Raw genomic sequence first — 72,089 nt, forward strand, 5'->3', positions numbered from 1 at the left:
AAATGTATAAATTAATGTTGAGTTGGGATTGCACAACTCGAGTGAGGTTTGGCTCGAGTTTCCCTAAATCACATACTTTACCTTATTGTGTTGATTTGATTGATGTACTTGTTCTCTTGATTTATAGACAGCAGGTATTAGACGAGTAATCTTGTGACAGAAGTGCCTGATAGTGGTGGGATCGCCACGGGCACATTGCACGATGTCACAAGATCGTGTAATGGCGATAGTGCCAAAGTCTGTCACCGGATGTTTGGCTATCGATGTGGATAGAATTGTAGCTTCTTCTATTACTGGTGATCGGTACTGTATCGATGTGGATAGAATCGTAACTCTTCTATTACTGACGATCGATATCATATCGATGTGGATAGAATCGGAGTTTCTTCTATTATTGGTGATCGATACTATATCGATGTGGATAGAATCAGAGCTTCTTCTATTACTGGTGATCGATACCCTATCGACGTGGATTGAACTGGAGTCTTTTCTATTACTGTTGGTCGATATGGGAATGCCAACTTCTGGAAATCGGGATCCCTAGACTAGGATTGAGTCTAGTCTTAAATGTGGAGTCATGAGTCAAATTGACAGTTTATATTGAGTTACGTTGATTATGTTCCTGAATATGGTACACGATGAATTATGTTCCTGATGATGGTACATGTTTAGAATAGGATTTATTCTTGATATAGATTTATATTCTGATTTGAATACATGTTAGACATATCTGTTATATGCTTTTATATTGTTTTATGATTGCATGTATACATGATTTATACTGAGAATGTAATTCTCACCGGAGTTATCCGGCTGTTGTCTTGTTTGTATGTGTGCATGGCAACAGGTGGGATAGGATCAAGGTCAAGGAAAGAACGAGGCTGTACTAGATAGCGTGTAGATCCGGGCTTCAAAGCAACTTAGGATTCAGCACCGATTTATAGTTGAACCTAATTGAATTCTAGTAGATAATACAAGATTTGTATGTTTATGTTTAATATGTAATTTGAATTGAATTACATTACGTTTCCGCTTTGTATAAAAAAAAAGAAAAAATTTTATGACCCTAATTACTTGATTAGTAAATTTATCCTGATGACGATTAAGAACTGATTAGCGTCCGGGTGCCCCACAACAGGTAGCGACGGAATTCATGTATAAACCGTCGCTAAGTAGCGAAGGTTTTGCACATGAATATCGTCGCTAATATTTTAGGTAAAATAAAAAAAAATTTAATAATTTAATAAATGTGTGTTGTGAATTGGTACAATCGTGTAAGAGATAAAAAAATTTAAGTGTCGTGAAGTGATAAAATCGTGTAAGAGATAAAAATTTTAATTGTTTTGAAGTGGTAAAATCGTGTAAGAGATAAAAATTTTAAGTGTTGTGAAGTGGTAAAATCGTGTAAGATATAAAAATTGTAAGTGTTGTGAAGTTATAAAATCGTGTAAGTGAGAAAAATTTTAAGTGTTGTGAAGTGAAGTGGAAGAAAATGGAGCGAATTTGCAGGTATTTATAGAGAGTAGTGGAAGAAAATGGAGAGAATTTTAGGCGGTATCGAATTTTTTAAATTAGCGACGGTTTTCCTACAACCGTCGTTAATGTTAGCGACGGTTATATCTAAATCGTCGCTAATTTCAAATTAGCGACGATTTTACTTGATTCTGTTGCTAACGTTAGCGACTGTTAAAATTAAACCGTCGTTAATTTGAAATTAGCGACGATTTAGCTATAACTATCGCTAACATTAGCGACGGTTGTAGGAAAACCGTCGCTAAATACCGTTGTGTTTTATTCTAAATTCACGCTAATCGACAACGATTTTCTAAAACAGTTGTCGATTGTCCAAAAAAACACGCTAATAGACAACGGTTCATGAAACCGTTGTCATAAACGTTCAAAGACAACAGTTTTACAAAACCGTTGTCATTGGCCCTAAAAACCGTTGTCTTTGACCCCCCAAAAGACAACGGTTTTATAAAAACCGTTGTCTTTTGCTTAAAAAATGATCAGTTAAAACCGTTGTTAAAAGTTTTTTAACAAGGGTTTTAGTTAAAACCGTTGTCGTATGTGTGTTGTTGATTCTGAAATTTCTTGTAGCGACTCTAGAAGATCTTATCAGTTCACTTCGTACCTTCGAAATGAACATGGACACGCAGAAGAAGGATAAGGGGAAGACGATTGCATTCCAAGTCTCAAATGACTCTTATAATAATCTGCTTCAAATATTCCAAGAGGTTAATGAATAAGACCTTTGTGAGGATTCCATTGCTTATATCACAAAGAAATTTGGAGATTATTTGAAAAGAATCAGGGACAAAAAGAAGTCTGAGCAACTTGTCAAGATTTCCAAGTCTTCCAGCACCTGAAAGGCCACAAAAGTTTCCTACCAAGCAACGATTTCAACCAAGGAATGAAGGCAAAAGACAATCTGATTCAAAGAAGTATGACTCGGTGCAGTGTAGAGAATGCAATGACTTTGGTCATTATGCCAAGGAATGTGCTAACAGACTAAGAAAGAATAAAGGCTACAACGTTTCTCTAAGTGATGAAGAATCTGATGTTGAGGAGAAGTCTACTGATGAAGATAATCATACCTCCTTGACTGCATTATTGACAGAAAATCGCTGGCTACAGGTGAATCCATTAGGTGTTGTCCTAGGTGTTGCCACTTTTGGCCGCAACACATGTGAAAAATTAGTTTGTTTAAAATCTACTGCTTCTGGAAATTCGAGTGTAGATGATGAATTGGAAGTGGATGATGAAGAGATCACGAAAGCATGCAGAAACTTTACGAAGAGCTGTTTGAGGATTGGATCAAAAGAAACAAGCTCAACTCAACTCTCATAAAGGAGAACACCGATCTAAAATCTGTGGTTGCAAAACTTGAAGTAATCCTAAGCAAAAAAGACCTGGAACTAGGCAAGACCAATGATGAGCTTCAAAAGGCAACTGAGACTTTATCCAAGTTCAATTCGAGCACATCCAAGCTTGATTCCATACTTTTGATGGGAAGAGATTATAAGAAAGGCTTAGGTTCCAAAGACAGTGTGTTTGAAATTGGTGAATGTTTCAAATCAACAGTCTTTGTGAAAGGAAAAACTGATACATTCACACAGTCACAACCCAATCCATCAATCAAAAGTTCTCCACCAAGAAAACAACCAGCTGTACCCATTCTTAAGAAAAGAAAATGCATGTATGTATGTCATTACTGTTTTAAGCCTTGTCATATCAGGCCCTACTGTTATAAACTCAAGGATGACCGCATGAATCAAAAGCAGAGACGGATGTTGCCCCGAATGTTGCACAACACTTCCCGCAACATCTCCAACAATCGACCTACAGTAAGACAGGTTTTGGTACCAAAGGTAACAACTAACTGTATGTTGTCTATACTTTATTAAAAACTAACACTGCAGGTCATTGGTCCTTTGATAGTGAAAACTCTCGCCATATGACAGGATCACGAGAATATCTCACTGATTATGTTGATCAAAAAGGTGGGAGAGTAACCTATGGAGGGGGAGCTAAAGGAAAAATTGTGGGAAAGGGAACATTGAATGTTGAAGGACTACCAAAGCTCCACAATGTGCTCCATGTTGAAGGATTAAATTCGAATTTGATTAGCATAAGCCAATTGTGTGATGATAATTTGCATGTCAAGTTTAATAAACATACCTGTGAAATTTTCGATGAAACTAATTTGTGCATTATGACAGGTACAAGGTCCTCATACAATTGTTATCAAATAGGAGAGGAACTTTCATGCAATCATGCTAAAATCAGTGAACTCGACCTTTGGCATCAAAAACTTGGTCATATAAACTTCAAAACCTTGAAGAATCTATGTAAGTACGGTGCAGTACGAGGTATGCCTAATCTTTCATCTGGTATACCATATGTGTGCGGAGATTGTCAAAAAGGGAAACAACACGCTGTCTGGAGTTACTACACATGGATCTTATGGGTCCTATGGAAGTGGAAAGCTATGGAGGTAAGAAGTATTCTTTTGTGTGTGTTGATGATTTCTCACGGTTCTCATGGGTAAGTTTCATTAGAGAGAAATCAGACACTTTCAATGTGTTTAAACAATTGGTCACAAGGATCACCAACTTCCATAATTTGAAGGTGAAAAGGATCAGGACTGATCATGGTAAGGAATTTGAAAACTCTTCATTCTCGTCATTTTGTGACAGGAAAGGAATTCCACATGAGTTTTCAGCAACAAAAACCCCACAGCAAAATGGCATTGCCGAACACAAGAACAGAACACTACAAGCGTTTTTGGGCAGAGACCATAAATACTGCTTGTCATATTTCAAATAGGGTGTATTTGAGAAGTGGCTCAACCATGACTTCTTATGAAATAATCAAGGGAAAGAAGCCTAATCTTAAATATTTTGATATTTTTGGTTGTGTTTGTTACACCTTGAATGATAGGGATCAACTTGCAAAATTTGATTCAAAAAGTGATAAGTGTGTGTTCTTGGGAGATGCCACTAATAGTCGAACTTACCGCATGTTTAATTTACGAACTAGAACTATTATGGAATCCATTAATGTTGTTTTTGATGACTGTGCAGACATAAAAAAGAAAACAGCTGAAGATGAAGTGGAAGTCCTACTGGAAATTCCAATCGGACTGGCAAAATGCAGGTGTTGCCCCAGATGTTGCAACACCTAGCACAACACGTGACACTGAAGTCACTGAATCTGAGGACGAAACGAACAGCGATGATGACGCAGTAGATGATGGACAGAATATTCCAAGTAAAATTCAAAAATACCATACATCATCTCAAATAATTGGAAATATGCGCGAAGATGTCCAAACTTGAAAGAAAAAAAAAGTGGATTATCGCAAGATGGCTGGACTTTTATGCATGAGCTCTACATACTCATAGGTTAGATTTTCATGTTTTCTATCCAATTTTGAACCCAAGAATGTTGATGAGGCGTTAAAAGATGAATTTTGGGTTAATGCAATGCATGAGGAGCTTGAAAAATTTGTTCGAAATGATGTGTGGTACTTGGTTCCACCTCCTGACCATAGTAATGTTATTGGCACGAAATGGATTTTCTAAAATAAGACTGATGAGTCAGGAAACATCATTCGAAACAAAGTTAGATTGGTTGCTCAAGGGTACACACAGGTTGAGGGGGTTGATTTTGATGAGACCTTTGCTCCTGTTGCCCATATTGAGTCAGTCAGACTACTACTTGCCATTGCTTGCTACATGAAAATCAATTTTTTTCAAATGGATGTTAAAAACGCATTTTTAAATGGAATTTAGTATAAACAAGTGTATGTTAAACAACCTAAGGGTTTTGAGGATCCACACCATTTGGGTCATGTCTACAAATTGAAGAAGGCACTTTACGGTTTGAAGCAAGCACCACGTGCGTGGTATGACAGACTAACAGTATCTTCTTGAAATTGGCTTCAAACGAGGTGAGGTAGACAAAACCCTTCTTATTCAAAAATCCAAAGGTGAGATCCTTATCTGTCAAATCTATGTTGATGATATAATCTTTGGTTCCTCATCTCAAAAGCATGCTGATAATTTTATTGAGCGCATGTCATCTACATTTGAAATGAGCATGGTTGGTGAGCTAAGTTTTTTTCTTGGCCTGCAAATCAAACAAATGCATGATGTCATCTTTTTGTGTCAAAGTAAGTATGCTAAAAATTTGGTAAAGAAATTTTATAATGAAAACACCAAGCACATAAAGACACCTATGTGATCGAGTGAAAAATTATCCAAAGACGATGCTGTCGAAAATGTTTACAACACCATATATCGCAGCATCATATGAAGCCTTTTGTACTTCACTGCTAGCCGCCCTGACATAATGTTTAGTGTATGCATGTGTGCTAGATATCAAGCCAATCCTAAGATTACTCATTTAAAAGCAGTAAAACGCATCCTATGATACGTTTCCGGAACCATTGACTTAGGATTATGGTACACACATGAAACCAATTCTAATTTGGTAGGATTCTCTGACGCTGATTGGGCTGGTGACTTAAATGATAGAAAAAGTACATCTGGAGGTTGTTTTTATCTTAGAAATAATTTGATCTCGTGGCATAGTAGGAAACAAAATTGTGTTTCACTTTCAACTGCTGAATCTGAATATGTGGCAGCTGGAAGTTGTTGTTCTCAACTCTTATGGATGAACCAAATGATAGAAGATTATGGGCTTAAGAGTGAAGCTTTAGTTGTATAATGTGATAATTCTAGTGCAATCAACATTTCAAAAAATCCAGTACAACACTCTCGAACTAAACACATTGATATTAGACATCACTTTATTAAAGATCTAGTAGAAAAAGGATTGGTTCGAATTGAATTTGTTGGTACAAATAACCAACTAGCTGATATATTCACAAAAGCATTAGATTTTGAGAGATTCTCAAACCTTAGGAGATCTCTCAGCATGTGTTCTGTCTAAACATTCATAGATGTTGTCTCAGATGTTACAACATCTCGGACAACACCTAACATGCATGTGCATTTCTAGGACTTAGACATACTGCGTTTGCATACATACTGTTATATGATGTGTTGGAATAATGTTGCACAATCTTCTGGTGCTCTTATAATTTCTTGTTCTATCTAAACCTAACACACTTGGATATGCTTAACAATCTGATTAAATCACAAATTAGTTGAAAGATGATCATGTACTCTATGTCATTGTCCCATACGAAGAGTGATATGACAAGATAGAGTAAAAAGACAAACCAATTTTGTAATATGCTCTATATCAGAAGACAAGATGGGAAAAAGCTACCTAAAAGAGTTCAATGAAGACTGTGCTTTTAGTGTGGGAGTTACCTCTTCTGAGTTTAATATAGAAAGGAAAACATACGAAGATGGAAAAAGCTACCTAGAGGAGTCCTAAAGAAGACCGTTCTTCTAGTGTGGGAGCTACCACTTCTATGATCAAAAAATTGATAAGTCTCTAAATGTGCAGTAAAATCGAAATAAATTTTGAAATTGGACGTGTTGTCAGAAGATGTTGCCAACATTTGCGAAAACACTTCATTTGTGAACATATCTCATATTTGCTTTCATGTTTCTATTTCTGTTACATTCTGTTATTAGACATAAATAGGTCATGCATAAATATAACATTGTGAATATTGTTGTGTCACGAGGACATGAGTATTTCGACAAAGAAAATTCGATAAAAATCCAGAGTTTACGAAGAATTGAATATGGGTGATTTTTGATTTTTTAGTGGAGTTAAATTCGATGAGGGTTTCTTTCTGGAATTTACCTTGAACAATCATGGCATGAAATTATCTCAGTATGTGCTTCGATGTGGGTTTCTTTCTTGAATTTATGTTGAACAATCATGGCATGAAATTATCTCAGTATGTGCAGAAAAGGTGTTAATGGCTATCTTTTTACGGTTTCATTCTTTTTACCGTTAGACTAAGTCAGTTACTAATTTTTTTGTTACTGTTGCACTGTGCCTTCATTTTTATCTCCATGATTTACAACACATAATTCATCATTATCTACAAAATAGTCTCTCGAATCTTCATATCTTCCTCACGCAATCTCTCTCTGTTTTGTTTATGCGTTTCTCATTTTTCTCACTAACTTTCTTCAGACGATATACAATTCAATGGCAGGAAAGGGCTTCGATCCTCATGACATTCGAAGCGAGATGGGACACAAAGATGATGTTTCCCCTGGCTCAACAACATCCTCAACAACATCTCCTGAAGCACTGTAAAGGGCCTAAAACTCCTTTCTTGAAAATTTGCGGAAAATTAAAAATTTTTCTTTTTAAAAGAACTTAAATGGCCTCATTCATAAAATCACTGGTGAATCAAGTTCAATATTTCAAAATATTGCAGCGGAAGAAAATTAAAGTTTTGCCAACAACAACGATTTAAAAATATCCAACGACTGATAAAATTGTTTGCGGAAAAAATAACAACTGCTGCTCTGAGGTCCTCGGGTGCCACTACTGCCGACCTAAGCTGGTTCACTGGTCCCCGCCCTCGGCCCTGGCCTCATCAGTACCTACAACAATCAAGTCTAGTGAGCCTAAAGACTCAGCATGCATATATCACAGGTAACGAGTAAAAATCTGAATTAAAAATATGCATGAGTTAACATATCCTGTCCTGAGGCATACTGAAAATAATCTGTACTGAGCAATTATAATACGTGCATAATTGAACTGGAAATCACTGTAAAAATATTTGCTCCTTGGAGCCTGTACTGAAATATCTGGTAAAATTTTCTGTTGAGATTATGTTTTACGCCTGTGGCCACTGCACTAAGCTGAACTGATCGGTAACTGGCTACCGGGGAAGCTGAAACTGAACTGAGCTGGCCGGTCACTGGCAACCGGGTGGTACCATACTGAACTGATCGGTCACTGGCGACCGTATAAAATAACACTCCCACATAGTGAACGAACCACAAGCCATATCGCATAAATCTCAAAAATAATCATTTTCTATTTAATGCACGTAAAATAATTAACTGACATAATGAAAATGTCCCGTAATTTTTCCAACTGGATTGGATTGGATCGTTCCCAGGCTCGCTGCAACCTAACTGTGCCATGAAAATTATGCAATAGCTTAAACTTGACCAACTATGCAATTTACGTTCAAAAGATGCGACTATGACGCCTAATGACTTCGCATTTAATCATGACTCCGAGCCAACCTGAACCGACACTGAACCGACGTATAGTCATGATTAAAATACGCTGAAAAATCATAAAATAATGTTCCTAAAATGATAGGGTCGAAATCTAGGTGGAATGGAGGCCAAAACACGAAACGCTCTTTCGAGAGTCAATTTGGCACATTGCACCGTAAATTCTCGTACGACCTCAAAAATGATCCAAATGACGAACGGTCAAAAACATGACCTTCCTAACTCAATGAGGCACTGTCCAGTCCAAGCCCATGGGCTAAAAGCCAACCAAGAACTCGAACGAGCCTTCTAAACGACACAAAAACTTGCTGTAATTTCCAGCAGCTGCGCAACTACAAGACTTGCGTTGGTTTCGAGACTATAGGCCATTAGGGGTGTGAACCACCGACCAGAGACTCTTACCAACATCCCAAGGAATGATTTGAACCATGGCTAAGGGCCCTAGGCCAGCCACAATCCGCATCACACCATAACTCAACCGAAGGGTCCAACCGAGAGCATCTTGAATGCGTGTGTAGTGTTTTGCTTAGATCGATGTCTTGCGTCGTTCCAGTGGCCATTTGATTGACTATGGCACGATCTAGACATCTAGGAGCATGATATGAACCGTGGCTAAGGGCCATAGGCCAACCAAGATCCATACCAAGCAACAAAAGAACGAACCAAAAGCTGAACAAATGAAGAAGCCGAAGGGGTATAGGGGCTGTTTTGACGTTTTTATTAAAAACCGATGAACCATGGACCAAGCCACCAAAAGGGCAACTTAGTCACGTCTTAGACATGCTAGGGAAGTGATCCAACCATGGCTATAGGCCCTTGGGGCAGCCAAGATCAGATCCTTCCTCCATGACAAGAAACTGAATTTTTCGAACAACATTCTGCACTAATGGGGAGGTTGCTGTCATGTGCTCGTTCCAGCATGTATGGAACTGAATCTCACGATCTATCATGGCCCTAACATTTCCTAGTACATGTCTATATGAAGCCTCGAGCCCCTGGAACGATCCATCCCTGAAATCGAAACAAAACATACCAATCGTGAAGCATGGAAGTCGATAAAAATCTGTGCAGAATTTTCTTTCTTGTTTTGCTGAAAATTTCGGTTTTTGAAATGATAAAATCTGATCACGTACTGAAAAATAATTAATAATATGACTTGATTGAGGTTTGAAAGAGATCTAGACATGCCTGGTTTCGTTTCGAAAGAAAACGAACGAAACGACGACGACGCGGCACGGAGGAGGTGGAGCGCTTCTTGTCTACCTTTCTTGCTCTCGATTTTTCTTGCCTTCCCTCTAGCTAAGACTCACGATTTTTCTACTGAAAATGAGTGTGAATTCACTCTGAATTTTCGAAAAGGAGAGGGGGGGAAAAATGGTTAGGAGGGTGAGGGAAGTGGGTGCAAGATATAAGGAAGATCCAAGACCAAGTCTTCCCATTTTTGAATTTTGAATTATGGTTTGATATCAAATGAGTTGGTGGATGCTTCTAGGAGGTAGTGGCCGATTTTTGCTTATTTTATAGTCTAGGATATGTCCATTTATTTAATTAAATTGTGCTCCCAAAAATCCTAGAATTATCCTACTAATTACATGCAAAGAATTGGTCAAAGTTGATGAGTTGAAATGAATTGCTTAATAAATCCAAGGGGCCGAAATCATGCTAATAAAATGAGTGGGAAGTGTTGGTTATCTAGTCAACTAACCTTGAAAGCCTTACTAATCCTTTAAATAATTTAGTGAGCTAACCCCTTAATTTAATAACTTAAATGAGTTCATTTCTTAATCACCTCAAATAATTAAATTAAATCCTCAAACCTCCCTTTCTAACTTAAATGAACTTGGTTGCTAGCTAAATTAACTTCTGGAAATATTTCTCGAATCTTAAATTCTACCTCAAAACTCCGACTCCGGTCCGGCCTCACTGAAATAACTGAAATGCTAAAAATCAAACTACTGAACTGAAATAATGAATAATTAACTTCAAATAAATGCATTTAAAATAATTATGCAATGAAGTCAATTAAATTTAAAAATCTAGAATTATGCATGGCTTATACGTCTACTGATTTACGGGTTCTACAAGCAATCTCTATGGAACTAGTTCCTGTTGCTGATCAGCCCATACCACTGGAGGTAATTGCACCGGGGGGGGGAGGAAATGCATTCGATGTTGAAAATCAACCCATCATACGGGTTTCCAATCCACCACGGAAACCTATTCGCCGATCAAAAAAACAAGCAGGGTACAATCCTGATTTAACTCCCTCTAAATGATTTCGTCATAAGGGAGAAGGGCCGAGTAGACCATCCCTTGCTGACCCAGATAACACTTCTGGAGACGACTCGGCTGATGGTGACTATGAGTTTGTGGCCCGCAAGAAGACTACCTCTCCGCCTAAGGACATTAGTGTTTCCTCCAGCGAAGCCACTGAATTTGATAAGGACGGATCTCATGTTCCTTCGCCAAAGCCCTCACCATCCAGAGATGAGGAAATCACGTTGGCCCAGTTTATGGAAAATTTGAAGAATCAAAAGGCTAAAACTCCGCCTGTCTCTGATGCTTCTCAAGATTCGAGCAGTTCTACGAACGAGCATGCGGAAGAAGATAACATTTCTGAAGAACGTGAGTCTGTTGAACAGGATGTTGCTGAAGATGTTGCCCACACGGAGGACAACACGGACCTCAGTGACTACGATTTGGACACTGCCTTCTCTACCAAATTCTACACTGAACACTCAGTTGCTCAGTGGCACCTTTATGTGCATCGAGATTTCATTGAAGAAAGAAACGTCGATGTTGATGCCTTTGGCAGACACAATCTGATCGCATTTCTCACGAACTGCTGTCTCTACTCCACAGTCTCTGTTGTAACACCCTACTGTTGGAAACCAATTCTGGAATTTTACGCCAATCTATCACTAAGAGTCGGTGATGAAAGGGCAGACAAATATGGGCAGGTATTTGTTCGTAACGAATTTTTTATTTTAACCCTGCTATGATCAATCTGCATTACAATACACCAACTGATGCGGAAGATGGACTCCCTCGTGATCTCCATGAGGTCACCTCTACCCTCATTGGGGGTAGTATTACGCATTTCCCAGCACATCCACAGCGATTGTTGGCTGCAAATCTGACCTCCTTTTACTCAGTGCTTCATAAGCTGGCTATCCACAACTATACACCATCTACCAACACCACTGTTTTCACTCGCCACCAAGCCTTAGAGCTATACTCCATTGGAACAAATGGGGTCTTTAACTTTGGGAAGCTTGTGTTCAACACAGTGCTGCAGTATGCTGATGGTGGACTCAAAGCGTCGAAGCTCCCGTTCCCAAGTCTGATATATGGACTGCTGATCTCACAAAGTTTTATTAGGGATATCGATGAGCAATTGCCTGACATTGGTGAACTGTTCAAGATTGCTCCTGCTTTCTTTAAAGGCAATCGAAAGATTGACCTTCCCTGGACTGAGTCTCCCATAGCAACACCTGTTTCTGGACTTCCTAAAAGCTCCACCTTTACTCCATCGGCTGATGGATTTGTGAAGTTCACTGTCTCTGAAATTCAAGCTCAAATTGATCATGCCCTTACCAAGATCTTCCCGACTAAGGCAGACATTGCATACTATGAGGCTCTTATGGCCAACTACATGCTACTTTTGGAGGTAGGTGTCTTTCCAGGACAAAAATGGCGAGATGGTACAACTGATCAAACCGAAGCTGGTCCATCTGGGACCAAAACCAAGGTCACTGAAGAGGATGATGAGAATTAAGTGTTTTTGGTTGAGGTTTGATGTTTCTTTTTATGTTTATTGTTTTACTCTATCAGTCATTAGTTTGATTAGGATTTATGTTTTTTCTACGCCTGATGTATTTGCTTAATGAACTGTTAATGCAATGGTGCAGGTGTTGTCTCAAGTGTTGCCAACAAAACTAACAAAACCCGTGCTAACTCTGTTTTATTCAGGGGGAGAAAAATTCTCTAACTCAGGGGGAGATGACCAGACCTAACACAAGGATAAATGGGTTTGATCTCATTTTGTCCAGAAAGGCAAAAATGGGGAGTTTGAAGTGAAATATTATTTACTATATTTAAGTGATATAATTTCTTATCTTAAAAATTTTCCTATTATTATATTTCCTTGTTGAGTTGATTGTGTAAAATATTTATTGAGATTTTGCCTTTCTAGATAATGAGATAAGTATGATAAATTTTATCATGATATGGTATGATGTTTAAAAGAGGAGTTTATTTACTAATCAAATTTTAAACCTTCTTATCTTATAGATTTGAGAGTGAGGAATTTGATAAATAAGAGAAGAGGAGGATAGTCACAACACCGACGGATCAATTATATACTCTCCTCTCATATACATACACGCACTTGTGCATGCTGTGGAATTTCAGAGAAATATTTCTTCAAGGGACGTGCTGTTGTGAAGAGTGTAGATACCGTGTGTTGCCTTGAATGTTAAGACATCTGCACACAACATTCATGACGAAGTTGGCTGAAAATCGTTTTTGTTGCTCCATGTTTTGGCATCACATTTTTTGTTTTCTTGAATAAGTTTTATTCTGGTTATCTGTTTTAGAAAGCGTTTATTTTCTCAACGTGTTGAGGAAATTGATTTTTTGTGAAAATCTCTAGTGATTGATTTTTGTGTAAATGTTTTGCTTTTCTAGTGATTAATTTTTGCCCTGAGGCACCGCACAAGTATTTATATTTGTGCAAATTAAATCTTGTCCATCTATTTATTTAAAGTGAATTTGTGTTGCAAATTTTAATATTCCGCTGCATGTTGTCTCAAACGTTGTAACATTTGGCACAACACTTAAGCCTGATAAAACACAAATTCATAAATTTACACTACTGTTCGTATATTTACTCACATCTGTCGAAAAACGTTTCTTACACAAAGGTTTAATCTACTAATATAATAAGGAAAATTGAAGTAGTGGAAGATCCTGGTTTAGGAGGTAGATTAGATTTTTGTTTCTTTATATGTATGTATAATATGTTGTAATTGATTTCTATTCTTTGTAATAATGAAATTCATTTTTTTCTTATTGGATATTATCTCAGGTGATGAGGTGTTGTCATCATAAAAAAAAGGATATTGTTAAATACTTTAGTTTTAATGATAACAAACAATAACTTATTATATTAGATCTAGCTGTCGTTTGTTCTGTATTACATGTACTCGATCGCTTCACAAGAACCGATTAAACCGTTCATGTAATGCTAAGCTATTCAACTACTTCATCATCAGTGACTTAATTTATATACTCGATCGCTCCTGCACACCAGTCTGTGGCACATGAACTACTCAACCTTTTTGCAAAAAAAAAAAAAATATTGTACCGACTAGACAATTGTTCTATCACGTTTGATATGTTTTTACTTCATTATAATAAAATGTCAAGTATTATTCCCCCTGAACATATGTATTAAGATAGGTCTACCAAATTAAAAATAATTCTAAAGTAAGAAAATTTAGTGTCTGGTAATGGTTTGTTGAGATGTCTGCAACCTGTTGATCGGTTGAGATGTATTCTATTCAAATCTCTTTCTTTATGACATGATCTCTTATGAAGTGTTGTCTAACGTCAATATATTTTGTACTGGAATGCATCACGAGATTGTATGTTATGCCAATAGAATTTGTGTTGTTATAAAATATAAGAGCTTCATTTTGTCGGATCCCATAATTTCTGGTTGTTGTTGGATTCATAGGATTTGTGCACAACAACTTGCGGATACAAGATATTATACTTCTGTGATTGAGGTGGCAATGAATTTTAGATTTGCTGAACTAGGAGATTAATCTATCACCAAGGAATTGACCTGATTCACTGGTTCTCTTCCTGTCAATTTTGCAACCTGCGTATTCTGCATCATAATATCTAATAAGAATAAAACTTGAGTCTTTGGGATATTGATAGTTTCTTTTAAGTTATTTAAAAATACACTTAGCTGCGGTATAACGAGATTGTTTGGGAGCTTCTTGGAATCTAACACACAGACAGACTGCAAACATAATATCTGGTCGACAAGTAGTTAGATATAACAGTGATTCTATTAAACTACAATATATTATTACCTCGACCAGAATTCCCCTTTCGTCTTTATCTAACTTGATGCGCTCATAAGGGTGCATGAAACAGAGCAGTTGTCAATTCATAATTTTTTTGATGAGTTCTTTATTATAATTGGATTGATTAATGAATATGCCTTTGTCAAGCTGTTTGACTTGAGATCCCAAAAAAAATGTTGGTTCGCTCATCATGCTCATTGACCGATGATTTCGGTTAGAAATAAATCTAGCAAGAGGACTAGGCCTAGTTATAGTAAAGGGATGATGATTCCAAGTATCAGTCACACAGAGAATAATATTTAATTACTAGAATTTTTATCACTTAATTTAAGCTAGACAAAATAAATAAAAGGATGATATATAAATTATTAATTTAACTATTAAATAAAACAATTGCAATAAAAACGATGAATTCAAATATCAAAGAGAGATTCAACTTCAAATAAAGAACTAAGACACACAACGGTACAAAATTTTATTATGTTGACACGTGTTAAAATTCAATTAATTATTTAATTATTGACAATCACAGTAAAATCCTCAATTTATTTATTAAACAATTTCTAGAGTTAACAAACCTATTTAAATCTAACATTTCAATTATTTTTAATTGAATTTAATTAGATCTAAATTCATTAAATTTTTGTGGAATTTCAATTTTCACCTAAAACCGCACACTTAAACGAATACTATTTCTAGTCAGTTTAACCATGTTTTAATTACGTTTTTGTTGTTATGTTTAACAATCATCTTTCGATTCATGATTAATCAGAAAACATGTAATTAGTTGATCAGACTATTAACAAAAAATATTAAATTAACATCAACCAAGAATTAAAATCGAGAAAAACAATATATTAAAAATAAACCAAGCATCAAACAAAGTATTGTTTGGCTATATCATGGTATTATTCTGAATAAATTTATTCCATAAAATTAAACAAAAACAAAGACACAATGTTTTAATTCATAAGAATAAAATATAGCAAAGAATAAGAAAATCTCAGCGTGGTTGGCGTGATTCCCTCTTTTGAAGTTGTTTTCCTCCTCTTTCAAACCTTAGCAACTTCCTCTTCCGCCAAGTCCCAAGAAAAAGTTGTTATCTTCCTCCAAAATCTTCTTCAGCCCTCTACTACTGTATGTGATGTGTTCTCTTTCCTTCTCTTCGTTCTCATTTTTCCACTTCTATTCACGTATGTTTTCTTTTCTTCACCTCTATGTTGTTCTCTCCTTTTATCTCAATTTAATGGAGCTAATCCTCTATCTTTGAAGCCCTTGTCAAGTTCAAGTTGTAGATAAGATTGTAGAGGTTTTATTTTTAAAAGTGAGACTTCATATTTACCAAGATTTGCCCAAATTTTGTTACAAAACTCCATATGTTAATAAAATATAAGAATATTTTATTTTTTTTCTTTTGATATTTTGTTTTCTTTGAAGTTTTGTGCAATAATCTTGAATATAACTTAAAATTATCCATGCAGTATTTCCTTAATTATCAATATTATTTAACCTTATCTCCAAAATTATGCGTTTTTCATCTTTCGGTCAAAACTTAAAATTATCCATGAAGTATTTCCTTACAACAGTTACATTCTCACCAAGTTGTTTCTGAACACCCATCTAGTTCCAATAACATTTTTCTTTTCTGGTAGAGGGACTGAATTCCAAATTTAGTTGGCCTCAAATTGGTTGAGTTCTTCTTGCATGACCTCTATCCAACTAGCATATGTTAATGCTTAATCAACTTTCTTTGGCTCAAACTGAGAGAAAATTTTTTATACTGAAACTCATAAATCTTTTGTTTCCTAGTTCTAAGGGTAGCAGCAGACAGCTTATCAATGACCAAATTGGGTGGATGATTTATATGTGAAACGTCTGTCCCTTTTTATTGCTTTAAAAGTATTAGAAATTTTTTTTTTAAACATCCAATTTTCGGCCATGTATATTTACCACATGAAAATATTTTACCCTTTTAATATAAAACATCATCCATCTAACATTTTTAAAAATCAAGTGCAATAATCATAAAATGAAATCGTCAACTGTTTTACCAAGCCTAAAAAGCAATAAGTTTGAAAAGTATAGTCCATTCTAAACCTCTCAAAAATCTCTCAAAAACATAAATAAGTAGTCTTAAAATCTTTAGCAGAAATCATGATTCATAAATCGTAAATGCGAAAAAAGTAGAAGCGTTGGTCCTCGAGTTGTGTGCGCCTTCAGTCCAGTCAAATCATCCGTCAAGCCCATCCTCAACCTCACCTGCATCCATCACATCTAGTGAGTCTAAAGACTCAACACACCATAATCATGGTAACAAGTAATACGTAATACAGTCAACATATAACAGTGAAAAATATTTGTACTTAAAATATCGTTTTCATGAAGATGCATAAACTTCAAACATGAACTTTTTCGTAAACTTTTTTATGATGCATGAACCTTGAATAGAAACATTTTCATAATGATGCATCAACTTTAAGTATAAATATTTTCATGACATGCATCACATAAACATTAATCTTTTCCTTTCTTTTTCCTCAACATGACATAACATAAAACCATTTTCATGATCATAAAAATTTTTCCTTTTCCTTTTCCTTTGTTGAATTCTGATCGTTAATTGCGACTTTCATCAAACCTCAAAAGTCGATGGATCCATCTACGTGAAACCGCAGTACTGGGCGGCGGGGGACACCAGCAACACTCTCACCGGTCAACTGGGCCCTGGCCTATCCTCTTTCGAATAGAAATATGATCGTCGGGGTTCCCTCTGGGGCTTTTTCCCATAAATGAGCTCTCTCTGGGGCCTTTTACCCTCACGATATTCCATTCTTACCCGTTACCACATACCGTTATCTCATATTCGTAATAATGGAAATACGATCGTCGGGCTCCTACTGAGACCGTCGTCCTCACGATATCTCCATCATTATCGAATTAGTCACAATTACTTCACTTCCTTCAACGTTTTACATTCACATCACTTTATAAAATCATGCATAACATAACATTTTGTTTTTGAAACCAAACATGCAATATGTCTTTTAAATGTCTTCCTTAGATCATAAAAATCCCAAAGACATTTAAAAATCATAATTTAATCATGAACATTTCATAAACATTTGAACATAATCATAATATCATAAAAACAGCATTTAGAGCACTGCCATGACATTTACTAATTATAAGGTGTAAAAAGATCGTTTTACTCCTGGACGTAAAATTTCACGTTTTTGACTTTTTCTTAATTTTATTGACTCTAACATGTCTCAAATAATTATTTAAGCTCACATTAATTTTCTCATCTTTTTATTTAGCTTAAATCGAGGACTTTTAAATTAATCTTTAATTGTGACATATTAATGCATTTTAATCCCGAATTAAAACAAACATTAACATAAAATTCCCAAATTAAAAACATAGACTTATAATAATTATTTGAGCTTAAACCTAATTTTTCATAATTTTATAAAGCTTAAACTAGGCGTTTCAATTAGCTCGTTAATTACTGTTTCGTGCGGCGATTAAATCCCGAATAAATCAAAAACTCATTATTTTTACCCCAAATTTTAAACATAACATTTTTAGTATTTATTCTACCCTTACAAGTCATGAGCCACACCCGTGGACCCATGGATTCAATTTTTCTTCTTTAATTTTCGTTTTAGACACCTTATCGAACCACCCGACCCATCTCCCAATTTACTCGAGCTACGCCCGAGCCACCTTGAGCCAAAACCTAGCCAACCCATCTAGGTACCCTTACTGTGCAAGCCAAGCTCAAAAACCCGGCCCTGGCCCGCTCAAAAACTTGCTGAACAGCAGGCCCATTTGCATGTGTGTGTGCGTAAAGGGTGTTCTAGCTTGTGTTAAGTATCCTAGCTGCCTTAGGACTCTACCAACCCTTAACCACCGAGCACCCATGACCCTTATTGCCCCTAGAAAAGTCCCATAACCGAGCCACTCCCAGCCCAAGTCCCTGAACCCAGCAGCAAGGCGCTGTACATGGACAGCAACAACCAGCGCTATTCCTTGTGCTTCTCGGGTGGGAGTCCTAGCTTGCTAGGACTCCTCCCCAGCCCTCCTGACTTGAGTCCTAGCATGGCTAGGACTCTTCCCTTGACCCATGACAGACAATGACCGAGCCCTGACCCAAGCCAAGACCAAGCCAACCCCCTTCAACAAGAAACCCGGTCCCCTAAACCCCATGACAGTACAACTCGATTCCAGCTTGTTCCTTTGTGGTTGCCGAGAGTTGGTGTGTTTGTGGGACTCTAGTTCATGTAAAAACTTTGCTTGACCATAACTTAACATCATGGCAGCCACTTAACATGTATAGAACAAGTTTTTGGATCAAAATTCATGGATTTCATACATGTATATGCAATATTCAGAAAATAATCAAAATAATTTCATGTTTTTCATGCACACGATATTTAAAACGATACTACGATGTGATAGATGAGAAAAAGAGATGTATGGCGTGCCTTTGCGATATATACGCACGAAGAACCGTTGACGTCGAAGAACCGAGTGAAACCCTTGGCTTGTTCTAGCTTGAACCTTCGAAAAACCCTTCTACAATTGTGAGTGTGTGCCGTCGGGTTGATGGGATTTTAGGGGAAGCGTTTCTGAATTTTCCAAGTGTGAGGCCGTGAAATTTTATTTGTAAAGTGTAGGGTTTTAGGTGTTTTAATACTTTAAATATTAATTAAATACCAACAGGCTTTTAGGCCTATCAAGCATCATAAATTAAGCTAATTAGTCTTAATTAGGATTTAATAAAATATTAACAAATATTTTGTTTAAATAAATTTGTGAATTTATTAGCCGGGTTGCCAAAATGTTCGTATTTTTGTTAAAAATCCAACACCGATAAAATTTAAGTCCCGGCGTATAAAATCACCTTAAAACCCCTTATTTTCAAAAATAATAAAAAGCATCACCCTTAATTTAAATAATTAAAAACAATTAACCAATAAAAACATTTTCTATTTTTCAGCCCTCGGTCTCCGTTCCTCCATCGCAACTCGAATAAACTTTAAAAAAATATATTTTAATGCAATAATGTAGAAAAGTATATTTTAAACATGCAATTATGCACAACATAATTAATTAATGTAATAAGACATTTAATTAAAATACACAGGAATTTAATAATTGCAAGCATGTGGTTTGTGTGGACCTTTAAATTTTCGGGGCGTTACAATATGCCACCAGTAGTTTGGTACAAGATGATATATATCTTGTTGATCTTCTTCTAGTTGATCCTCTTCTTCAATGATGACCTCTTCTTCTCCTTTTCCTGGATCACTATGTACGACAGCTTCAGTGAAATCTGGGTATGGTCCGATCGAATTATTCTTTATGATCACTGGACAGGTAGGAACATCTTCAGTGTGTCTTCTTATATCAATCTCACTGTCACTCTCATAGATGAGATTAGTGTTTTCCAATTTTTGACTCAGCTCATTGACATACACCTGTTATTGAGCTGCACATATAATGGATTCATTAAAGATAACATGAAAAGTTTCTTCAACAGTCATAGACATGTTGTTAAAGACTGTGTAAGATTTGCTGACCGATGAGTATCAGATAAATATTCATTCATCAGATTTAGCATCAAATGTAGTTAAGGGAGTTTTGCCATTGTTGTGAATAAAACACTCGTAGCCAAAAATTTTGAAATAAGAAATATATGGTTTCATGATATTATAGATCTCATAAGGAGTCTTTTTTATCTCTTTTATTAATCACATATCTGTTTTGAGTATAACAAGCTGTTTTAGCTGCTTTTTACCAAAGCCTTTGAGAAACGTTTGAATCAACAACCATTTTCTAGCCACTTCTTTTAATGTATGGTTCCTTCTATCAGTAACATCATTCTGTTAAGGAGACCAGACAACTGAGAACTCATGTTTAATTCCTTTATTATCTAGATAAGATCCAAGGGTTTTGTTTCTAAACTCGGTATCCCTGTCACTACTTATCTTATCTATCACAATAAATTTCTCATTTTGCAACTGTTTCAGTATTTTGATCAAATTTAAAGAAGTTTGATCTTTAAATGATAGAAAGATTACTCAAGTATATCAGGAGTAATCATCCACCACTGCTAGAATATACATCAGTCTCCATATTTTCTTTGATGTTATAGGATCGAATAGATCCATATGCAGTAAATCTAAGAATTTTGTGGAGGAATTACACCATTTTCTTTTCAAAGTAAATCTTACTTGCTTGCTCAACTGAAATGCGGTACAAATCCTATTTTTTGATAAAAATTCTTTTAGGCAAACCGGTCACCAACTTTTTTTTACTCAGATTTTTAATGGATTTGAAATTAAGATGATTCAACCGCTTGTGCTACAACAAATGTATTTCATTATTCTGAGCAACAAAACATGTAGGGGATGAAAGATTATTATCTTTCCAACTTATCCTATAGGTGTTTTGTTCTCTTAGTCTGTTTAACATGATATCACCATTACTAGACTTCACGGTATAAGTGTGTTGGTGAAATTCAACTGAGTAGCCATTGTCACAATAGCATAGATTTTATACTAGTAGGACATCTTTAATAATGACTCTACCGTGGATAATATTACACAGCTTGCTCACGCTTCTACCTTTCGAGTTATCATCAAATATGATTCTTGGTCCTTTGCATTCAATCACTTCTATTAAAATCATTTTGTTTCCAGTCATGTACCTTGAGCATCTACTATCAAGGTACAAGGTTGATTCTTCAACCTTTTTTTGCCTTCTGTACCTGTCAATAGCACAAAACATTTTTGGCACCCACATCTTGTTTAGTCTTCATCGGATTAATCCTTTTGGAACTACACTGAAACGTCTGCCTTTTTATTGCTTTAAAAGTACTAGAATTTTTTTAAAACCTCACTTAGCATTGACCGAACCAGAAAATATTTTTGACATCATTTTAAAAATAAATCAACCAACTAACATTTGAAAATCAAAGGAAATAGTCATAAAATGAAATCGTCAACTGTTTTACCCAACCTAAATAAAGCAATAAGTTTGAAAAGTATAGCCCATACTAAATCTCTCAAAAATCTCTCAAAAAGCATAAATAAATAGTTTTAAAATCTTTAACATAAATCATGGGTCATAAGTCGTAAATGCGGAAAAAGTAGAAGCGCTGGTCCTCGGGTTGTGTGCGCCTTCAGTCCAGTCAAATCATCCGTCAAGACCTCCCTCAACCTCACCTACATCCATCACACCTAGTGAGTCTAAAGACTCAACACACCATAATCTTTATAACAAATAATACGTAATACAATCAACATATAACAGTGAAAAATACTTGTACTTAAAATATCGTTTTCATGAAGATGCATAAACTTCAAACATGAACATTTTCGTAAACCTTTTATGATGCATGAACTTTAAATAGAAACATTTTCAAAATGATGCATCAACTTTAAGCATAAACATTTTCATGACATGCATCACATAAACCTTAACATTTTCCTTTTTTTTTCCTGAACATGACATGACATAAAACATTTTTCATTATCATAAACATTTTTCCTTTTCCTTTGTTGAATTCAGATCATTAATTGTGACTTTCCTGACATGACATGAACTTGAAAAATCGATGAATCCATCTACATGAAACCGCAGTACTGGGCGACGGGGGACACCATCAATACTCTCACCGATCAACTGGGACCCTGGCCTATCCTGAAAGAATAGAAATACGATCGTCGGGGTTCCCTCAGGGGACTTTTCCCATAAATGGATTCTCTCTGGGGCCTTTACCCCTCACGATATTCCCATTTTTACCGTTACCACAAAACCATTACCACATATTCGTAATGATGAAAATACGATCGTCGGGCTCCCACTGGGACCATCACCGTCACAATATCTCCAACATTATCGAATTAGTCACAATTACTTCACTTCCTTCAACGTTTACATTCTCATCACTTTATAAAATCATGCATAACTTAACATTTTGTTTTGAAACCAAGCATGCAACATGTCTTTTAAATGTGTTCCTTAAATCATAAAAATCGCACAGACATTTAAAAATCATAATTTAATCATGAACATTTCATAAACATTTTAAATGACATTTTAACCTCAAAACATTTAAAATAACATTTTGACATATTAAATCCTAAACATTTAAAATATCATTTTAACATATAAAATCCCATAAACATTTAAAATATCATTTTAACATAAAAAAATTCCATAAACATCCATAATTATAGAAAATAATCATATTAGCACATAAAACAGCATTTAGGGCACTGCCATGACGTTTACTAATTTTTAGGTGTAAAAAGACCGTTTTATCCCTGCACGTAAAATTCCTCGTTTTCGACATTTCTTGAATTTATTGACTCTAACATGTCCCAAATAATTATTTAAGCCTACTAGAATTTTCTCATATTTTTATTTAGCATAAATCGAGGACTTTTAAATTAATCTTTAAATAAGACGTATTACTGCGTTTTAATCCCGAATTAAACCAAACCTTAATATAAAATTTCCAAATTGAAAACTTAGACTTTTAATAATTATTTAAGCTTAAATATAATTTTTCATAATTTTATAAAGCTTAAAATTTTTAACACAACCTTTTTATGATTTATTCTACCCTTCCAAGTCATGAGCCACACCCGTAGACTCATAGATTCAATTTTAGCTTTATAATTTTCTTTTTTGACGCCTTATCGAACACACCGAGCCATCTCCTAATTTACTCGAGCCACGCCCGAGCCATCTTGAGCCAAAACCTAGCCAACCCACCTAGGGACCCTAATGACCAAGCCCAGCCCTAAAAACATGACCCTAACCCGCTCAAAAAGCCTACTGAACTTGACCCTTATCAGATTCTGCTTGTGTGCGAGAGATCCCTTGAACCATAGGACTCCTAACTAGTCTAGGACTTTCCCAACCGAGCAACCACCGAGCCCACACGTCCCTCACCCACCCTGGACCATGCCCAGACCATACCCAGACCATCCCTAGCCCTGGAGCCCACGCACAAGCCTCCTGGATCAGAAGCTCAGCCTGCGCGCACAAGGCCTCCCTCACGCTCTCCTGTCTTTGCTCAACCCTGCCTTAACCAAACCATACCAGCCCATGTCCCAGCCCTGAACCACCTTCTCTAGACCCTAAAGGACCTAGCTTAACTCAGCCCAGCGCCCCTGGCCAAGCCACAACACACTGCACCAACTGCTGCCCATCTGCGCTAAACCTCTTGCAACTCACGGGTTGGAGTCCTAGCTTGCTAGGACTCCTTCCCAGCCCTGGTTTTTGAGTCCTAGCGTTGCTAAGACTCTTCCCTTGACCCATAGCAGAACCTAGCCTAGCCCTGGTCCAGCAAAACCAGAGCATGCATCGAATCCCCCCTATAACCGAGTCCTTAGTTCCTTTTGACAGCAAATTAATTCCAGCTTGTTTTCATGTGTGTGCAGCATGTTTTCGTGCATGTATAGGACTTCTTTAACTCGTGTAAGACCCCCTTAATTCATACTCTAGACATGGCAGCCCCTTAATAACATAATAGACATGATTTTGGACCAAATACATGCTTTAAAACTTCACATATAATGCAAAAACGAAATTGTTTCATGATGCACTTGTATTTCATGCAAAAACTCAATTAAATGAATATTATAGGTGCGATAGATGAGAAAAGGAAGAAATATGGCGTGCCTTTGCGTTTTAAACGCACGAAAAACGTTGACGACGAAGAACTGGGCAAGACCTTTGGCTAGAAATCCATCTTGCACTCTCGATTTTTTTCCACAAAAATTATGAAGGTGTGTGCCGTGTATGTTGATGGGGAGAGTTTGTTTTGAATGGGGAAGTGGGGCGTGAGATATGAAAAGGGTTTGGGTGGGTTTTGAATATTAAATACTTAATTAAGCCACTAATAAGACTTTGACCCATTAAGTAAATAATTTAGGCTCATTAATGCTTAATTAAAATATTTAATATATTTAAAAATAATTTGGCTTAAATAAGTTTGTGAATTTATTAGTCGGGTTGCCAAAACGTTCGCATTTTTGTTGAAAATCCAATACCGATAAAATTTACGTTCCGACGTATAAAATCACCTCTAAACTCATTCTTTTCAAAAATATGAAAAACCATCAACCATATTTTAAATAATTAAAAATAATTATTTAATAAAAACATTTTCCGTTTTTCAGCCATCGGTCTCCGTTCCTCGATCGCAACTCGAATAACCTTTAAAAATACATTTTAATGCAATCATGTAGAAAAATATATTTTAAACATGCAAATATGCACAACATAATTAATTTATGCAATTAAAACATTTAATTAAAATACAAAAGGAATTTAATAATTTGCGCATGTGGTTCGTGTGGACCTTAAATTTTCGGGGCGTTACAATCATCCCCCCTTAAATTGAATTTCGTCCCCGAAATTCGCTTATCCTTAATAATCAAAAGTTTAGACTTAGTACTAGTATCCCAAAACTCCACGCTTCCGCTGCGCTACTCTGATAAAACATAAGTTCTAGAATGTCCTTACGTCTCCTTGATCCTAATTAAATTTTTCCTTCTAAATCCTTATTTGCGATTTGCAACTTAAGAAAACCCATAATAACTTAGTGCTATATTATTATAACCTCGAATTTCAATTTTTCTTACAATTCTCAATATTAAAAGATGGATGACCATACTTATCGTATATTACTTTCCTTATTTAATACCCAAAATGTTCGTCAATTTATCATATTTTAACCTTAAAATCCCGAACGCATCCGCTAACGCTTAGATTTTTCAAGCTTAGTATTGATTCATTCTTAAAAACCCATGATTAGCATTCCTTACAACTTTATAACCAAATGATCCCAAGGTTTAAAATATTCTTAAAAAGTCTAAATCCTCAAAATTTTTATAATTTAACCCATTCAATTATCGCTTATTGCTAAACTAGTCCTCAAATTCCTTAGCAATTGCAAAATAAATTCTTCAATTTCCTCAAAAATTATCTTAATTGGTCCTTAATTTCAAAAATCCTACGATTAACCTATAAGTTTTTGGCATTCTTATTCCCATCTATAGGTTTCCAATAACATAAATTTCGAAAATTTAAACTTACTTACCCAAAAATAAATTCATATAACCAATTTTACCTTTCATCAAAACTTAAAATCTCAATTTATACATTTCTATACTCTCAAAGATCATTGCAGTCTTCGAATCATTATTCCTTATGTCTACTTCCCAAAAATTAATTCAACTAGTAACCACGAATCCTAAATATTTTCTTAGAGAATCTACGTATCCCACAGCATTCATAATATTCATGATTAACTTATGGCCCAAAAAGTAGAACGTCAATACTAAAACCCAAAAATCAACATAGTCCAATTCCACCACAAAGCCAACATGCGTTGAAATCAAATAATTTCTTATTTCATATCGTAACAAGTATAAAAATCATGAAGCATATAATCTTTTAGCATAACAAAGTCATGCAACCATGCAGGGTAAAAATCATTTGCCATGCAACCTTAAACATAACGTCAATCAACTTCCAAACGTGTTTGCACATGTAACTTAAACATTTAGATCATGTAAACATGTAGGTAACATCACATAAATCATATAAAACATGTAAACTTACAACTCAGGCTTGACGACTGATCTTTCTGACGCTGATGGTGGCACAACCCTTGACAGGACCTTTGCTCTGATACCAACTGAAACGTCTGCCCTTTTATTGCTTTAAAAAGTACTAGAATTTTTTTTTAAAACCTCACTTAGCATCGGTCGAACCATAAAATATTTTTGACATCATTTTAAAAATAAATCAACCAACTAACATTTGAAAATCAAAGGAAATAGTCATAAAATGAAATCGTCAACTGTTTTACCCAACCTAAATAAAGCAATAAGTTTGAAAAGTATAGCCCATACTAAACCTCTCAAAAATCTCTCAAAAAACATAAATAAATAGTCTTAAAATATTTAACATAAATCATGGGTCATAAGTCGTAAATGCGGAAAAAGTAGAAGCGCTGGTCCTCAGGGTTGTGTGCGCCTTCAGTCCAGTCAAATCATCCGTCAAGACCTCCCTCAACCTCACCTGCATCCAACACACCTAGTGAGTCTAAAGACTCAACACACCATAATCTTTATAACAAATAATACGTAATACAGTCAACATATAACAGTGAAAAATACTTGTACTTAAAATATCGTTTTTATGAAGATGCATAAACTTCAAACATGAACATTTTCGTAAACCTTTTATGATGCATGAACTTTAAATAGAAACATTTTCAAAATGATGTATCAACTTTAAGCATAAACATTATCATGACATGCATCACATAAACCTTAACCTTTTTCTTTTTTTTTCTGAACATGACATGACATAAAACATTTTTCATTATCATAAACATTTTTCCTTTTCCTTTGTAGAATTCATATCGTTAATTGTGACTTTCCTGATATGACATGAACATGAAAAATCGATGGATCCATCTACATGAAACCGCAGTACTTGGCGGTGGGGGACACCAGCAACACTCTCACCGGTCAACTGGACCCTGGCCTATCCTGATCGAATAGAAATACGATCGTCGGGGTTCCCTCGGGGGCCTTTTCCCATAAATGGGTTTCCCTTTGGGCCTTTACCTCTCACGATATTCCCATTTTTACCGTTACCACAAAACCGTTACCACATAACCGTTACCACATATTCGTAATGATGAAAATACGATTGTCGGGCTCCCACAGGGACCATCACCCTCACGATATCTCCAACATTATCGAATTAGTTACAATTACTTCACTTCCTTCAACGTTTACATTCTCATCACTTTATAAATTCATGCATAACATAACATTTTGTTTTGAAACCAAGCATGTAACATGTCTTTTAAATGTCTTCCTTAAATCATAAAAATCCCACAGACATTTAAAAATCATAATTTAATCATGGACATTTCATAAACATTTTAAATGACATTTTAACCTCAAAACATTTAAAATAACATTTTGACATATTAAATCATAAACATATAAAATTCCCTAAACATTTAAAATATCATTTTAACATATAAAATCCCATAAACATTTAAAATATCATTTTAAAATAAAATTTTCCATAAACATCCATAACTATAGAAAATAATCATATTAGCACATAAAACAGCATTCAGGACACACTAATTTTTAGGTGTAAAAAGACCGTTTTACCCCTGGACGTAAAATTCTTCGTTTTTGACATTTTCTTGAATTTATTGACTCTAACATGTCCCAAATAATTATTTAAGCTTACATGAATTTTTCCATATTTTTATTTAGCTTAAATCGAGGACTTTTAAATTAATCTTTAAATAAGACGTATTACTGCTTTTTAATCCCGAATTAAACCAAACCTTAATATAAAATTCCCAAATTCAAAAATTAGACTTTTATTAATTATTTAGGCTTAAATATAATTTTCCATAATTTTATAAAGCTTAAAACTAGGCTTTTCAATTAATTCGTTAATTAACGTTTCGAGCGGCGATTAAATCCCGAATAAATCCAACTCGTTATTTTGATCCCAATTTTTAACATAACCTTTTTATGATTTATTCTACCCTTCCAAGTCATGAACCACACCCGTAGACTCGTCGATTCAATTTTAGCTTTATTATTTTCTTTTTTGACGCCTTATCGAACACACCGAGCCATCTCCTAATATACTCGAGCCACGCCCGAGCCACCTTGAGCCAAAACCTAGCCAACCCACCTAGGGACCCTACTGACCAAGCCCAGCCCAAAAACATGACCCTAACCCGCTCAAAAAGCCTACTGAACTTGACCCTTATCAGATTCTGCTTGTGTGCGAGAGATCCCTTGAACCATAGGACTCCTAACTAGTCTAGGACTCTCCCAACCGAGCCACCACCGAGCCCACACGTCCCTCACCCACCCTGGACCATGCCCAGACCATACCCAGACCATCCCTAGCCCTGGAGCCCACGCACAAGCCTCCTGGATCAGAAGCTCAGCCTGCGCGCACAAGGCCTCCCTCACGCTCTCCTGTCTTTGCTCGACCCTGCCTTAACCAAACCATACCAGCCCTGAACCGCCTTCTCTAGACCCTAAAGGACCTAGCTTAACCCAGCCCAGCGCCACTGGCCGAGCCACAACACCCTGCACCAACTGCTGCCCATCTGCGCTAAACCTCTTGCAACTCACGGGTTGGAGTTCTAGCTTGCTAGGACTCCTTCCCAGCCCTGGTTTTTGAGTCCTAGCGTGGCTAAGACTCTTCCCTTGACCCATAGCAGAACCTAGCCTAGCCCTGGTCCAGCAAAACCAAGCCATGCATCGAATCCCCCCTATAACCGAGTCCTTAGTTCCCTTTGATAGCAAATTCATTCCAGCTTGTTTTCATGTGTGTGCAGCATGTTTTCGTGCATGTATAGGACTTCTTTAACTCGTGTAAGACCCCCTTAATTCATACCCTAGACATGGCAGCTCCTTAATAACATAATATACATGATTTTGGACCAAATACATGCTTTAAACTTCACATATAATGCAAAAACGAAATTGTTTCATGATGCACTTGTATTTCATTCAAAAACTCAATTAAATAAATACTATGGTGCGATAGATGAGAAAAGGAAGAAATATGGCGTGCCTTTGCGTTTTAAACGCACGAAAAACGTTGACGACGAAGAACTGGGCAAGACCTTTGGCTAGAAATCCATCTTGCACTCTCGATTTTTTTCCACGAAAATTATGAAGATGTGTGCCGTGTATGTTGATGGGGAGAGTTTGTTTTGAATGGGGAAGTGGGGAGTGAGATATGAAAAGGGTTTGGGTGGGTTTTGAATATTAAATACTTAATTAAGCCACTAATAAGGCTTTGACCCATTAAGTAAATAATTTAGGCCCATTAATGCTTAATTAAAATATTTAATATATTTAAAAATAATTTTGCTTAAATAAGTTTGTGAATTTATTAGTCGGGTTGCCAAAACGTTCGCATTTTTGTTGAAAATCCAACACCGATAAAATTTACGTTCCGACGTATAAAATCACCTCTAAACCCATTCTTTTCAAAAATATGAAAAACCATCAACCATATTTTAAATAATTAAAAATGATTATTTAATGAAAACATTTTCCGTTTTTCAGCCCTCGGTCTCCGTTCCTCGATCGCAACTCGAATAACCTTTAAATTACATTTTAATGCAATCATGTAGAAAAATATATTTTAAACATTCAAATATGCACAACATAATTAATTTATGCAATTAAAACATTTAATTAAAATACAAAAGGAATTTAATAATTTGCGCATTTGGTTCGTGTGGACCTTAAATTTTCGGGGCGTTACAATCATCCCCCCTTAAATTGAATTTCGTCCCCGAAATTCGCTTATCCTTAATAATCAAAAGTTTAGACTTAGTACTGGTATCCCAAAACTCCACGCTTCTGCTGCGCTACTCTGACAAAACATAAGTTCTAGAATGTCCTTACGTCTCCTTGATCCTAATTAAATTTTTCCTTCTAAATCCTTATTTGTGATTAGCAACTTAAGAAAACCCATAATAACTTAGTGCTATATTATTATAACCTCGAATTTCAATTTTTCTTACAATTCCCAATATTAAAAGATGGATGATCATACTTATCGTATATTACTTTCCTTATTTAATACCCAAAATATTCGTCAATTTATCATATTTTAACCTTAAAATCCCGAACGCATCCGCTAACGCTTAGATTTTTCAAGCTTAGTATTTATTCATCCTTAAAAACCCCTGATTAGCATTCCTTACAACTTTATAACCAAATTATCCCAAGGTTTAAAATATTCTTAAAAAGTCTAAATCCTCAAAATTCTTATAATTTAACCCATTCAATTATCACTTATTGCTAAACTAGTCCCCAAATTCCTTAGCAATTGCAAAATAAATTCTTAATTTCCTCAAAAATTATCTTAATTGATCCTTAATTTCAAAAATCCTACGATTAACCTATAAGTTTTTGGCATTCTTATTCCCATCTATAGGTTTCCAATAACATAAATTTCGAAAATTTAAACTTACCCAAAAATAAATTCATATAACCAATCTTACTTTTCATCAAAACTTAAAATCCCAATTTATACATTTCTATACTCTCAAAGATCATTGCAGTCTTCGAATCATTATTCCTTATGTCTACTTCCCAAAAATTAATTAAACTAGTAACCACGAATCATAAATATTTTCTTAGAGAATCTACGTATCCCAATGCATTCATAATATTCATGATTAACTTATGGCCCAAAAAGTAGAACGTCAATACTAAAACCCAAAAATCAACATAGTCCAATTCCACCACAAAGCCAACATGCGTTGAAATCAAATAATTTCTTATTTCATATCGTAACAAGTATAAAAATCATGAAGCATATAATCTTTTAGCATAACAAAGTCATGCAACCATGCAGGGTAAAAATCATTTGCCATGCAACCTTAAACATAACGTCAATCAACTTCCAAACGTGTTTGCACATGTAGCTTAAACATTTAGATCATGTAGACATGTAGGTAACATCACATAAATCATATAAAACATGTAAACTTACAACTCAGGCTTGACGACTGATCTTTCTGACGCTGATGGTGGCACAACCCTTTACAGGACCTTTGCTCTGATACCAACTGAAACGTCTGCCCTTTTTATTGCTTTAAAAGTACTAGAATTTTTTTTTTAAAACCTAACTTAGCATCGGCCGAACCATAAAATATTTTTGACATCATTTTAAAAATAAATCAACCAACTAACATTTGAAAATCAAAGGAAATAGTCATAAAATGAAATCGTCAACTGTTTTACCCAACCTAAATAAAGCAATAAGTTTGAAAAGTATAGCCCATACTAAACCTCTCAAAAATCTCTCAAAAAGCATAAATAAATAGTCTTAAAATCTTTAACATAAATCATGGGTCATAAGTCGTAAATACGGAAAAAGTAGAAGCGTTGGTCCTCGGGTTGTGTGCGCCTTCAGTCCAGTTAAATCATCTGTCAAGACCTCCCTCAACCTCACCTGCATCCATCACACCTAGTGAGTCTAAAGACTCAACACACCATAATCTTTATAACAAATAATACGTAATACAGTCAACATATAACAGTGAAAAATATTTGTACTTAAAATATCGTTTTCATGTAGATGCATAAACTTCAAACATGAACATTTTCGTAAACCTTTTATGATGCATGAACTTTAAATAGAAAATTTTCAAAATGATGCATCAACTTTAAGCATAAACATTATTGATAAACATAAAAATTGTATATTAATTAAATATTTTATAATATAAATATATAGTTTTTGTTATATTAAATGTTTAAATATTATATGTTTTATAATAAATTGTATAAAATATAAGTTGTTGTGTAATTATAAGTTTTTACTATTTTTTACAGGTTCGATAAAACAAGAATAAACTTGGCGTTGCAAATGGGATTAAGATGATTCTTGGACCTGTAGAAAGTTGATGTTAATATCTACAATATTGGTGGCAAGCATGAGATAAAAATCCTCTCACAATTGGGATCAAATTAAGCAACAAATAAATTTAACAAAGGAGTGGCAGTTTTACCATGCTCTAGTATTTTGACCATATCTCTCAAATTACTTGGTCAAATGGTTTGAAAAAAATACCACAACTAGACAACTCAATTATCCACATGTTTCTTTTTATGTGAAGAAGCAAATTCGGAGAAGAAGATTTTCAAAAGTAATGTGTAATATAATATAATATCTTGGAACACCAATGAAGACTTATGTGTAAAAAAATAATATTTTATTTGTGGTTGTCTCCCCAAATTTGGCTATAAATAGGGGTGTATTGTAATAAATTGGGATATCCCTCATTCTATGAACAAACCTTTGAGTTCATAATATTTCTCTCTATATTTTTCCTTTATTTCTTTATTTAAATATAATTAGCATGTTAATTTCATATTCAAAGTTTTACACTTTGAATAATGAATAGCTAACTTCCTAAAGTTGAGATGAAAAGATGAAACTCTTGGCATGATAATAAGGTTACTAAAAGGTAAAAATCTATGTTTTATATTATTTAATCATTATTTATTGTTTATGTTATATTTATTTCTTTAAGCATTTTTAAACCCTACTTATAAGTGGGAGTTTTGATTTATTGTTGCTATATGTTACACAAAATTATTGGAACCATTTAAATGTTAGTTTGGTATTACCAACCATTTAAAGTGGATGCCTTGATTTATTATATATGAATATATTTTAATATTAAATTACTTGGAACCATTTAAATGTTTGTTTGGTTTTACCAACCATTTAAAGTGTGAACCTTGATTTACTATATATAAATATATCATAATATTAATTTATTGGTACCATTTAAATATTAGTTTGGTTTTACCAACCATTTAAAGTGGGAACCTTGATTTAGTGTTTACAAATATATATATAGTACAATAAATACTTGACAACATTTATAAGTTTTGGTATATATTATATACTTATAAGATAATAATATATAACATAATATAAATATGATTATTTAATATATTGGAACCATTTTATTAAGTGGATTTCAATAATGTTCGTTAATGTTAACTTTATTAAAATACCAAGAGTGGATCCTTTAATCTCAACTACTTAAATTAAAATTTGAACAATTAAAAATTACCAATTAAAGATTCAAACAATTAAAAGAAAAAAATAAATAAAAAGACATTGTAGTAGACTTGTAATTACCTTAGCTTCCTCGTGGATACGATATTCGAACTCATCGAATTATACTACTTGTGGACAACCTGCTCTTGGGAGTGCAACAATCAAAGTCGCAACAAGTTTTTGGTGCCGTTGCCGGGGAAGTATAATTTAATTTCAAGTCTATTTAATTTTGTTTATAGTTTATTTTTCTTTATTTGAATTTTTATTGCTTTTGTGTGTTTTAATTCTTTTGCATTTGCATTGCATGAGCATTTGGTCACGTACACTTAGTGGTCGACTCATTCGAAATAACCTTTATTTTTACAAAACATGGCGGAAGAACCCATCCAAGAAAATGAAGATGAAATTCAATCTCAACATGATCATGATGGACGAAGAACACTTAGAGATCACATGAATCCTACACGTACTAGTGCACCTTCATGTCTAGTTTTTCCCCCTGATGCATCTCATTTCAATTTTAAGCCTGGTATTATCCAACTTTTACCCAATTTTCATGGCTTAGATTCTGAAAATTCATACATGCATTTACGAGAGTTTGAAGAAGTGTGCAACACATATAATAATCTAAATTGTAGCATGAACACCATTCGACTTAAGCTTTTTCCTTTTTCTTTAAAAGATAAAGCTAAAACTTGGCTACAAAATCTTAGATCAGGATCCATTCGAACTTGGGATGAATTGCAACAACTATTTTTGAAAAAGTTTTTTCCATTTCATAGAACAAATTCTTTCAAAAGGCAAATCATCATTTTCACTCAAAAACAAGGAGAAACTTTTTATCAGTGTTGGGATAGATACAAAGAATTGCTTAATCTTTGTCCACATCATGGTTTTGAAATTTGGAGAGTTGTTTCTCAATTTTATGAAGGCTTAACACCTAAAGATAGGCAAATGGTTGAATTTATGTGTAATGGAACATTTGAAGATAAAGATCCAAACGAGGCAATTGAGTATCTCGATTCATTAGTTGAAAATGCTCAAAATTGGGACACTATAGGTACAATCGAACCATCAAACAAGATTCAATCTCCTACATCTGGTGGAGGTATGTACACTCTCAAAGATGAACATGATCTTCAAGCTAGATTTACCTCTTTGGCAAGAAAAGTTGAGGCACTTGAATTGAAAAAGAATGGTCAATTAAAATCTGTTCAAGAAATTGCATATCACATCTGTGATACAAGTGATCATTTTACAAAAGATTGTCCCACTTTGCCCTCTTTTAAAGAATGTCTTCATGAACAAGCCAATGTTTTGAATAATTTCAAAAGGCCAAATTTTGAACCATTTTCTCAAAATTACAATCCAGGTTGGCGAAATCATCCAAATTCCACATTTCCAAAATCAACAAAAATTTTATGTTCCTCCACCTAAAAGAAATTTGGAAGATACATTGAATTCTTTCATTGCAAAGCAAGAGTCTATCAATACTCAAACTGCTCAAACCATGACAGATTTGAAAGATACTCTTGCTAAATTTGCATCTGCACTTAATGTCCATGAAAAAGGTAAATTTCCTTCACAACCTCTGCCTAATCCCAAGGATCATCATTCACAAACTGGAACTTCTGGAACTCAACCGATGGATCAGGTAAAATCTGTTATTACCCTTCGAAGTGGTAAGGTTGTGGAAAAATCCATTCTTGAACCTTGTGAAGATGATGATAAATCAACTCCAAAGGGTAAGAAAGTGGAACCCATAACTTGCGAAGAGGAGGTTCAACAGACAGTGTCACCACCATTCCCTCATGCATTGAAAAATACAAAAAAATCAAATTTGAATTTTGATATATATGATATTTTTAAACAAGTAAAATTTTATATTCCTTTATTAGATGCAATAAAACAGGTACCATCATATGCCAAATTTTGAAAGACTTGTGCACTGTGAAAAGAAAATTGAATGTGAAAAAGAAAGCATTTTTAGCCGAACAAGTAAGTGCAATCATTCAAAATAGTAATACTTTGAAATACAAAGACCCTGGTTGTCCTACTATTTCATGTATTATTGGAGAACGAAAGATTAAAAAAGCCTTGCTTGATCTTGGAGCTAGTGTGAATTTACTTCCATATTCAGTTTATCAAGAACTCAATCTAGGCGAGTTAAAATCTACTTCGGTAACACTTTTACTTGTCGATAGATCTGTTAAAGTGCCAAGAGGTATAGTAGAAGACGTATTGGTCCAAGTTGATAACTTTGTATATCCTGTCGATTTCATAGTTTTAGATACACAACCTATCGAAGCTTGTAATGCAATTTCTGTAATTCTGGGTCGTCCATTTTTATCAATTTCTAATGCTCTTATAAATTGCAGGAATGGAATAATGAAGTTGTCATTTGGTAACATGACCTTGGAGCTCAATGTTTTTAATCTTTGTAAGCAACCACATGACAAAGGAGATGAAAGTGAAGATGAAAATCTTATTGAAACTCTTGTGGAAGAAAACATTCAAGAAGGGAGTACTCGTGATCAATTAGATATTTGTTCAATTGAAAGTGTTAAAGAAAATATTGAAATTGATCTTGATGATTTTATCAGGTATCACTCGTTACCAGGATCAGAGAAAGAATTTGATGCAAAATATGAAAACAAAGACGAACCACCCATATTGGAATTAAAACCCTTGCCAGAAGAATTGAAGTATGCATTTCTTGGAGAAGATGAAACATATCCGGTGGTAATTTCTTCCAAACTAGAAAGTGATCAAGAAGGTAAATTAGTTGATATGCTTAAAAGACATAAAAATGCAATTGGTTGGACACTAAAAGATCTCAAGGGCATTAATCCACTAATTTGCACTCACAAAATTCACTTAAAAGAAAATGCAAAAACATCCCAACAACCACAAAGGAGATTAAATCCACTCATGAAAGATGTTGTGAAAACTGAAGTTCTCAAACTACTTGATGTTGGTATAATCTACCCTATTTCTGATAGTAAGTGGGTAAGCCCAACACAAGTAGTTCCAAAAAAATCTGGCATCACAGTGATAAAAAATGAAAAAGGTGAATTGTTAACAAGTCGAGTCCCATCTAGTTGGCTGATGTGTATTGATTATAGAAAATTAAATGACGCCACTAGAAAAGATCATTTTCCATTACCATTTTTGGATCAAATTTTAGAAAGAGTAGCAGGTCATCCATACTACTGTTTTCTTGATGGATATTCAGGTTATTATCAAATTCTCATTGCACTCGAAGATCAAGATAAAACTAAATTCACATGTCCTTTTGGAACATTTGCATTTAGAAGGATGCCATTTGGATTATGCAATGCCCCAGCAACATTTCAAAGATGTATGCTAAGCATTTTTTTGCGACATGGTTGAAAATTGTTCATGGATGATTTAACTGTCTTTGGAAATACATTTGGTAATTGTCTTGAAAATTTGGAAAAAGTTTTAAAAAGATGCGAGGAAAAAGGTCTTATTTTAAATTGGGAAAAATGTCATTACATGATTACTTCTGGAATTGTTTTGGGACATGTCGTGTCATCTCATGGAATTGAAGTTGATAAAGCAAAAGTTGATGTCATTGCAAATTTACCCCCTCCAAAAACCATTAAAGAAATTCGCTCATTTTTGGGACATGCTGGATTTTATAGGAGGTTTATAAAGGACTTTAGTTTAATCTCTAAACACATTTGTAACCTCTTAACAAAAGACACTGCATTTGAGTGGACTCAAGAATGTCAAAATGCTTTTGATAAAATCATTCGACATTTAACATCAGCTCCTATCATGCAACCTCCTGATTGCTCTTTACCATTTGAAATAATGTGCGATGCGAGTGATTATGTAGTCGGTGCAGTATTGGGTCAAAGAAGAAACGGTAAGCCTTATGTGATATATTATGCAAGTAGAACTTTAAACAATGCTCAAATGAATTACTCCACAACTGAAAAAGAACTACTTGCTGTAATATTGCATTAGATAAATTTCGTTCTTATTTGATTGGATCAACGACTATTGTGTTTACTGATCATTCTGCTATTAGATATTAGTTGACCAAACAGGATGCAAAGCCACGACTGGTACGATGGATTTTGTTGCTCCAAGAATTTGACATTGTGATCAAAGATAAAAAAGGAACCGAGAATGTCGTAGCCGATCATTTATCGAGACTAGTAACAGGATCATCTTGTGAAATGACACCAATTAACGATAATTTTCCTGATGAACATCTATTTTCAGTTACTACTACACCTTGGTTTGCTTACATAGTAAATTTTCTTGTGACAGGAAAAATGACCACCGCAATGGAGTTCTCAAGATAAATTGAATGAGGTAAAAAACTTTTATTGGGATGATCCGTATCTGTTCAAGTATTGTCCGGATCAAATTTTTTGACGTTGCATACCCAACAATGAGGTAAGTAGTGTCATTAAATTTTGTCATTCAGAAGCATGCGGAGGACATTTTTCTTCAAAGAAAACGGCTGCAAAAATCTTGCAGTGTGGATTTTATTGGCCCACTTTGTTTAAAGACACCCACGAAATCTGCAAGATCTGTGAAAATTTTCAAAAATTGGGTGCGAATTTCAAAAAGAAACATGATGCTTTTGAATTCTATCATTGAAATTGAAATCTTTGACTGTTGGGGAATTGATTTTATGGGACCTTTGTCACCGTCGTTTGGATACTTGTATATTTTAGTTGCAGTTGATTATGTTTCCAAATGGATAGAGGCAATTCCATATCGAACAAAAGATCATAAAATCGTCATCAAATTTTTGAAAGAAAATATTTTTAGTAGATTTGGAATTACTCGAGCCATGATAAGTGATGAGGGAACTCACTTTGTTAATAAACTATGTGCTTCATTAATGAAAAAAAATGGTATTACTCATAAAGTAACTACTCCTTATCATCCTCAAACAAATGGACAAGTTGAATTAGCTAATAGGGAGATAAAGCAAATTTTGGAAAAAACTGTTAACTCAAATAGAAAAGATTGGTCTCTACGACTTAATGATGCACTTTGGGCATATCGAACAGCTTTTAAAACATCATTGAATATGTCTCCCTATAGGTTGGTTTATGGAAAACATTGTCATTTGCATGTGGAATTGGAACATAAAGCTTATTGGACGATCAAAACTTTAAATTCAAGCATGGATGATGCTAACAAATTGCGTAAATTGCAACTTAATGAACTTGATGAACTCAGAAATGACGCGTATGAGAATTCAAGGATTTATAAAGCAAAAATCAAATCATTTCATGATAAAACAATTCTTAGAAAATCTTTTGAGATTGGTAAAAAAGTTTTGCTTTATAATTCTCGACTTCACATATTCCCAGGAAAATTACGATCAAGATGGACAGGCCCATATGTTGTAAAGCATGTGTATACTTATGGAGTTGTGGATATTGAAAATCCTAAAAATGGTGATATTTTTAAAGTAAATGGACAAAGGCTTAAACCATTTTTAGAAAATGAAATCTTTCAAGAAGAGTGTATTTCCCTTTCTGATCCTTGATTTTTTTTATTTTTTATTTTTTGGTGTTGCATTTAAGTTTGTTTGTTTTTATTTCAGGTTTTCTTAATCTTTTTATTTTCCCGGTTAAATGGCGGATAACGGTACTCCGTGACTCTCATAGTCGGTTAAATCAGTTTCCCACAATTGCTGATACAAAAATAAAAAAAAAAATCATTTCTTTTCTTTTCAAAATGAATGAAATTCTCTCAAAAATTTGTAAATCTTTTCCCTATGTTTCTGAAAATGTTCTAAGAAAAATTTATGCAGAAATGTGTGAAAGATTGAGATTGCTAATGCAAAAAGGAATTCCAGAAGATATTCGTCTTGTAATAGAAGCTAAGGTCCGATTAGGAGGAGAAGTTCCACAATCATTGCTCATTCGGTATTTGCCTGGATTAGGAAAAAGCACTTATGCGAAAAAACGAAGGGCCAAAAGTTTAGGGATTTGTCATAAGTGTGCAAGATGGACTTGTGACAAACGATGCAGATCTTTTGGATGTGTTTCCAATAACAGAGAAGATAAAATTGGTTTCATTAAGAATGAGCTGAGTAAGGAGTCTTTAGATAACATCTTATTGACTCTTGAGACGCATTCTAGTGGACATGTGCATATTGAACTTCTCCGTTTATGGAAACAATTCCAAGATGAGCGTCATAGTCTTGGGAATCCGACTAAAAAAGACCATGTTTGCCAATTTATAAGAAAATTGGATGGGAAGCATGTCCTCGACTCATAGAAGACGTTGAAGCCGTTTCTGGACGTAAAACCAGAGGAAAATTGTGAGCCACAATCACAATACTGTTTATATGCATGTGTGTCATTATTGTTTTTACTATTTATTCTGTTTACAGCTTTGACCCATAGTTTTGTCATGATAACTATTACCCCTATAAAATCTCTCATCTTTCTCTCTATTTTCGCAGAAAAAAAAAAAGTAAAAACATGGCTGGATCCTCTGCACAAACATTGAAAAATATTTGTGTATTTTGTGTGTCGAGTCCTGGAAAAAATGAAGTGTTTGTAGAAGCAGCGAATAATCTTGGAAAGATATTGGCTGAGAGAAAAATTCACTTGGTATATGGGGGAGGTAATATTGGGTTAATGGGATCTGTTTCAACATCTGCTCATCTTGGAGGTAGTCAGGTTTTGGGTAATATTCCTACAGCTTTAGCTGAAGGAAATATTACAGGTGTTACGATTGGGGAGGAATTAAAAGTTTTTTCTATGTATGAAAGAATCACTCAAATGATTGAAAATTCCGATACTTTTATCGCACTACCAGGTGGTTTTGGTTTATTAGAAAAAAATTTTCACACTGTTTCTTGGGCACAACTTAATATCCATAATAAACCTGTGGGCTTGTTGAATATCAATAATTATTATGACAGTTTGTTGACATTTCTTGATAAAGCTGTGGAATAGAATTTCATTTCAGAAAATTCACGACGGATGCTCATCTGTGCTTCGACTGCCGACCAATTAATTGATGATTTGGAAGATTTTGTTCATAAGCCTGATCCGATGATAACAAAGATCAATTGGTCGCAATCAAGCAGTAAGAAAAGGAAGTTGGATCATTGATTCAAAAGTCGTGGATTGGTTTGCGTTTGTTTCAGTTTGTTATCTTCAATAAAATTCCAGGTGATATCTCTTTCATTATGTATTCTTTATTAATAGTTATTTTGACATTAGGGACAATGTCATATTCTGATTGGGGGGAGAACAAACTTATAAAAAAAATTAAAAAAAATTTTAAAAAATAAAAATAAAAAAATATATATATTATTTTAAAATAAAATCATGTTTATTGTTTGTATCTTAGTAATTTTTGCAAAAATGTCATACATTACATGTTTGAAAGATTTAAATTAGAACATGCATTAATCTATTTAAGAACGTTTAAATTTTTATTTGAAAGAAAAAGTCAATTTTAATATTCTGATCAATATAAAAATATGATTTATGAAATCTTTTTGAGTGATTAACCATTGTGATAAAATCAGGTATTAAAGTATATGGCCCAAGATATACCTTATAAGAGTGCCTAAAATTTTAAACTCACACATATTTTGTGAGTGAGTGGAGAGGACTGAGAAAACAGCCTTCGAGCCTTTATTGATCATGAGAAAGACTATCTATTGTTTAGATCTTGAGTACTTATTTTGAAAAAAAAATGATATTTCCTGAAAAAAAAGGAGAAAAATACAAAAAGAAAGATATTGAAGATCTATGTAATTTTTAAGTTATATGCTACGACCCATATATCTCTCATAAAAAAAAAAGAGAAATTTATTGTACAAATTAAATAAATATGTGGTCAAGAAGCATAAACTTAGTCTGATTCCATGATGTTATGAATATATATATATATATATATATATATATATATATATATATCATGAAAAAATATATAATAAGAACAACTAGATTTTGAATCAATGGATTTTCTATCTTTTGATTAGTTTGGCTCGTTTGTCATGTCTGCATTCTGTAAACCATATTTCTGAGCATTTATCTGTATTCCAACTCCATGAGAGAAATCGTTGCCATAAATTGAAAAATTTATTAACCTGTGAGGATATGTAGTTGAGACTCTTACTAGGAATTTCTGAAGGCCGTGTACATTTAACTACTTGAAATAAGCTTTGAATTGATCATCTCAAATTATTTCATAAATTATAATTATGATGATCTTGATATAACTTTGACAGTTTTCAAATTTAATTTAAACACTTAGATAGGTTTGATTACATTTCTATTTAAATTAATCAATATGTTTTGTATTGCTATTAACGCTTAAATTGCTAGGGATTAGCAATAAGCTGGTTGGGAGGTGTGATAAACATAAAAATTGTACATAACTAAATGTTTTATAATATAAATATATAGTTTTTGTTTTATTAAATGTTTAAATATTATATGTTTTATAATAAATTGTATAAAATATAAGTTGTTGTGTAATTATAAGTTTTTACTATTTTTTACAGGTTCGATAAAACAAGAATAAAATTGGCGTTGCAAATAGGATTAAGATGAATCTTGGACCTGTAGAAAGTTGATGTTAATATCTACAATATTGGTGGCAAGCATGAGATAAAAATCCTCTCACAATTGGGATCAAATTAAGCAACAAATAAAGTTACCAAAGGAGTGGCAGTTTTACCATGCTCTAGTATTTTGACCATATCTCTCAAATTACTTGGTCAAATGGTTTGAAAAAAATACCACAACTAGACAACTAAATTATCCACATGTTTCTTTTTATGTGAAGAAGCAAATTCGGAGAAGAAGATTTTCAAAAGTAATGTGTAATATAATATAATATCTTGGAACATCAATGAAGACTTATGTGTAAAAAAATAATATTTTATTTGTGGGTGTCTCCCCAAATTTGGCTATAAATAGGGGTGCATTGTAATGAATTGGGATATCCCTCATTCTATGAACAAACATTTGAGTTCATAATATTTCTCTCTATATTTTTCTTTTATTTCTTTATTTAAATATAATTAGCATGTTAATTTCATATTCAAAGTTTTACACTTTGAATAATGAATAGCTAACTTCCTAAAGTTGAGATTAAAAGGTGAAACTCTTGGCATGATAATAAGGTTACTAAAAGGTAAGAATCTATGTTTTATATTATTTAATCATTATTTATTGTTTATGTTATATTTATTTCTTTAAGCATTTTTATACCCTACTTATAAGTGAGAGTTTTGATTTATTGTTGCTATATGTTACATTAAATTTTGGAACCATTTAAATGTTAGTTTGGTATTACCAACCATTTAAAGTGGATGCCTTGATTTATTATATATGAATATATTATAATATTAAATTACTTGGAACCATTTAAATGTTTGTTTGGTTTTACCAACCATTTAAAGTGGGAACCTTGATTTACTATTATAAATATATCATAATATTAATTTCTTGGTACCATTTAAATGTTAGTTTGGTTTTACCAACCATTTAAAGTGGGAACCTTGATTTAGTGTTTACAAATATATATATAGTACAATAAATACTTGACAACATTTATAAGTTTTGGTATATATTATATACTTATAAGATAATAATATATAACATAATATAAATATGATTAAATAATATAAAACATAGATTCTTACCTTTTAGTAACCTTATTATCATGCCAATAGTTTCACCTTTTCATCTCAACTTTAGGAAGTTAGCTATTCATTATTCAAAGTGTAAAACTTTGAATATGAAATTAACATGCTAATTAATTTTTAAATGAATAAATAAAGAAAAAATATAGAGAGAAATATTATGAACTCAAAGGTTTGTTCATAGAATGAGGGATATCCCAATTCATTATAATGCACCCCTATTTATAGCCAAATTTGGGGAGACAACCACAAATAAAATATTATTTTTTTACACATAAGTCTTCATTGGTGTTCCAAGATATTATATTATATTACATATTACTTTTGAAAATCTTCTTCTCCGAATTTGCTTCTTCACATAAAAAGAAACATGTGGATAATTGAGTTGTCTAGTTGTGGTATTTTTTTCAAACCATTTGACCAAGTAATTTGAGAGATATGGTCAAAATACTAGAGCATGGTAAAACTGCCACTTATTTGGTAACTTTATTTGTTGCTTAATTTGATCCCAATTGTGGGAGGATTTTTATCTCATGCTTGCCACCAATATTGTAGATATTAACATCAACTTTTTACAGGTCCAAGAATCATCTTAATCCCATTTGCAACGCCAAGTTTATTCTTGTTTTATCGAACCTGTAAGAAATAGTAAAAACTTATAATTACACAACAACTTATAAGATAATAATATATAACATAATAAAAAAATGATTATTTAATATATTGGAACCATTTTATTAAGTGGATTTCAATAATGTTCGTTAATGTTAACTTTATTAAAATACCAAGATTGGATCCTTTAATCTCAACTACTTAAATTAAAATTTGAACAATTAAAAATTACCAATTAAAGATTCAAACAACTAAAAGAAAAAACTAAATAAAAAGACATTGTAGTGGACTTGTAATTACCGTAGCTTCCTCGTGGATACGATATTCGAACTCATCGAATTATACTACTTGTGGACAACCTGCTCTTGGGAGTACAACAATCAAATCCGCAACAATTATCATGACATGCATCACATAAACCTTAACCTTTTCCTTTTTTTTCCTGAACATGACATGACATAAAACATTTTTCATTATCATAAACATTTTTCTTTTTCCTTTGTTGAATTCAGATCGTTAATTGTGACTTTCCTGACATGACATGAACATGAAAAATCGATGGATCCATCTACATGAAACTGCAGTACTGGGCGGCGGGGGACACCAGCAACACTCTCACCGGTCAACTGGACCCTGGCCTATCCTGATCGAATAAAAATACGATCATCGTCGGGGTTCCCTCGGGGGCCTTTTCCTATAAATGAGTTCCCTCTGGGGCCTTTACCCCTCACGATATTCCCATTCTTACCGTTACCACATAACCGTTACCACATATTCGTAATGATGAAAATACGATTGTCGGGCTCCCACAGGGAACATCACCCTCACGATATCTCCAACATTATCGAATTAGATACAATTACTTCACTTCCTTCAACGTTTACATTCTCATCACTTTATAAAATCATGCATAACATAACATTTTGTTTTGAAACCAAGCATGCAACATGTCTTTTAAATGTCTTCCTTAAATCATAAAAATCCCACAGACATTCAAAAACCATAATTTAATCATGAACATTTCATAAACATTTTAAATGACATTTTAACCTCAAAACATTTAAAATAACATTTTGACATATTAAATCATAAACATATAAAATTCCCTAAACATTTAAAATATCATTTTAACATATAAAATCCCATAAACATTTAAAATATCATTTTAACATAAAAAATTCCATAAACATCCATAACTATAGAAAATAATCATATTAGCACATAAAACAGCATTCAGGACACTGCCATGACGTTTACTAATTTTTAGGTGTAAAAAGACCGTTTTACCCCTGGACGTAAAATTTCTCGTTTTTGACATTTTCTTGTATTTATTGACTCTAACATGTCCCAAATAATTATTTAAGCCTACATGAATCAAGGCATCCATTTAAAGTGGATACCTTGATTTATTATATATGAATATATTATAATATTAAATTACTTGGAACCATTTAAATGTTTGTTTGGTTTTACCAACCATTTAAAGTGGGAACCTTGATTTACTATATATAAATATATCATAATATTAATTTCTTGGTACCATTTAAATGTTAGTTTGGTTTTACCAACCATTTAAAGTGGGAACCTTGATTTAGTGTTTACAAATATATATATAGTACAATAAATACTTGACAACATTTATAAGTTTTGGTATATATTATATACTTATAAGATAATAATATATAACATAATATAAATATGATTAAATAATATAAAACATAGATTCTTACCTTTTAGTAACCTTATTATCATGCCAATAGTTTCACCTTTTCATCTCAACTTTAGGAAGTTAGCGATTCATTATTCAAAGTGTAAAACTTTGAATATGAAATTAACATGCTAATTAATTTTTAAATGAATAAATAAAGAAAAAATATAGAGAGAAATATTAGGAACTCAAAGGTTTGTTCATAGAATGAGGGATATCCCAATTCATTATAATGCACCCCTATTTATAGCCAAATTTGGGGAGACAACCACAAATAAAATATTATTTTTTTACACATAAGTCTTCATTGGTGTTCCAAGATATTATATTATATTACATATTACTTTTGAAAATCTTCTTCTGCGAATTTGCTTTTTCACATAAAAAGAAACATGTGGATAATTGAGTTGTCTAGTTGTGGTATTTTTTTCAAACCATTTGACCAAGTAATTTGAGAGATATGGTCAAAATACTAGAGCATGGTAAAACTGCCACTTATTTGGTAACTTTATTTGTTGCTTAATTTGATCCCAATTGTGGGAGGATTTTTATCTCATGCTTGCCACCAATATTGTAGATATTAACATCAACTTTTTACAGGTCCAAGAATCATCTTAATCCCATTTGCAACGCCAAGTTTATTCTTGTTTTATCGAACCTGTAAGAAATAGTAAAAACTTATAATTACACAACAACTTATAAGATAATAATATATAACATAATAAAAAAATGATTATTTAATATATTGGAACCATTTTATTAAGTGGATTTCAATAATGTTCGTTAATGTTAACTTTATTAAAATACCAAGATTGGATCCTTTAATCTCAACTACTTAAATTAAAATTTGAACAATTAAAAATTACCAATTAAAGATTCAAACAACTAAAAGAAAAAAGTAAATAAAAAGACATTGTAGTGGACTTGTAATTACCGTAGCTTCCTCGTGGATACGATATTCGAACTCATCGAATTATACTACTTGTGGACAACCTGCTCTTGGGAGTACAACAATCAAATCCGCAACAATTATCATGACATTCATCACATAAACCTTAACATTTTCCTTTTTTTTTCCTGAACATGACATGACATAAAACATTTTTCATTATCATAAACATTTTTCTTTTTCCTTTGTTGAATTCAGATCGTTAATTGTGACTTTCCTGACATGACATGAACATGAAAAATCGATGGATCCATCTACATGAAACTGCAGTACTGGGCGGCGGGGGACACCAGCAACACTCTCACCGGTCAACTGGACCCTGGCCTATCCTGATCGAATAAAAATACGATCATCGTCGGGGTTCCCTCGGGGGCCTTTTCCCATAAATGAGTTCCCTCTGGGGCCTTTACCCCTCACGATATTCTCATTCTTACCGTTACCACATAACCGTTACCACGTATTCGTAATGATGAAAATACGATTGTCGTGCTCCCACAGGGACCATCACCCTCACGATATCTCCAACATTATCGAATTAGTTACAATTACTTCACTTCCTTCAGCGTTTACATTCTCATCACTTTATAAAATCATGCATAACATAACATTTTGTTTTGAAACCAAGCATGCAACATGTCTTTTAAATGTCTTCCTTAAATCATAAAAATCCCACAGACATTCAAAAACCATAATTTAATCATGAACATTTCATAAACATTTTAAATGACATTTTAACCTCAAAAGATTTAAAATAACATTTTGACATATTAAATCATAAACATATAAAATTCCCTAAACATTTAAAATATCATTTTAACATATAAAATCCCATAAACATTTAAAATATCATTTTAACAAAAAAAATTCCATAAACATCCATAACTATAGAAAATAATCATATTAGCACATAAAACAGCATTCAGGACACTGCCATGACGTTTACTAATTTTTAGGTGTAAAAAGACAGTTTTACCCCTGGACGTAAAATTTCTCGTTTTTGACATTTTCTTGTATTTATTGACTCTAACATGTCCCAAATAATTATTTAAGCGTACATTAATTTTCCCATATTTTTATTTAGCATAAATCGAGGACTTTTAAATTAATCTTTAAATAAGACGTATTACTGCGTTTTAATCCCGAATTAAACCAAACCTTAGTATAAAATTCCCAAATTCAAAACTTAGACTTTTAATAATTATTTCAGCTTAAATATAATTTTTTATAATTTTATAAAGCCTAAAACTAGGCTTTTCAATTAATTCGTTAATTAACGTTTCGTGCGGCAATTAATACCGAATAAATCTAAAACTCGTTATTTTGATCCTAAATTTTTAACATAGCCTTTTTATGATTTATTCTACCCTTCCAAGTCATGAGCCACACCCGTAGACCCGTGGATTCAATTTTAGCTTTATTACTTTCTTTTTTGACGCCTTATCGAACACACCGAGCCATCTCCTAATTTACTCGAGCCACGCCCAAGCCACCTTGAGCCAAAGCCTAGCCAACCCACCTAGGGACCCTACTGACCAAGCCCAGCCCAAAAACATGACCCTAACCAGCTAAAAAAGCCTATTGAACTTGACCCTTATCAGATTCTGCTTGTGTGCGAGAGATCCCTTGAACCATAGGACTCCTAACTAGTCTAGGACTCTCCCAACCAAGCCGCCACCGAGCCCACACGTCCCTCACCTTCCCTGGATCATGCCCAGATCATACCCAGACCATCCCTAGCCCTGGAGCCCACGCACAAGCCTCCTGGATCAGAAGCTCAGCCTGCGCGCACAAGGCCTCCCTCACGCTCTCCTGTCTTTGCTCGACCCTGCCTTAACCAAACCATACCAGCCCATGTCCCAGCCCTGAACCGCCTTCTCTAGACCCTAAAGGACCTAGCTTAACCCATTCCAGCGCCCCTGGCCGAGCCACAACACCCTGCACCAACTGCTGCCCATCTGCGCTAAACCTCTTGCAACTCACGTGTTGGAGTCCTAGCTTGCTAGGACTCCTTCCCAGCCCTGGTTTTTGAGTCCTAACGTGGCTAAGACTCTTCCCTTGACCCATAGCAGAACCTAGCCTAGCCCTGGTCCAGCAAAACCAAGCCATGCATCGAATCCCCCCTATAACCGAGTCCTTAGTTCCCTTTGACAGCAAATTCATTCCAGCTTGTTTTCATGTGTGTGCAGCATGTTTTCGTGCATGTATAGGACTTCTTTAACTCATGTAAGACCCCCTTAATTCATACCCTAGACATGGCAGCCCCTTAATAACATAATATACATGATTTTGGACCAAATACATGCTTTAAAACTTCACATATAATGCAAAAACGAAATTGTTTCATGATGCACTTGTATTTCATGCAAAAACTCAATTAAATAAATACCATGGTGCGATAGATGAGAAAAAGGAAGAAATATGGCGTGCTTTTGCGTTTTAAACGCACGAAAAACATTGACGACGAAGAACTGGGCAAGACCTTTGGCTAGAAATCCATCTTGCACTCTCGATTTTTTCCACAAAAATTATGAAGGTGTGTGCCGTGTATGTTGATGGGGAGAGTTTGTTTTGAATGGGGAAGTGGGGCGTGAGATATGAAAAGGGTTTGGGTGGGTTTTGAATATTAAATACTTAATTAAGCCACTAATAAGGCTTTGACCCATTAAGTAAATAATTTAGGTCTATTATTGCTTAATTAAAATATTTAATATATTTAAAAATAATTTTGCTTAAATAAGTTTGTGAATTTATTAGTCGAGTTGCCAAAACGTTCGCATTTTTGTTGAAAATTCAACACCGATAAAATTTACGTCCCCACGTATAAAATCACCTCAAAACCTCTTTTTTTCAAAAATATGAAAAACCATCAACCATATTTTAAATAATTAAAAATAATTATTTAATAAAAACATTTTCCGTTTTTCAGCCCTCGGTCTCGGTTCCTCGATCGCAACTCGAATAACCTTTAAAAATACATTTTAATGCAATCATGTAGAAAAATATATTTTAAACATGGAAATATGCACAACATAATTAATTTATGCAATTAAAACATTTAATTAAAATACACAAGGAATTTAATAATTTGCGCATGTGGTTCGCGTGAACCTTAAATTTTCGGGGCGTTATATACACTGAATTACCCTAATGGGTCTACCATTGTGTGTGTCCAAAAATTTAAGCGATCAAATAGAGTTTTGTGTAGTGCTATGTTGTCTTATAGCTTTGACCATATTTTTTTAGACTGTTTATCCTTTCTATCCAGTCCGTACCTCTTTTGAACTGGCCTGCAATTAAAGTATTGTCTTGTTTTTCTCTTTTTGACACTTTGTCTAAATTGAATCGGCTTCTTCCAAGACCGGTTGGAACTCGACCGGTTACCATGTTCAGTTCTATTTAATCATGGTTTTAACCATGTATTTCCAGACTTAGAGTCTTGAGGTTCAACGTATCCCGACCCTCTATGCTTAGACTTGCTTTGTTCATATGTGAAAGAGTACTTGTTTCAGTATGATTGAAATCATCGTTACAAAATCCAAGTTCAGTTTAATCACAAGCTTGATTTTGTTTTTCATGCATCTTAATTAATGAACAAAAGATTAGTTTCACTTGTTAATTACTTTAAGAGACTATTGATTATCATTCAAATTTTCTTGGAAAATTCTTATCATGTTATCATTATTCTCACTAGCTAGTAGACTTATTTTACCTTAAGACCGTCAAGTTCTTTTCGCTGCAACCTGCTGGATTCACTTGACTTATCTTTCAAGCTCACTTTTTCTACATTTACATCCTCAAATGATTGAGAGAGAGTCTTATAATCTTTTACCATATCATGAAGTGTAGTGAAAAAGTCTTCTCGTGTAAATTCACTTGAACTGAAATCAAATATCTCATCACCATCTTCCTCTGGATTTTCTTATGGAGATTATATACTAAAATATAGAATATTGATAAGATAAATAAACGCAATTAACGAATTAACACAACTATTTTTATGGATTTTCAGAGACTCAAACTCCTATGTCACCCCATTCTACTTAGGAAAGATTTTACTAAAAAGACTTTAGTTTTACAACTCTTGTAACAACTCACTTCAACCATAGGACTTATCCATTGCCTAAGTCGAAACTCTTATTATTCTCACAAACAGTCGAAACTCATAGTCTAACAACCAATACAACATTAATAAAGTAAAGTAACGAATCTTTATATTCAATCTAGTCGAAAAATTCCTCAAACGATTGTGGCAAGAAACAATACTTCTTGCATCTTCATTCAACGTCCAACTATAGCTCAATAAATGAGCATTAATGCAATAGTACTTGTAATAACTTATATTGTTCGACAGATACCACAAATAATAAAAATATCAGAATAGAATGCAAAATTATAAATTTGTGTTTTATTAGAATTAAGTGTTGTGTCAAATGTTACAATATTTAAGACAACATGCAGCGGAATATTATATTTTGTAACACAAATTCACTTTAAATAAGTAGATGGGCGAGATTAAATTTGCACAAGTATCGCCTTATGGCAAAAATTAATCACTAGAAAATCAAACCGATTACAAAAACTTATCACTAGTGATTATTACAAAAATCAATTTCCTCAACACTTTGAGAAAATAAAAGCTTTCTAAACCAACCAAAAATAATAAAACGTATTTAAGAAAGCAAAACTTGATCCCAAAAAGCACGATCAATTAGATGCAATCTTCAGTCAACATCGTTACGGATGTTGTCTGTAGATGTTGGCAACATTCAGAGCAACACGGTGATCACCACTTTTCAAACAGCAACGGCTTCGAGAATTATTTTTCTCTGAAAAATCTTCACTCCGTGTATGTATGATCAATATTCAAGAAGCCCTTTACCAATGTCATTTACCCCTTATTTATAGATGAAGAGTTTTACCTCCATAAGGAAACCTATTTCATAAGGAAAGTAGAGTTTAATTAGAAATAAACTCTATTTAAACATTGATATCATATCTTATTAAATCACTCTAATAAATGTCATATTTAGAAGATATTTTCATAATTATCTCATTATTTTAGAAAGGCAAAATCACACCAAATATTATACTCAATTAAATCAACAAGGAAAAATAATGTTAGAGAAATAATTTAATTCAACAAAATATATCAATTAAAATCGGAAATATTATTTCCCTTCAATCTCCCCTTTTTTGCCTTTTTTGGACAAAATGAGATCAAACCCATTTATCTTTGTTTAGCTCACATCAACTCCCCATGAGTTAGAGAACTCTTCTCCCCCTGAATAAAATAAGATTAGTACGGGTGTTGTTAGAATTGTTTGCAACACTTGACACAACACATGCACCATTTCATTAACAGTTTATAGAACCTAATAAGAAACATCAGCAAAATAAGATCATAACCAGAAAGAAAAACAACATAAAGCAAAAACACTTTAAAGTCCATCATCTCCTCTGTCCTCCTCTTCATCCTCTTCATCATCATCCTCATCCTCTTCATCTCGTTTGACCTGATGGACCAGCCTTCGATCATCATCATCTCCCCCTTTTTGTCCATGAAAGGCTGCTACCTCCAAAAATAGCCGAAAGTTTCTAGCCACAGCTTCATAGTAGGCAATGTCTGTCTTGACTTGCTCAATCATGTGCATGGCATGATCAATAGTAGCTTTGGCTTGCTCAACCTTTGCCATAGCATGATCAATATGGGTGTGAGCGTCTGGGATAGAGATCATGATGTAATCAGTGGACATGGGAGGAGCATGAGGGCTGCTCGGTCCAGAAGGTGTTGCAGAAGCAAAATTGGGGGCATACCCAAGGAAGATCAACCTTCCTATTTCCCTTGAAGAAAGCCGAAGCAATTTTGAAAGGTTCACCGGGGTCAGATAATTGTTCACTGATATCTCGAACAAAGCCTTGTGATATCAGCACTCCGTAGATTAGGCTTGGAAACGACAGCTTGGATGACTTGAGACCTCCGTCTGCATACTAATCACAGTGTTGAAAACTAGATGTCCAAAATTGAACACCCCATCTGTCCCGATGGAGTACAGAACCAGTGCTTGGTGTCTCGTGACTGTGGTGGTGTTGGTAGAAGGGGTCCAATTCCGAATAGCCAATTTGTGGAGGACTGAGTAGAATGTGGTGAGGTTGGCAGCTAGTAGCTTCTTTGGATGACTCGGAAATTGAGTAATAATGCCCCCAGTTAGTGTGGATGTGACGAGATGAATGTCAGGGCAATTCCATCAACATCCCTCGTAGGAGTATGGTAAAAGGCATTGATTACCGAGGGGTTGAAATTGTAGATCCGGTTCCTGACGAAAACTTTCTCGTACTTCAATGATCGTTCATCACGTACTCCAGTGGAGAGGTTTGAGTAGAACTCCAGCACAGGCCATCGACTGAATGGTGTGACTGCTGAGACTGTGGATAGCAGGGAGCAATGTTTCAGGAAGGAAATCAGATTGTGCCTCTCAAAAGCATCAGGGTCGATGTTCCTCTCCTCGATGACGTCGCGATTTGCATAAAGATTCCACTGAGCACCGGCGTGCTCAGTGTAGAACTTAGTGGCGAAAGTAGATTCCAAATCGTAGTCACTGAGGTCAGTGTGGTTCTCAGTGTTGGCAACATCTTCGGCAACATCCTGTTCAGCAGGCTCATTTTCCTCATAAACAACATCTTCTTCGGCAGCTTTGTCAGTGGACCTGTTGGATTCAGTAGAACCTTCAGATTCTTGGGGAGCAACAGGAACAGCAGAGGCTTCAGTTTTCTGATTTTTCAAGTTGGTCATAAATTGGGCCAACGTGATTTCTTCTTCTGTAGATGGTGAGGGCTTTGGACGAGGAACAGGGATTGTGTCCTCATCAGATTCAGTGGCTTCGCTGAAGGAAGAACTACTTTCCTTAGGCGGAGATGCAGTCTTCTTGCGGGCCACAAACTCGTAGTTTGCATCCCCAGAATCATCTCCCGATGTTTCAGTGGGGTCAATTAGCGAAGGGCGAGTGGAGGGCTGGCCCTTGTGGCGAAATCTCTTCCCGGGAGTAAGATCGGGGTTATACCCAGCTTGTCTCTTTGATCGGTGAACATGGGGGCCTGGAGGATCAAAAACCTGGATTATCGGCAGATTGTCAAGATCAATTGCATTTCCTGGCTCACCTGGGAGAATGATTTCCAGTGGCGTGGGTTGTTCAGCAACAGGGACGATTTCCATAGGAGAAGCTTCCGTAGATGTTGCTGGGGATGTTGGCTCAGTGGGGGCAACATTATCCGTGTGACCCATTTCACTCCGGATATCTTGGGGATCAAAACCCTTTCCTGCCATTGATTGTAAATTGAAAGTTAAGTGATGACAGTAGAAGGAAATTACGGAGAGAAAAGAGAAATCGCAAGTGTAGTTTTTCGAGAGTTTTCAGAACAATAAGAATGCTAATGGTTTGAGTTAAGCGGTGTAAAACAAGAGGATAATCATGAAATCACAGTGCAACGGTAATATAATTCAGTAACTGACTCAATCCAACGGTAAAAAAGACGACGGGCAGAAGAAATAACCGTTACTACCTTTGAAACTTACTGTGATAATTACGAACAATTTTTAAAATGATTTCCAGAACCAGTACTCATTTCTAATTTAGCTCCACTAAACATTAAGAACACATGAATTCGATTTTCTGCAGAAACTGGATTTTTATTGAATTTTTCTTTGTTGAATTACTCATGTCCTTGTGGCACAGCAATATTCACGATAATATATTTATGCATGATATAATTATGCCTAATAACAGAATGTAACATAAATATAAACATATGAGCAAATATGACATATGTGTACAAATGAAGTGTTGTCACAAATGTTGGCAACATCTTCTGACAACACGCACAATTCCAGAAAACAATTTTGATTTTTCTTCACACTTGGTGACTTAACAGCTTTCAGATCATAGAAGTGGTAGCTCCCACACTAGAAGAACGGTCTTCTTTAGGACTCCTCTAGGTAGATTTTTCCAATTTCTTCTATTTTACCTTCTGTATGAAATTCAGAAGATGTAGCTCCCACACTAAAAGCACAGTATTCATTGGACTCTTTTAGATAGCTTTTTCCATTCTTTTCTTCTGATACAGAGCATATGCATAATTGATTTTTTTTGTCTTTTTACTTAATCTTTTCAATTCACCTTTCGTATGGGTTAATGTCATGGAGTACATGATCATCCTTCAACTACTTTGTGATTTAATTAGATTGTTAAGCATATCCAAGTGTGTTAAGTTTAGATAGAACAAGAAATTGCAAGTGCACCAGAAGATTATGCAACATTGTGATAACACATCATATAACAGTATGTATACAGATGCAGTATGTCTAAGTCCTAGAAATGCACATGCATGATAGGTGTTGTCCGAGATGTTGTAACATCTGAGACAACATCTATGTATGATTAGGCAGAACACATGCTGAGAGATTTTCTAAGGTTGGAGAATCTCTCAAAATCTAATGCTTTGGTAAATATGTTGGCCAGTTGGTTATTTGTATCAACAAACTCCATTCGAATCAATCTTTTCTCTATAAGATCTCGAATAAAATGATGTCTTATGTCAATGTGCTTTGTTCGAGAGTGTTGTACTGGATTTTTTGAAATGTTAATAGCACTTGAATTATAACAGTACATAACTAAGGGTTCACTCTTAAGCCCATAATATTCTATCATTTGATTCATCCACAAAAGTTGAGTGCAACCACTTCCAGCTGTCACATATTCAGATTCAGCAGTTGAAAGTGACACACAGTTCTGTTTTCTACTATACCATGATATCAAATTATTTCGAAGATAAAAACAACCACCCGAAGTACTTTCTCTATTGTCTAAATCCCCAGCCCGATCAGCATCTGAGAACCCTACTAGATTTGAGTTGGTTTCGTGTGTATACCATAATCCTAAGTCAATGGTTCCGGCTATGTATCGTAAGATACATTTTATGGCTTTTAAGTGAGAAATCTTAGGATTAGATTGGTATCTAGCACACAAACAAACACTAAACATTAAGTCAGGGCAGCTAGCAGTCAAGTACAAGAGAGTTCATATTATGCTGCGATATAGGGTGTTGTCAACATTTTCGGCAGCATCGTCTTTGGATAATTTTTCATTTGAACCCATAAGTGTCTTCATGTGCTTGATGTTCTCATTAGCAAATTTCTTTATCAGATTTTTGGCATACTTACTTTGGCACAATAAGATGCCATCATGCATTTGATTGATTTGTAAGCCAAGAAAGAAATGCAATTCACCAACCATGCTCATTTCAAATGTAGTAGTCATGCATTCAACAAAATCATTAGCATGCTTTTGGGATGAAGAGCCGAAAATGATATCATCAACATAGATTTGGCAAATGAGGATCTCACCTTTGGATTTTTGAATAACGAGAGTCTTATCTACCTCACCTCGTTTGAATCCAATTTCGAGTAGGTATTAAGTCAGTCTGCCATACCAAGCACGAGGTGCTTGCTTCAAACCATAGGGAGCCTTTTTCAACCTGTACACATGATTAAGATTATGTGGATCTTCAAATCCGTTAGGCTGTCTAAGATGTACTTCTTCACACAAGATCCCATTCAAAAATGCACTTTTAACATCCATTTGAAACAATTTGATTTTCATAAAGCATGCAATAGCTAGCAAAATTCGGATTGACTCAATGCGGGCAACAGATGCAAAGGTCTCATCAAAATCAACCCCTTCAACCTGTGTGTACCCTTGAGCAACCAACCTCGCTTTGTTTCGAATGATGTTCTCTGACTCATCAGTTTTATTTTTAAAAATCCACTTTGTTCCAATTATATTGCCATGGTCAGGGGATGGAACTAAAGTCCAAACATCATTTCGAACAAATTCTTCAAGTTCATCATGCATAGCATTGATCCAAAACTCATCTTTTAAAACTTTGTCAATATTTTTAGGTTCAATTTGGGATACAAAGCATGAAAATCTAACCTGTGAGTACATGGTACTCATGCACACTAGTCCAACCATTTTTCGGTAGTCGACTTTATCTTTCTTCCTGGTTTGGATATCATCACGCATTCCTCCGATGATTTGAGATGATGGATGGTTCTTTTGGATTTTACTTGGAATACACGGTCCATCATCTACTCCCTCATCATCGTTGTGAGCATCTTCTTATGATTCGGTGACTTCAGTGTCACATCTTGTGCCAGATGTTGCAACATCTGGGCAACATCGATATTTTCCAGTGAGTTTTGAGTTTCCAGAAGGTCTTCAACGTCATCTTCAGCAGTTTTTCTTCTTGAGATCTGCATAATCATCAAAAATAACATTAATAGATTCCATAATAGTCCTGGTTTTTAGGTTAAAAATTCGATAAGCACGACTATTAGTGGCATATCCCAAAAACAAACACTTATCACTCTTTGAGTCAAACTTTGCAAGTTGATCCCTGTCATTCAAAGTGTAACAAACACAGCCAAAAACATGAAAGTATTTAAGATTAGGCTTCTTTCCCATGATGATTTCATAAGAAGTCATTGTTGAACCACTTCTTAAATACACCCTGTTCGAAATATGGCATGCTGTATTAAGAGCTTCTGCCCAAAAACGCTTTGAGATATTCTTTGAAGCTAGCATCACCCTTGCCATTTCTTGCAAAGTCCTGTTCTTACGTTCGACAATGCCATTTCGTTGTGGGATCTTTGGTGCTGAAAATTCATGTGAGATCCCCTTCTTGTCAGAAAATGATGGGAATAAAGAGTTTTCAAATTCCTTACCATGATCAGTTCTGATCCTTCTCACCTTTAAATTATGGAAGTTTATGATTCTTGTGACCAATTGTTTAAACACATCAAAAGTGTTCGATTTCTCCCTAATAAAATTTACCCATGAATATCGTGAGAAATCATCAACACACACAAAAGAATACTTCTTACCTCCAAAGCATTCCACTTCCATAGGACCCATAAGATCCATGTGTAGCAATTACAGACAGCATGTTGTCCCAGATGTTGGCAACACTGGGTGCGACACGCGAGTCTGTTTCCCTTTTTGACAATCTCCGCACACATAGGGTATTCCAGATGAAAGATTAGGCATACCTCTTACTGCATCGTACTTACTCAAGTTCTTCAAGGTTTTTAAATTTGCATGTCCGAGTTTCTGATGCCAAAGGTCAAGTTCGGTGATTCGCACATGCTTGCATTAAAGTTCTTCACTTATTTGATAACAATTATCCGAAGACCTTGTACCTGTCATAATGCACATGTTAGCTTCATCAAAAACTTCACAATTATGTTTATCAAACTTAACAAGCAAATTATCATCACACAATTGGCTTATGCTTATAAGATTTGAATTTAATCCTTCAACATGAAGCACATTGTGGAGCTTTGGAAGTCCTTCGACATTCAAAGTGCCATTTCCAAAAATTTTCCTTTAGCTCCCCCTCCATAGGGTACTCTACCACAATTTTGTTCAACATAATCGATGAGATATTCTCTTGAACCTGTCATGTGGCGTGAGCTTCCACTATCAAAGTACCAATGATCTGTAGTGTTAGTTTTTAATGAAGTATAGACAACATTACAGTGAGTTTTAACCTTTGGTACCCAAATTTGTCTTACTGTAGGTCAATGGTGAGAGGTGTTGCGGGAAATGTTGGACAACATTCGTGGACAACATCCGACTCGACTTTTGGTTCATGCGGTCATCCCTGAGTTTAAAACAGTAGGGCCTGATATGACCAGGCTTAAAGCAGTAATGACATACATACCTTCATTTTCTTCTCTTAGGGACATGTGTAGTATGTTGTCTTTTTGGTGGAGAGCTTTTGGTTGAAGATGTGGTTTGAGATGGTGTGAATGTTTCAGTTTTTCCTTTCACAAACAAAGTAGATTTTAAAGATTCACCAGTTTCATATACACTGTCTTTGAACCTTAAATCCTTCTTGTCATCTCTTCCCATTGAAAGAATGGTTTCAAGCTTGGAAGTGCTTGAATTAAACTTGGATAGGGTTTCAGTAGCCTTTTGAAGTTCATCCTTGGTCTTGCCTAGTTCCATATCTTTTTTTGCAAAGAATGACTTCAAGTTTCGCAACCACGGCTTTTAGATCAGTGTTTTCCTTTACAAAAGTTGAGTTAAGCTTGTTTCTTTTGGTCCAATCCTCAAACAACTCTTCATAAAGCTTTTGAACACACTCAAGAGTCATCTCTTCATCATCAGCTTCCAATTCTTCATCTGCAGTCGAATTTCCAAAAGTTGTCGATTTTAAGCACACTGAATTTTTGCAGATGTTGCGGCCAGATGTGGCAACACCTAAAGGATTTACCTGCAGTCTGCGATTTTCTGTCAATAATGCAGTCAGAAAGGTTTGATTTTCTTCATCAGTGGACTTCTCCTCAACATCGGATTCTTCATAGCTTAGAGACACATTGTAGCCTTTGTTTTTTCGCAATCTGTTAGCACATTTATTGGCATAGTGTCCAAAGCCCTTGCACTCTCTACACTGCATCGAATCATACCTTTTTGAATTGTATTGTCCCTTGCCTTCATTCTTTGGTTGAAATTGTTGCTTGGCAGGGAACTTTTGTGACCTTTAAGGTGCAGGAAGACTTGGAAATTTAGAGGGTTGTGCATCCTTCTTTTTATCTCTGATTCTCTTCGAGTAATCCCCAAATTTCTTTGTGATAAAGGAGATAGAGTCCTCACAAAGGTCTGATTCATTAACCTCTTGGGATATTTGAAGAAGGTCATCATATGGGTCATTTGAGACTTGGAATGCAATTTTTTTCCCTTTGTATTTCTTCTGCATGTTCATGTTCATCTCGAAAGTGCGAAGTGAACTTATAAGATCTTCCAAAGCCATCTAAGAAGTGTCCTTAGCCTCATCTATTGCACAAATTTTTATGTTAAATCTCTCGGGCAAGGAACGAAGGACCTTGCTAACTAAATGCTCATTGGAGATAGGGTCTCCACAACTGAACGCTTCATTAGCAATTTCCCATAGGCGACGATCATAGACTAGTATATTTTCAGATTTTTTCATCCTCATCATCTCGAATTTGGAAGTGAGCATCCTCAATCTGGTTCGTCGCACACTTTCAGAACCTTCACAGTGTCTTTGGAGGATATTTCATGCACTTTTAGTCGAAGTACAGTTTGTGATCAAACTGAACATATTCATGTCAACCGACGTAAAGATGGCATTCAAGGCCTTTGAGTTGTAGTTTGAACTTTGCACTTCATTAGTAGTCCAATCAGTTTCAGGTTTTGGCAAGCTGTCACCATCTTGATCTGTCACACTTGGTGAAGTCCATCCATTGATGACACGATGCCATGCCCGTTCATCTATGGATTTTATGTAGTATCTGATTTTGACCTTCCATAGGCTGTAATTGGTACCATCTAGGACTGGTGGTCGAAGTGCTGCGTTTGCAAGTGATGTGTCCATTTGATTAATTCTATCAAACAAAACAAAAACCAGAATCAGCACTTAATATATCAAGAGTAGGCTCTAATACCACTTGTAAGAACTTATATTGTTCGACAGATACCACAAATAATAAAAATATCAGAATAGGATGTAAAATAGTAAATTTGTGTTTTATCAAAATTAAGTATTGTGTCAAATGTTACAACATTTAAGACAACATGCAGCGGAATATTATATTTTGTAACACAAATTCACTTTAAATAAGTAGATGGACGAGATTAAATTTGCACAAGTATAAATACTTGTGCGGTGCCTTATGGCAAAAATTAATCACTAGAAAATCAAACCGATTACAAAAACATATAACTAGTGATTATTACAAAAATCAATTTCCTCAACACTTGGAGAAAATAAAAGCTTTCTAAACCAACCAACAATAATAAAACATAATTTAAGAAAACAAAACTTGATCCCGAAAAGCACGATCAATTAGATGCAATCTTCAGTCAACATCGTTACAGATGTTGTCTGTAGATGTTGGCAACATTCAGAGCAACACGGTGATCACCACTCTTCAAACAGCAACGGCTTCGAGAATTATTTTTCTCTGAAAAATCTTCACTCCGTGTATGTATGGTCGATATTCAAGAAGCACTTTACCAATGTCCTTGACCCCTTATTTATAGATGAAGAGTTTTACCTCCATAAGGAAACCTATTTCATAAGAAAGTAGAGTTTAATTAGAAATAAATTCTATTTAAACATTGATATCATATCTTATTAAATCACTCTAATAAATATCATATTTAGAAGATATTTTCATAATTATCTCATTATCTTAGAAAGGAAAAATCACATCAAATATTATACTCAATTAAATCAACAAGGAAAAATAATGTTAGAGAAATAATTTAATTCAACAAAATATATCAATTAAAATCGGAAATATTATTTCCCTTAAGTACTGATGTCGTCGTCCTTTCCTTATATATCGTACACTTTTAATTAATGAACAATTTGACCTTTACAAAATTTGAGAGGAAACGACCACTGACAAAAAAAATTAATTAGCTCTGCACGTAAAATTTTAAGGAAAATAATTTGATCTGCCGATATCATTTTTTCGTGCAAGATCAATCTACCAAATTTTCTTATAAAGTAGGTGAGATCTTTGTAAGATGTGTTACTTGTACTTGAAGATAACTTTACTCAATCATTAATTAATGTTCTTTGATAAAAAGAACGGTCGAATATATCAATTAGGCTGCTGATAATGAAGCGATTGAATATCTTAGCATTACTTGACCGGTTGAATGAGTTCTTCTGAAGGGGTTAAATACATGTAATACAGATCAAACGACAGCTAGATCTAATAAAATAAATTAGTGTTTGTTATCACAAAAACTAAATGATCTAGTAGCCAGATATGAATCAAAATTGGAAATTAAATATTTTCACAAAAATTTTATCATAACATAATATGTTCTAAAGTAAAAAAAAGATTTAATTTTAGCTAGAAATATATATATTATCTCCACGACATTCATTTTTTAAAAGTAAAATTTGTTAAAATAACAATTGAATTTTTTCCAGAATTAACATATTTACTCATAAAATACATGTATTTTATTCACTGATATATATATATATATATATATATGCTTAGCTGTCTCTTTACTTTCTTGTATAGAACATGGGCAAACATAATCTTTCTGCACCTTGCCAGCTTGATTAAGTGCATGCATATATTCAGAGATCTCGAACTTTTTTGCGTCCAAAATGAATCAAATTTAAATTTAAAGTTTATAAATACACATATACACGTAAAAAGTAAATCATTTTTAATCTTCCATCTATATTTATGTAGTCTATGCACATATTTTTTTTTATCTTACTAAATTATCACAGTCTTGAACATCGGAGAGATTTGATCGAGATTTTATAGTCTCTTAATCGACATCTTACACGAACATCATCGATTTTAGAACATCAATATATGTTGCATCCTTCATGTTAGAGTAGGTGCACGTCGAGCCAAGTGTTGGCCGAGTGTTCACAATGAAATTCTATGTATGAACAGTCTTTATTTTAATAATATTTGAAATTATTATTTTGGCACTTCTTTATCTGTATACCAATGCTAGTTGCATAGATAAAGCCCTTGAATATACATATAGTAGAAAGAATATGAGATGCTCATATGATGAGTATCATGAAACTCGTATTTGTAATACTGTATATTCTAAACGGTTCATAGTCGATTCAGCCGCCACTAAGAAGGATATAGGCCGCTCGAGTTCGAGACTAGTATCTGCGATGTGAGTACCATGTTTCATTGGTAGGGGACATTGTGATGTCCGAGCATGCAGATAGATGCTCCTGGTAGAGTGCACTGAACAACCCTTCATAAAGGACTTTCCAAGTGGTTCTCACTTATCGAGTGGAAACGTCCTAGTTTATGGTTGTACACCATTAGTCCTTATGACCCGGGACAACATTGAGACTCTATATGCTAGCATTGCACTTTGACTTGTTTACCGACTCTCAAGGGGTCATCAGGTGGCAAGGTTGGGTGTTTTGTTGAAACATATAGGAGTCGATGCATTGTAGTCGGGGATTCACCGCTTACCTTCGGGTATGGATATCCTATGTGTATGTAGTATGAAATCTCTGATCAGAGTATGGTGGTAATTATGAAAGTGGTTTCATAGATTACATCATCGATGCAACTACGACATGACACATAGTATCGATTCATTGACAACTCTCGATAAACCAATGGTTGTCGAATCGGTCGGGATATATGAGTTGAAGGGACCGTACTGTACGCTAACCATAATTGAATGGTTCTTAGCAGGCACTATCATTTGATACCTAGGGAATCATGTAAGCGATGCTGCTAGGCATTTAACATGATTGGTTGGGTACTATCAGACTTGAGTTCTGACGTTCTTGTTATCAAGGAGTTGATAAGTAAGAATGGAGCAATTGGGGTATGCTAATATAAGGACATGTTTAGTCCGAATCACATGGAGATGTGAATTCACGGCTAGTTGTATCAATGAACCATTGAGGGCCACACAAGTGCTAACTTTCTAGATCCCGTTGAGAAGTTAAAATAGTTCAATGTGTTGAACGACTTATAAATGAGTTTATAAGCGTAAGAAAAAATAGAAGTATGACTTCTATGAAAAAAATGTAACTTTTAATTTATGAATGTGTTCCTAAATTAAAAGTAGGCCAAGTGAATAATGTATTTGAAAATTGTGATTTTCATAAACATTATTATGAACTAAATTAAATTAATTCAAGTGTTGAATTAATTAAATACTAATGGGCCTAGTAGAGTCCAAATAATTAAATTAGTTCAAGTATTGAATTAATTAAATAATATTGGGCCTTGTAGAGCTCAATTGGAAATAATAATTTAACTAGTGGGCTTGAGTAAAATCAAGTAAAGTTTAATTGGGCTCAAATATGTTTGAGACAATTAAATTAAAAAGTTCATGGGCCCTTTGTAAATGTTACAAGCCCACTAGGTTTTGCATGTTTGTGAGGTGAAGAGTTGTGGATTACTTTTTGATTAAAAAAAATTGCATGGCATGCAAAAACGTGTTTCTACTTTTTCCTACAACCTAGACAACTCAATCCTCTCTCCCATACAACTCACTTGGCCGAAATTTGCATCAATTTTTCTCTCCATTTTTCTTCATTTTTTGTAGAGGAATTCTTTCACTTCTCAAAAGAAAAATCCTCATATTTTTCTAGTGCAAAATATGAGGGGATCTACCTAGTTGGTGGTGGCTTTATTTTAGAGCAAGGAGTGCTCTTTGAAAGCTTGTAGAAGTTCTTGCCATACAAGCTAAGGTGTTTACACCTTAGTTGAAGCCATCATCAACCTCAAGAGGTTAGATTGGTATGATTTCTTTACACCCTATGAATGTCATAGTTGTGTTTTTGTATATGCTACAACACTAGTACATAGGTGGCCGAAATTTTCTTGTTGAAAATTAATTTTTGAACTTCCGTTGCGCTTTCGGGCATCTAAAATCGATCCCTTTCAAGTGGTATCAGAGCAAAGGGTACTTGTTTTTGTAACATATACATAATATTATATTAAGGTCAATTTCTACCGCATGAGAAGTAATTTTGCAACAAAATCAAGGCCATTTTTGGGGCACATTTCGGCCGCTTGTTGCTGCCCATTTCGGGCAGCAAGGGCAGCCCCTCAGCCCCTATATTCTAATAAAAATAAATAAATTTTTTTGTTGTAGGCCGGAATCCGGCGACGGAGCTCCGGCGACGGCGATGACGACTAGGGTTTTCAAAAGGTGTTTTGAAATATCAAAGTGTCATGGGACTTGAGTTGTTGGGCCATTGGATGGCTAACATATTTGTGAATTTTAAATGGGCCAAAATGTTTTTTGTGAAAAATGAGTATTTTGGGCCCTTAAGTTTAAAATTACAAAAGTTGCAAATATTTTCTCATAAAATAAATAATTGAAGTTGGACTTTAATTATTTATAGTAAATTGTGATTTACAAGAAATTCGGTTATAAATAAATTAATTAGAAAGTAGACAAAGGTGTTTGTATACTTTGTTAATTTAGTTTATAATCGTGGCGGTTAGTGATTGGTTCAAGATATATAATATTGGATCAATTAATTATTGTGATAATTAATTGAGGTTGTATGATATTTGATATTATGCATGAAGGATGATCAAAAGCCCAAGCCCAATTTGTTAGGTGTATGCTAGGATATTTTGTGTTGAATGATTGTAATAATTATCAAATTTAAAGTGGGCTTGGTTTATGGCCCGTTCCCACCCCCATGAAATGTATCCCTATTTGCCATGGATATTTATTTGTAAATATTAGTATAGTGGATGATCAAGATTGGAAGATGGTGGCCATGATGATTATGAAGATCGAAGACATGTAAATATTGGAAGTTAATGTAATAGTTGCATTTGCATCCCTTGCATTACCCTAGGATTGGACCTAGGCCCGTGTTTAGCTCACACGGGCCATTAGTATTGGGGCGATTGATCATCCTTGTTTTGTTTACTGTTTATAATATATGCATGATATGTTATAAATAATTAGTATGTGCGTTATTATTATGATAATAACAAAGTTGCATGAATCCGGCAAACATACGATCAAACATGGCGAGCTTTTAAATAAAATTAATGATGAGACCTTTCAAAATTTAAAAACTCTCATTTTGAATAAGATTCAAAATTAATATCAAGCCCGAAAAGGGGAATTATAAATTTGTTTATAATTTCATGTCTTCCATCGACAATGGGTTCATGATGGACGCTACCCGTACTCGAGGCTCGGGTCATATTATTGGGGGGGCCCTAGGTGCCGGAAAGCTGTGACATCCATTGACATGGTGATGTGAACTACGTGGAACTCCCATGATTTCGGCTCATATTATTGGGGAACTCATGTCGACCGTCCATTAAGGTTCAACATCGGTGGGTAAGGCTTGACACGTGAAGATGAACGACGTCATATTATTGGGTCCTAATCAAACGTGAGACAAAGTTTTACGTAGAGGGTTGCATTGTGATGCAATTGGAAACTACCTTTTAGGGATTATGATTGGCTGATATTATTCGTGATCATAATTCGCTAATTGGACCTTACGTACCTACTGAGGAAAGGAGTTTCCTGTTTTCACTAGAGGGTAGTGAAAATGTCAAAACAGTGGGAGCGAAAATTTATAAAGTAAAAGTCTATATTTTATATCTTACTAAATATTTTAAAATAATCATTAACATTTATCTGTTTTACTTTTCAGTACAAAATTTGACAATGTCTTCAATTCGCAATCCGCTTTCTGCCATACTCGAAAAACACGTATTAACCAGATCTAATTACATCACTTGGCTAAGAAATCTGAAAATCGTCTTGAACTCGGAAAAGATTGCATATACACTGACTGAGTCGCCCCCTGCTGAGGCTCCGACTAGCTGCACTCCTGAGGAATTGCAGACCTACAAGGATTGGTGTGACCATGACTTGAAGGCCAGGTGTTATATGCAGGCTTCTATGAATGATGAGTTGCAGAGGCGTTTTGAGGATGCAAAGAGTGCTGCTGACATTCATTTGCACCTCAAGGAGCTCTTTGGAGAGCAAACACGTCCTCTTAGGCATGCTACCGTCAAGGAGCTGATCACTTTGCGCATGCGAGATGGGGCCTCGGTCCATGAGCATGGCCTAAAGATGATTGGGCTCGTGGACAAGCTCGTTGGCATGGATTTGATATTGCCTTCGGAGTTGACCACCGACGTGTTGTTGTTATCGCTGCCTAGCTCATTTGATCCTTTTGTGGTGAACTTCAACATGAACAAGATGGAGCCGACCCTTGAGGAGTTGGTGAACATGCTTGTGACCTTTGAGTCCACCATCAAGAAAGAGAAGCCGGTTCTTTTTGTGGGCTCTTCATCTGGTACGAAGACCGGTCCACTTGGGAAGGGAAAGAAGCGTTCTTTCCAACGTCCCAAGAAGAACGTGCCCTTGAAGAAGCAGACTCCGGGTCCCGTTGTGGCAGCCACACCAGTGAAGGCTGACAAGACTGTTGACATCTGTCATCACTGCAAGAATCCTGGACATTGGAGGCGTAATTGCAGGGAATATCTGGCCCAGAAGAGTTCTGGAAACGGTATGTTCTATATTGAAGTAAACATTTCAATTAACTCTACTTCTTGGGTATTGGATACCGGATGTGGCTCACATCTCTGTAATGATTTGCAGGCGATGGGAAGAAGTAGAAGGCTCAGGGAAGGTGAGATCTTCTTGAGGATGGGCAATGGAGCAAGGGTTGCTGCCAAGGCCGTAGGAGATGTTTGCTTGTATTTGAACAATGATTTTAAGTTATTTTTGAGAGATGTTTTGTTTGTACCAGACTTGGTGAAGAACATTATTTCCATTTCTATGTTAGATAAAGATGGATTTTCTTGTTTATTTAGCAAAAGTGTTTGCAATATTTACAAGAATGAATGTTTAATTGGTACTGGAGAACTTGAAAACGATCTCTACACCTTAAAATTTAAAGATATTCCACTTAACAATTTCCAAGCTATAACAACAAACAAGCGCAAACAAGATACTCTAAATTCGGCACAATTATGGCATGCTCGATTAGGACATATTTTCCTAAGAAGGATGAACAAGCTAGTGGGAGTGGGCATGTTTGATATGTCTGATATTAATGCTCTCACGACTTGTGAATCCTATCTAAAAGGAAAGATGACCAAGATTCCCTTTAAGGGCCATGTGGAGCGAGCCAAAGGATTATTGGATTTGATCCATATCGATGTATGCGGTCCGCTTAGCATCACCACTAAGCACGGACATGCCTACTTCATCACCTTTACCGATGACTTTTCGAGGTATGGGTATGTGTATTTGATGAAATACAAGTCTGAAGCCTTTGAAAGGTTCAAAGAATTCAGAAGTGAAGTAAAGAAGCAATTGGGACGAAGCATCAAGACACCTCGATCGGATCGAGGTGGTGAGTACTTGAGTGCCGAGTTCCAAGAGTATCTTAGGGAGAATGGGATTCTCTCGCAATGGACTCCACCCGCTACACCACAGTTGAATGGTGTTTCGGAGCGTCGTAACCGGACTTTGATGGACATGGTTCGGTCTATGATGGGGTTCACGGAGTTGCCGCCATCCTTTTGGGGATAAGCGCTTGAGACAGCGGCACTGTTGTTGAACAATGTCCATTCAAAGGCAGTTGACAAGACTCCATATGAGATATGGATGGGTAAGCCACCCAAATATTCTTATCTTAGAATATGGGGGTGCCCTGCTTATGTGAAGCAGGTAGTGGGAGACAAATTGGATAGTAGATCCATTTTATGTTACTTTGTGGGATATCCAAAGTATTCTGTTGGATATTACTTCTATCATCCCCAAGAAACAAAGATGTTTGTTTCTAGGAATGCAACCTTTTTTGAAAAGGAATTTCTATTGGATAGAAAAAGGGAGATGATAGAACTCGAAGAGGTTCGAGAGACACCTACAATTATAGAACCCACACCCGAAGAGCCAAGAGAGGAGATACAAGCTCCTAGAAGATCCGAGAGAGTCTCGAGACCACATATGAGGTATGGTCTGCTTCTTGAAGAGGGCCATGATGAGCCTATCCATGGATGTGATCCAAGGACCTTCAAGGAAGCGTTATCTGATGCCGATTCATCCAAGTGGCATGCATTCGAACCAAGTGTGGAATCTCGTGGATCCACCTGAGGGAATTGTTCCCATAGGGTGTAAATGGATTTACAAGAGGAAACTTGGGGCGGATGGGAAGGTATTGACCTTCAAGGCGCGATTGGTGGAAAAAGCATATACTCAAAGACAAGGAGTTGACTTTGAGGAAACCTTTTCTCCAATTGCAATGTTCAAGTCCATAAGATTTTTGCTAGCCATAGCTGCATGGTATGACTATGAGATATGACAGATGGATGTTAAGACAGCCTTTCTTAATGGGGATATTAAAGAAGAGATTTACATGTCTCAACCCGAAGGGTTTAAATCTATTGGAAGTGAGCATATGGTATGCAAACTTCAAAGATCTATTTATGGTCTAAAGCAGGCATCTAGGAGTTGGAACTTCAGATTCGATAGTACAATCAAAAAGTTTGGTTTTGCTAAGAATCCTGAGGAACCCTGTGTGTATAAGAAGGTCAGTGGGAGTGCTGTGACATTCCTTGTGCTTTATGTTGATGACATTCTACTCATTGGGAATGATGTAGGGATGTTGCAATCAACTAAGATATGGTTAGCGAGTAAGTTCTCGATGCAGGACTTGGGTGAAGCATCTTTTGTATTGGGAATACAGATCTATAGAGATAGATCAAAAAGATTGCTTGGTCTCACCCAGTCCACATACATTGATACTATCGTGAAGCGGTTCTCGATGGTTGAGTCCAAGAGAGGACATCTACCAATGTGTCATGGCATGTCCCTATCCAAGTCTATGTCTCCCAAGACTGATGCAGAGATAGCGACGATGACAAGCATTCCTTATGCATCTCCGATTGGTAGCATCATGTATGAGATGATATCTACACGTCCTGACGTGGCTTTTGCACTAAGTGTAGTGAGTAGATATCAATCCAACCCTGGTCTTCCACACTGAAAAGCTGTGAAAGACATCCTCAAGTATTTGAGAAGGACCTATAAGTTGTTCTTGGTCTATGGGGGTGGAGAACTTAAATTGGAATGCTATACCGACTCTAGCTTCCAAAGCGATATCGATGACTCGAAGTCAACCTCTGGGTTCATATTCATGCTCAATGGTGCTGTTGTCTCTTGGAAGAGTTCCAAGCAAGACAATACTGCGGATTCCACCACTGAGGCAGAATATATTGCTGCATCAGCTGCAGCAAAGGAGGCTGTTTGGATAAGGAATTTCGTCCAAGAGTTGGGCGTCATTCCTAATGGAGTTGCTCCTGTCCCGGTGTTTTGTGACAACACGGGAGCCATTGCTCAAGCAAAGGAGCCGAGGTCTCATCAGAAGTCCAAACACGTATTGAGAAAGTACCACATCCTCAGAGAGATCGTGGAAAGAGGAGATGTCACAATTGACAAAGTCGGCTCCGCAGATAATGTTGCTGATCCGCTAACTAAGCCTTTACCTGGACCATTATTTGAGTAGCATCACGAATTGATGGGTTTGAAGCATATGGGTAGTTGGCTCTAGTGCAAGTGGGATATTGTTAGAGTAGGTGCACGTCGAGCCAAGTGTTGGCCGAGTGTTCACAATGAAACTCTATGTATGAACAGTCTTTATTTTAATAATATTTGAAATTATTATTTTGACACTACTTTATCTGTATACCCATGCTAGTTGCATAGATAAAGTCCTTGAATATACAAATAGTAGAAAGAAAATGAGATGCTCATATGATGAGTATCATGAAACTCGTATTTGTAATACTGTATATTCTAAACGGTTCCTAGTCGATTCAGCCGCCACTAAGAAGGATATAGGCCGCTCGAGTTCGAGACTAGTATCTGCGATGTGTGTACCATGTTTCATTGGTAGGGGACATTGTGATGTCCGAGCATGCAGATAGGTGCTCCTGGTAGAGTGCACTGAACAACCCTCCATAAAGGACTTTCCAAGTGGTTCTCACTTATCGAGTGGAAACGTCCTAGTTTATGGTTGTACACCATTAGTCCTTTTGACCCGGGACAACATTGAGACTCTATGTGCTAGCATTGCACTTTGACTTGTTTACCGACTCTCAAGGGGTCATCAGGTGGCAAGGTTGGGTGTTTTGTCGAAACATATAGGAGTCGATGCATTGTAGTTGGGGATTCGCCGCTTACCTTCGGGTATGGATATCCTATGTGTATGTAGTATGAAATCTCTGATCAGAGTATGGTGGTAATTATGAAAGGGGTTTCATAGATTACACCATCGATGCAACTACGACATGACACATAGTATCGATTCATTGACAACTCTCGATAAACCAATGGTTGTCGAATCGGTCGGGATATATGAGTTGAAGGGACCGTACTGTACGCTAACCATAATTGAATGGTTCTTGCAGGCACTATCATTTGATACCTAGGGAATCATGTAAGCGATGCTGCTAGGCGTTTAACATGATTGGTTGGGTACTATCAGACTTGAGTTCTGACGTTCTTGTTATCAAGGAGTTGATAAGTAAGAATGAAGCAATTGGGGTATGCTCATATAAGGACATGTTTAGTCCGAATCACATGGAGATGTGAACCCACGGCTAGTTGTATCAATGAACCATTGAGGGCCACACAAGCTGCTAACTTTCTAGATCCTGTTGAGAAGTTAAAATAGTTCAATGTGTTGAACGGCTTATAAATGAGTTTATAAGCGTAGGGAAAAAAAGAAGTATGACTTCTATGAGAGAAATGTAACTTTTAATTTATGAAAGTGTTCCTAAATTAAAAGTAGGCCAAGTGAATAATGTATTTGAAAATTGTGATTTTCATAAACATTATTATGAACTAAATTAAATTAATTCAAGTGTTGAATTAATTAAATACTAGTGGGCCTAGTAGAGTCCAAATAATTAAATTAATTCAAGTGTTGAATTAATTAAATAATATTGGGCTTTATAGAGCTCAATTGGAAATAATTATTTAACTAGTGAGCTTGAGTAAAATCAAGTAAAGTTTAATTGGGCTCAAATATGTTTGAGACAATTAAATTAAAAAGTCCATGGGCCCTTTGTAAATGTTACAAGCCCACTAGATTTTGCATGCTTGGGAGGTGAAGAGTTGTGGATTACTTTTTGATTAAAAAAAAAATTGCATGACATGCAAAAAGGTGTTTCTACTTTTCCCACAACCTAGACAACTCAATCCTCTCTCCCATACAACTCACTTGGCCGAAATTTGCATCAATTTTTCTCTCCATTTTTCTTCATTTTTTGTAGAGGAATTCTTTCACTTCTCAAAAGAAAATTCCTCATATTTTTCTAGTGCAAAATATGAGGGGATCTACCTAGTTGGTGGTGGCTTTATTTTAGAGCAAGGAGTGCTCTTTGAAAGCTTGTAGAAGTTCTTGCCATACAAGAGCTAAGGTGTTTACACCTTAGTTGGAGCCATCATCAACCTCAAGAGGTTGATATGTATGATTTCTTTACACCCTATGAATGTCATAGTTGTGTTTTTGTATATGCTACAACACTAGTACATAGGTAGCCGAAATTTTCTTGTTGAAAATTAATTTTTGAACTTCCGTTGCGCTTTCGGACACCTAAAACCGATCCCTTTCACTTCAACGGAACGATTTTTTCGAATCAAATCACTACTCTTTTATCTATTCCATAACACACAATTAAGATGAAATTTCGAGACCTTGATAATGTAAGTTACGTTGATCATTAACGTCAAAATAAAATTTTGGATAAGTCTCACCTATTTTATGTTAGTCCAATGTGTGTCCACTTGAGATATTACGTGAAATGGTAACGGATAGCGAGTCGTCCAATTGGATTAATTGAATTACTAAGTGATTTTTATTTCTTACTTTCTGCATGGGGAAAATAAATTTTTGGTCAATAGCTTGTCTTAATTCGGGTTTTGATCAACTCAAGCCGCGCTTGGTTGGCTGGATAAAGTAGGTTTGTGTTTTTTTTCCCAGCTTATCCAACGTTTGATACATTTGTAATTAAACCCACCTAATCTAGTGT

Source organism: Primulina tabacum, chromosome 16 (assembly GCF_025594145.1).
Source record: "Primulina tabacum isolate GXHZ01 chromosome 16, ASM2559414v2, whole genome shotgun sequence".
NCBI lineage: Eukaryota > Viridiplantae > Streptophyta > Magnoliopsida > Lamiales > Gesneriaceae > Primulina > Primulina tabacum.